Source organism: Myotis nattereri (assembly GCF_964212035.1).
Source record: "Myotis nattereri genome assembly, chromosome: 2".
Taxonomy (NCBI): domain Eukaryota; kingdom Metazoa; phylum Chordata; class Mammalia; order Chiroptera; family Vespertilionidae; genus Myotis; species Myotis nattereri.
Window position 1 is genome coordinate 129,913,418 of NC_138076.1, and position 72,089 is coordinate 129,985,506.

The 72,089-nt window shown below is 37.3% G+C and overlaps 1 protein-coding gene across 5 annotated transcripts; it reads left to right on the forward strand.

The window, feature by feature from the left end:
- The first annotated feature begins 18,313 nt into the window (after window positions 1-18,313).
- DCN (decorin) lies at window positions 18,314-59,629 on the forward strand. 5 transcript variants are annotated; one of them, XM_081082567.1, is made up of 8 exons: window positions 18,314-18,658; window positions 22,556-22,811; window positions 37,176-37,288; window positions 45,788-46,001; window positions 46,975-47,088; window positions 51,445-51,538; window positions 54,598-54,736; window positions 59,230-59,629. In XM_081082567.1, the coding sequence occupies exons 2-8, from the start codon at window positions 22,589-22,591 to the stop codon at window positions 59,422-59,424; spliced, it is 1,092 nt and encodes a 363-aa protein (XP_080938693.1). In that variant the 5' UTR covers window positions 18,314-18,658; window positions 22,556-22,588; the 3' UTR covers window positions 59,425-59,629. The 5 variants fall into 5 exon arrangements, 4 of the variants coding, with proteins under 4 accessions (XP_080938693.1, XP_080938695.1, XP_080938692.1 ...); XR_013995490.1 differs by lacking the exon at window positions 18,314-18,658 and adding an exon at window positions 21,586-21,769 and having other exon boundaries at window positions 46,975-47,292; XM_081082566.1 differs by lacking the exon at window positions 18,314-18,658 and adding an exon at window positions 21,586-21,769.
- Window positions 59,630-72,089: the final 12,460 nt, after the last annotated feature.

The following is a 72,089-nucleotide window of genomic DNA, read 5'->3' on the forward strand; positions in this document are numbered from 1 at the left end:
TGATGTTTCTCTCTCATCGATGTTCCTAACTCTCTATCTCTCTCCCTCCCTCTCTGTAAATTTAATTTTAATTAAAAATAAATATAATTAAAATTTCAATTTCATAATCACTTTAGCCACATTTCAATTGCTCAATAGCCACTGTATCTAGGTGCTACATTTTGGGACATTGCAGATATTAATAATTTCTATCATTACATGAAATTCTATTGGACAGCATTGAATCACTTAGAATAAGAATCCAAATTTTTAATGCTTTCAGAGATCAGACAGGTAATAACAATGAATGAATCTGGCTTAACATACTATCTAATAAAGAGGGGATATGCTAATTGACCTTCATGCTGTTGCAAAGATGGTGCCTCCCACAGCCAATAAGGAGGGACTATGCTAATTGACTCCCCAGCCTCAAAGATGGCAGTGCTCACAGCCAATAAGAAGGGAATGTGCTAATTGACTGCCCCTCCATCAAAGATGACAGTGCCAACAGCCAATAAGGAGGGAATATGATAATTGACTGCCATGCCCTCAAAGATGGTGGCTCCCACAGCCACAAGATGGTTGGTAGGGGAGGGCAGTTTTGGGTGATCAGGCAAGCAGAGGAGGGCAGTTAGGGGTGACTAGGCAAGCAGGGGAGGGTAGTTGAGGGGGGACCAGGACTGCAGGGGAGCAGTTAGGCATCAATCAGGCTGGCAGGGGAATGGTTAGGGTGTGATCAGGCTGGCAGGCGGAAGCGGTTAGGGGCAATCAGGTAGGCAGGCAGGCGAGTGGTTGGGAGCCAGCAGTCCTGGATTCTGAGAGGGATCCCAGATTGGAGAGGGTGAAGGCAAGGCTGAGGTTCACCCCCCCACAAGTGCACGAATTTCATGCACTGGGCCTCTAGTATACACATGAGTAACTAAGAACAGTTTTCAATATATGATCTGATATAGCTAGATGTTCTGATTATTCAAGAAAGTCTATGATTTAAAATATTTATTTGAAGGTCATATCTAAAGTGTAGCCTATTATTTATGATCTTTATGTAGATTTTGAAGAATTTTAAACAACAAATATCATAAGATTCTTAAGTTGCATATATCACTCTGGTAGCTTATTGAATCATCGATTAGAGGAAGGCAATATTGGAGGCAAATTATAAAATAATTTATTTGCGGCATAGTGATAGTAAAGCTCAATCAAGGGAGCACCAGTGGAACTAAAGAATAAATGGTGGATAAATACTACATGAAGAATCCTTAGACTGTTGATTATTTGGATAAATTTTTTTTTCAATTCCTAAGAGGGAAAATATACAGAGAACATTTATGTTGTTGAACAGTAATAACATTTTTTTTCAGCTTGCTGAAATTGAGTGCCTGTGAAATGTCCTAGTGGGAATGTTCAGGGAAATAGAAAATTATAGAGCAGAGGCAAAATGTCAAGGCTCTATGGTGCATGGCCCAAATCCAGGCCACTTCTCATTTTAAAAATAAAGTTTTACTGGCATGCAGTCATGACCATTTATTTGCACAATGTCTGTCTGCTTTTGCTCTACAATGTCAGAGCTAGGCACATACAATAGAAATTTCTGACCAAACAAACCAAAAATATTTAATACCTGGCCCTTGACAGAAAAAGTGTGTTGACCTCTGCTCTAGCACAAGAGATTAGTGTGCTCTGCTGCAAACTCACATCCCTCAACCAAATGTGTGAGTTCAGCCCAGTCAGCCATTTGTTGAATCAATTAGAAAATATTATTTATTAAGAACTATGTATGTTCTAGGCACTAGACTAACAGATGATATATAAAAATTCTTCAGTAAATATAATTCAACATAGTTATTTTTTAATATGCAAATATAATTGTGATAAGGGAAAGAACTTATTATTAAAGCATATTTTTTTTCTTCTCAAGGTATCACAAGGAAGAAAATCTTACCAAGGTAAATATGTGAGTTCTGCCACTTTTGACAGTTTTCAAATAATTTTGTTTAGGTTCATGCAAATTTTCTACTGAAATATTAGGTGATATTAACTTCTCTGTCATTTCTCCCATAGACATTTAACATTAATACATAACTCAAAAAATGTGAAAAGACTTCCAGACTGAAATCTATGAAACTCCAAAAGGACTTCCAGCATAAACAAACTGTTGATGAATGAGGTGGTTTGAAGAGAAGACTCTTCTTAGCAGCTACAATGTCAATAGAATAGGTGACCACTTACGCATTTATTCAGTCATTCACCTATCAATTTATTTAGCAAATATTTTTGTAGTACTTATTATCTACCAAATACTGTTTTGGCTTCAAGATATAAAAGTAAGCAAGATCATTCTCAGAACCAATATAGCTATTGCTATATTTGGAGAAATTATGTCTCATGGAGTACTAAGGGAATAAAATTGTAAAGTTTGGATGGCAATTTGAACAAATTCATTAACCTTACTTCTTTATCAAATCCAATAAAGATGTTTTAAAAAGTCTTAAAAATATGTCAAAAAGAACAGTGAAAGAGAGAGAATAAGACTATGGCAATAGAATTCTGGAAGCTAGAAAGAAGAATGAAAGTCATTGACTTAAAAAGAACTGAGACATTTAGTTTCAGCAACAAGAGCATGAAAGTAACTCCCATTACAATAAGATAAAGACAAATAAACTATCAAAGGTGTGGTTGGGTCTATCAGAAAACTGAGATTTGAGGCCAAAGTGCTATACTGAAATCTGGCTAGAGCGGTGAATTCAGAATCACAACTGGAGCAGAAGCCATTGCAGCCATGGACTGGCAGAAACACTTCAATGGTAATTTTGATCAATTGCTGAAGGCTGAATGTGGACTCGCATGAAAATGAGAAATTTCTGAGATGTGCAGTCTTAGGGGGACCCCAAATTTTATGGTTTTTAACCTCTAGATTCTCCACTATGTTCTTAAGCTAAAGATTTGAGAAAGATCCCCTCACAGCTCTGGAATGAGGAGAAGATGAATCATTGTGTAATACAGTGTTCTCTGCAGCAAAGGTCTATCTTCAGGGGAAGAGACTGAACCCTGATAGGAGGGGTTTCCTGCCATGCCAGCTTCTCTAACCTTCCTGTTTTATCAAAGGAAAGGTTAGGGGGAAGCTCTGTCAGAAAAAAAGATAGTTGTGAAGGTCACACCCCAGAGATATAGGCACACCAAAATACTAAAATCCTAATATATAAAAACCCTGGGTCCATCACATCCCAACCACCGGGAGGCTTGACCAACTGGAAGTCAGTCCTGCAGTCAGCCCTGGGTTGCTGTGGTGACCCAGGGCTGACTGCTATGGCTGCAGGCACAGTGAACCAGCACTGGCTGCTGAGAGGGCTGTGAATCAGGCCCAGAGCAAGGCCTGAAGAGAGAAGCAGCCACTGTGGCAGCTGTTGATCAGCACTTGCCTCTCTCTTTAGCTCCAGGCATGGCCAGTAGCTGTGCCTCCATTGCTCTCCAGGACTCCACTGGGGCTGCTAATCAGCTCCACCTTTCTGACGAGGCCCCATTGATAGAACCAGAGACACTGACTGGCATAGAAACCGAACAATCAGAACCAAATCTGGGTCAACTGTGAGGAGCCAATGGCTGCCTAGGAGGTGGAGCTTTTGACACTGACTGGCATAGAAACTGACCAATCAGAACCAAATTGGCCTGCAGAGGAGGGCAGTTAGGGGTGATCAGGCAAGCAGAGGCAGTTAGGGGTGATCAGGCTGGCACGGAAGGACAGTTGGGGGCCATCAGACCAGCAAGGGAGGGCAGTTGCGGAGGACCAGGCAGGCAGGGGAGGGCAGTTGGGGGCCATCAGACCAGCAGGGGAGGGCAGTTGTGGGCGAGATCAGGCCGGCAGGGGAGGGCAGTTGGGGGAAGGGAAATTGGGGGGGAGGGCAGTTGGGGGCAATCAGGCCGGCATGGGAGCAGGTAGGTGTTAATCAGGCCAGCAGGGGAGTGGTTAGGGGGTGATCAGGCTGGCAGGCAGGAGCGGTTAGGAGCAATCAGGAAGGCAGGCAGGCGAGCAGTTAGGAGCCAGAAGTCTCATATTGTGAGAGTGATGTCGGACTGCCAATTTAGGCCCGATCCCACAGGGCCTGAAAAGGCAGTCAGACAACCCCCAAGGGCTCCCAAATTGAAGAGGGTGCAGGCTGGGCTGAGGGACAACACCCCCCGCCCCACACACACACTGCAAAAATTTCGTGCACCAGGCCTCTAGTTTAATCATAAGATTATAGAATGTTTGCCTTCCTCCATTCTCTATCACCATTCAATAAGGCTCCAGTATCATAACAGTGAGTTACAGCTGAAAGAGCTGCAAGATACAAACTCTCTTTGAGCAAGAGTACTTAGGAAAGCCCAAAGCTTGTAGGGGGACAAAATGGGACAGCAGAGAAATTTGAAACTCTTGGCACCTAAAGTCATAGCAAATATAAATACAGTCCAAGTCCTCAGCAAATTAATATAAATCGTTACACAAAAGGCCCATTTATCTCAGTTCCCATCACCTGCTACAAGAAGCTGGCTTTCAATAAAAAAATAAATAAATAAATAAAAGACATGCCAGGGGCAGAAAAAGACAAAGTAAGCCTGAGAACTGGACTCAAATGTGACACAGATGTTGGATTATCACAAGGGATTTTTTTAATGTTTGGGAATACATTGCAAGCTCTAATAGGAAAAGTAAACAATGTGAAAGAACAGTTGGGTAACACAAGCAGAGAGATAGAAACCCTGAAGATGAATCCTAAAGAAATGCTAGAAGTCCCAAACCCTAAAATGATTTGTGATAAGCTCATCAATAGAGTAAACAAACCTGAGGAAAGAACCAGTGAGCTTGAAGACAGATCACTAGAAACTTTCCATATAAATTTGAATTTTTAAAAAAAAGCAAAAACCCCAGAATATCCAAAAACTATGGAACAATGTAAAGAAATGATGTATCTCTCTCAAATTAATGAAAAAACACGTCTTTAGGTAAGGATTAAAAAAAAAAAAAGATTGACCACATTCTAAGATATAAAATATACTTACACATCTACTTATATAAAAACGATTGGTGGTGTTCATCACATATAGACTAACAGCGACCAGTGGAAAGAAATCAGTCCTACAGGGGTTGTCTTGGCAACAGCTGCGCCCTCCCCCAAGCTGTTTCCCAGAGCTGTTTTCTGTAAGGGCAGAGTTTGAGGCAGGAACCTGCCCTGGGAGTGTGGAGGCAGATCTTTCTAAAGTGTGAATCTGAGTGGGGGCGGCTGAAAGGCTTAGAAAACACAGACAAGGGAATGAAAGCCGGTTCTTGGTGGGATGCTGCTTCTCTGAGAGACAGCAATCATGCCCACAGCCATGCCTTTATTTTATAGCAGATGCTACAAGGCAAAGTAAGGGTGTGACCAAGATGTTTACAAACATTCTCCTAGGTTTCAATCCTACTCAACTACATGCACCTGAACTCTATCAAGCCCACATCATCAGGCAGTGGGGCCACGTGTTCGGACCATAGATTCAAGCTTACAACTATAGCTCTTGGCTATAATTGTGCTGGGAGGGCCCTGCCCTCCAAGCTGGGACTTGCACGTGGCAATGAGAGGACTGTGCCCTCTCATCAGTCCAAGGCTTGAACCTGTCCAAAACACTGTAGCGGCTCCCCACAATAAAGTTTTAATTCTGTTTCTTTGTTACTAATGTGGTGGCCCCACCCCATAACAAAGAAACAAAGGAAAATTTTCCCATCAAATTTCTGAATAGTATTACTCCTTCGGGAATGCTGTGTCATAAATTAAAATTGAAAGTGGGTGCAATCATCATGCTATTGAGAAATCTCAATAGTAAATGGGATCTTTGTAATGGTACCAGATTTATTATCAAAAGATTTCGACCTAACATTATTGAAGCTGAAGTATTAAGAGGATCTGCAGAGGGAGAGGCTGTTCTGATTCCAAGAATTTGTCCCCATCTGACACTGGCCTCCCATTTAAATTGATTCGACGACGGTTTCCCATGATGCCAGCATTTGTGATGACTAATAATAAACCACAAGGACAAACTCTAGACAGAGTAGGCATGCTCCTACCTGAACCCGTTTTTGCACATGGTCAGTTATATGTTGCTTTCTCTCGAGTTTGAAGAGCATGTGATGTTACAGTTAAAGTTCTATGTACTTCATCACATATTTAAATCTAATCCCTAATGTGATGGTATTTGGAAGTAAGACTTTTGAAATGTGATTAAGTCATGATGGTGGAGACCTCATGGTTGGGATTAGTGCTTTTATTTAAGAGATCTGAAAGTTATTTTGCCTCTTCTTCAATGTGATTTTATAGCAATAGGACAATTGTGTATGAACCAGGAAGTGGGTTATCACAAGATACAAAATCTACCAGTTTCCTATCTTGGACTTTCTCAAGAACTGTGAGAAGTAAATGTCTGTTGTTATAAGCCATCCAGACTTAACATTTTGTTATGGAGCCCAAACAGATTAAGATACAGTGTTTTTGTAGTAAATATAATAAGAAATAACTGTTGATAATTATTGAATGTTTATGGACCTTTTCCTTAATGATAGGATGATATGCAAATAAAATATCAGTATTATTCCAGTTTTAGTATTGTTTTAGGTGGGAAGAATCAGCCATCTCTTTCTTTAACCCTCAAATGGTAACATGTTTTAAAACACCTGGATTGGATTATAATACATCATCCTTTATAACAAAATGCTATAACATAGCCCATTTGGCATATTTATCCTATCAACAACATATAAACAGTCATGTACAGGTCTGTTAGCCAAGTTCGTGATTTTTATATACTATTAATCCATTGTAATTTGATTGTCTATGTACTTGTGTCAAATATCCATTTTTTTTTTTAGTTTTGGTGATGTAACAAACAATTATTGAGCAACTATATACTTATTATTACCAGATGTCAAGAATTACAAAATTGAAAAGGCATGACCCCTGCCTTCAACCAACCTGTGATTTAGTGAAATAAACAATTACAAAAACAGTTCAAAAGAAAAAGGAAAATACTGTGAACTTTATTCATATGAAAATTTATTGTTGTTTTTTCCTAAATGATAAGATAGGAAGGTCTTGTGGTGGATGTTGTGGGTCATTGCTCTGACATCCTCTTCAGCATTGAGACATTTATTTCTCTGCCAGAATTTTTGACAACTGAGAGTTCATAGTTTGGTCCCATTGAGGAAGGGAGCGACCTAGCCCAAGTTTAAGTGCTGTCTCTCAGGGGCTTCTTACACACTGTATTTGGGCAATGTTGGCCTACAGAAATACAGCTGCCTTGCTGGATTTGACTCAAGGCTAAAGTCCTCTCAACTCCAGAGCTTCTCACTAGATCAGCTGAGGCTATAGTTGTGATTACAACATAGTTCCATTTCTACTAATCCTGCACACCTCTCTCCCTTACACAGGTTGTTTCTGAGAGCTTTCTCTAACAACCTCCTGCAAGAAAGCTTTTCTCTGGGTCTGCTTTCTGCTGAATCTGACCTAAGACATCTCTGATTATATATATACCTTGACACTTATTTTCCTCAGTGTCAAGGAAATATTGAAAGGCCAATCTGGAAATAGGATAAGGCTTTAAATAAGGATATCTCTTAGGGAAGATCTAATGCAGGATATATAGGGTATTAGAAGTTACATAGGACTTGGTCTAGACCAGTGGCTCCCAACATGGGACACATGCCCCACGGGGGTTGGGGGCAATTTGCTTTTTAAGGGGGGCAATTCAAGAATGAGTTATTAACAGTGAATTTTTGCATTTCTAATGGTTCTAGGGGCCTCATATACAGTATATAAATATATATTGTGACTATTATGACATATTTATGCATTTCAGTTCTCTGTTATGTTTTGAAACTTTATTTGCTAATTTTTTTATATAACTTTGTATTATTATTTTTTAACAATTTCTTAGTGATTTCTTTCTCAGTAGTTCAACTGTCCTTTTGATCTTTTATTTTTCTCTTTCATAAATACCATGTTCTTTGGAAACTTTAGACCAACTTAAGGGCCTTTTAGGCTTCCTCCATGTAAATAGGAGTTCACTTTTTGAATAATAAGAATTATATATGCCCTGACCAGTTTGACTCAGTGGATAGAGTGTCGGCCTGTGGACTGAAGGGTCCCAGGTTCGATTCCGGTCAAGGGCATGTACCTTGGTTGCAGGCACATCCCCAGTAAGGAGTGTGCAGGAGGCAGCTGATTGATGTTTCTCTCTCATCAATGTTTCTAACTCTCTAGCCCTCTCCCTTCTTCTCTGTAAAAAAAATCAATACAAAAAAGCATATAAAAAGAATTATATGTCACAGGGGGGCATCGGAATTTTAGATGCTTAAGTGGAGCATGACAAAAAAGGGTTAGGAGCCACTGCTCTAGACACTGTTGCTCCAGGTAACTTCACCCAGTAAGAGCATTATGGGTAATCATCCCAGGATCTATACAGAGAATATTTAACACATAGGAAATGCAATCAATATAGCCCTTAGATTACTGTTATTGGGAATCTCTGCAACAGTAGGAAAAAAGTTTTGAATTATCTCACAAACAAGTCTTATTCTGACTTGATCTCAATAAACTAAAGGGGCCATATGTGGATAGCCCCCAAATATCTGTAACCCTGATGTCTCTTTTGGGTTAATCATTTCTAACATTAAGTTAACTATAAAATATTAGAATTGTTTTTAGAAGATTGGGTTAGGAGTTAATAAATATTTTTTACAAAGTAAAACCTCTACCATTATAGTAGGCCATATGATTTTACATAATACACTAACGAATACTTTGATTATAATAATCATGCATTTATTAAAGCATATAATGAAAATATAACTGCCATATAATGATGTGGGTTTGCAGACTTGTGTATGATTTAGAGAAATTAGTGTTAAGTAAATAATTAATAATCATTCAAACATAGACGATGATAAAAAGTTATGATATTTGTAATCAACTGGCTGAATTTTGAGGCTCACTGAGTTATGGCAAAGATGAGGGTTGAGATGGGAAAGATGCACTATGGGAATGCCGTGGGATATGGAAAAGGATGTGGAGAGGCACATAAGGCTAATCTCCAACCATTTACCTTCGCCCACTATGTGTCATGCCTGTTTTAAGCACAGAGATATAGCAGTGAATAAAAAACACAAATATCCCTGCCTTGATGAAGCGTTATTTCTGATATCCACACTCAGCATTCCTTAGTATAAATTAAGTTTGAAGTGAACTGAATTATGATTTTTTTTTATATATTTTATTGATTTTTTACAGAGAGGAAGGGAGAGAGATAGAAAGCTAGAAACATCGATGAGAGAGAAACATCGATCAGCCGCCTCCTGCACATCTCCTACTGGGGATGTGCCCGCAACCCAGGTACATGCACTTGACCGGAATCGAACCTGGGACCTTTCAGTCCGCAGGCCAACGCTCTATCCACTGAGCCAAACCGGTTTTGGCAGAATTATGATTTTTAAATTATGAATGAAGAAAACTTCACTTCTCCCACAGTTTTTGCCTGGTACTGATTTTTTTCCTAAAAAATCTTTACACAATGCTTAGATTATTTCTATTGTTTGAAATTAAACATTTAAGTGGTTTGTTTTTAACTTCAGCATACTTAATATTTTAAAAGAAAATTTGAAAGTAATTTGCAGAAATGCTATTCTTTCAGAAAGATGTTATCTTTAGTACTTTCATAAAAATAGCTAATTTGTATAGGAAATATCTTTAAGAAGACCAAGATTAAAAGTTTATTTGACTCTGTCAGTTTGTTTAACTGAATTTTATAGTTACAAAACATTCCCTTATGTTCCTTGTTTTATAGAACTGCTGTGACAAGACACAGAAACTTTACTAATGCTCAATTATCAGTACTGAGCAGAGAACTCAAAATATATGCCTACTAATAAGGAGTTAATACTGTCATTCTAAATGCATTAGCTGACCTTCATTATATCCTCAAATTTTGTAAATAAATATTTAATAATATTAAAGCTTCCTTGGTAAAGTACTTTCTACATAAATCTCTATATTTTAATTGTTATTGTTTAATTATAGAGGCCCACTGCACGAATTTGTGCATAGGTGTTCCCTCCGCCTGGCTGGCAATCAGGGCTGATTAGGGCCATCTCGCCTAGCTCAGCGAGGAGGGACCAAGGGAAGCTGGCCAGCCATGGGAGGTTGGCTGTGTGAGTGCACTGACCACCAGGGGGCAGCTCCTGCTTTGAGTGTCTGCCCCCTGGTGATCAGTGTGCATCATAGTGACTGGTTGACCAGTTGTTCGGTCAACTGGTCATAATGGTCGCTTAGGCTTTTATGTATATAGATGGGTACAGAGTTTTTGTTTGGCCTGATGAAAAAGTTCTGGAAATGGGTAGTGGTGATGGTTACACAACATTGGAAATGTACTTAATGCCACTAAATTGAACACTTAAAATGTAAAATGGTAAACTTTATGATATGTATATTTTGACCTCAATACACACAAACAAAAATGCCCTTGAAACCATGAAATTTGTAATGACATCATTATATACTGGTTATGTAATGTTGGTTCCACCACATTTTAATTACGTGTTGGCAACTGTCAGGATTTGCAACTATGTAAGATAAAAAAAGAAAAATCTTCACAGTATGTCCTGTAACCTCTCAGCAGCTGTCACTGAGTGGTTTTACTTTCCCCAGATAGGCATATAATGTTCTTATCATTTAGCACAGTGGTTCTCAACCTGTGGGTCGCGACCCCTTTGGGGATCCAATGACCCTTTCACAGGGGTCGCCTAAGACCATTGGAAAACACATATATAATTACATATTGTTTTTGTGATTAATCACTATGTTTTAATTATGTTCAATTTGTAACAATGAAAATACATTCTGCATATCAGATATTTACATTATGATTCATAACAGTAGCAAAATTACAGTTATGGAGTAGCAACGAAAATAATTTTATGGTTGGGGGTCACCACAACATGAGGAACTGTATTAAAGGGTCACGGCATTAGGAAGGTTGAGAACCACTGATTTAGCAGGTTAACAAATCACCTATATTTAAAAGCTGCTTTGATAGCACACATTTCTATGGTTCTTGGTCTATGGGAAGAATCAAATACTTTATTTCTAGTTGGATTTTGTATTGTGTTGGACAATGAGTGATGCTAGGAAATTTATTGAAACTGGCCTCCAGGAATGAAGATGTTTCATGAGAAGTCAACCTTTTGATGAAAAATACTTGGAAAAGATGAAACCTTCAACACTAAATGTGATCATGCCTCGAATTATTTTTGTTATCTCCATGGTCTCATAATTATAAAGTAAGCTCACATATGTGTGAGTTAGGTTTTTATAAATGATATGTTCAGACATCATTCTATTAAAATGCATACACATAAATAATTTCTAACCAGTAATATTTCCTCAAGTATTTGAAGTGGATTTATTGAAAATGCAGGATTTTTTACAAAAATAAAAACATTCATATGATTTAAATGATAAAGCATGTTCTACTCTGTTGTCATGCTAGTCTATATCTTTACCAAAAATTTCTTCTCATGAATTATTAAATAATCTCAACAAGGCAAATTACAAGGGATGGATTACTGCTATTTAAGGCACAACTTGAATCAAGGCAAACAGTTTTCAAGGTGTTATAACTATCTCAGAAAAAGTTCCTAATCTACATCACCATTTTGCAGTATATTACATGGGATATTAGAATAAAGCCTTTCATCTATTTGCCCACTTAAATTCTGGATGGCTGTATTCTGTGGAGAAGCAGTTACTTTTCCTAGGATACAGGACCAATGGAAAGGAGACTATATATTTACAGACCAAGTAGGTGCCATGCAGTAAATACACACTGTGCAGACATGACCTGCATTTGAAAGCTCCAAACTAAACAGGACATAACTTTCAGGCTCGAGTATGAATCAAAGGCAAGAGGAAGAAGAAACAATCTCTTGAAAGTCTCAGTTTATTCTGAAATTTTTGTTACTTGACATGAACTTACATAGCTTATCCTATGAGACAGATTCTGTTCTATACCCTTTGCAAATAGGCTCATGGCATCCATCCCTTGGGTAATAAAGTGCTATCAATGGGAAAACTGCTTAAGATCACAGGCATAATTAATGGCAGAGCCAAGAATCAAACTTGAGTGCCCCAGGGTTTGTGTATTCAACTATTATACTGTGCTACCTTTTTGAAAAGCTGGGGAAGAGAAGTAATCTTTGTGGCAGGAAATTACAAATACTGCAGGGGGGCTCTGCTTTCTAAAAGTCAGGTATCACACGTGATTCCATTCTATCTGCTGTGCTTGGCCACACTCTTTGTTTTCTTTTCTTGAAAAGAAAGTGTAGCACTTCCAATGCAGTCTGCGTAGGTGGGTTTATGGTAGCAGACCTTATTTCTAGCAACCCTAGCAACTAATAAATAAACCAACAGGAGCACAGCCAGGAGGTGGTCTTTCAGGTACCGCCTGGCTTTTGTCTCCCTCTTTTGTCGTTTCCACTCACTTCTGATATGTATATCCAAAGCTGGTCCCATCTGTAAGATGTCAACATTTCTGCCCTCATGGTGTGAGAAGCCATTATTAAACACAAGGTCTTTTCCCATCTGAGAATTCATAGGGAAAGAGTCTTAGGTTAATCCTTCCTCCTTTTTTTTTATTCCATAGCACAGATTGCATGATTTCTCCATAATGAATCACACTAGAGTCACTATCAAGGTCACAAATCATTTTTCTAGCCTAAAAGACGGACTCACACAGAATGCTTAATTTCTTAGGATGTTTACCTATATCGAGAGCTTTAGTTAACTTGATCACTTTTGTCTGGTGCCTTTTTCCCACTTAAAGAATGCCCTCCTTGGAATTAAAGATGCAAAGAACTGAGCTCTTTCCTGCCATTGATTACACAGCAAAAGAGCTGGTTGGTGTGGCATGGAAAACAGCGTGTGGAGTACATGACTTCTTCAAGCATTAGTTCTGTGCCTTTAAAATTATGGCAGTGCCTAACTGACATGGTAATTACGAGTCTTAGCTGAGATATGCACTTAAAGAACAAACCACAGAATAGATCCTCCAATAATTTATCTTTAATATGTCACATGAGCTTCCCGAGCAGTGACCCAGTTTTTACCATGCTCATCTTCTTGTTACTAAGATATTACTACACCAAGATGAATGAATAAACCTGCTAGTTTTCTTGATTCTACTTTCCCCACCCTGCATATACTTGCTAGATTTGATTTGCTACAATAAAACTTTTATCATGTTATTACCTCCTTCACGTACCTTGATAACATCCAGCTACTGAAATAGTAATTGGCACATATTAATCACCAAATGAATACTTGCTGAATAAATGAGTGAATAAGAAAGTGCTCCATGGGAGACTTTCAAGACCTTCCACACTCAGGCTCTACCCTCATTTCTTTCCTTGTCACCATTCAGTTATTACCATAGACTTGGAACTTCATTCATTGTGTGACGCAACATGTCAGGCACCATGGCAGTTTTGGATATTCAAGGATGATACAAGAGCTCATGGCTTCTTTGAAAGGAAACATCCACTTAAGTTGCATTTGTTTATTGTCTTGCTTTCCCATGGCCAAGGATTTGATAGAGCTTTTTCACCAGCCTAAAAAGCTGTCTCTCCTTTCACATTATTTTTGTCCCTCAGGATTCAGGTCAAATTGTACCTTGTTCTCCATAAATATTTACCTAACCACCCTAGTGTATCATGATCTTTCCCCATCCCTTCTCTGCCTTGCCAAGATAATTATTATTAAGTACAACAACTTAACTTTGGCCAGGAATTATAATAATACTAGAGGCCTGGTGCATGAAATTCATGCATGGGGGGGGGGCTCTCTCAGTCCGGCCTGCACCCTCCCTGCACCCTCTCCAATCCAGGACCCCTCGGGGAATGTCCGACTGCCGGTTTGTGCCTGCACTTTTAACAGATGGCAGCTCCATTGTTGTTTCTTTCTCTTCATGCTTAAACCTATTGGAATTATTAGGTATTCAAAGTGTGTATACATTTTGGGGGGACACCCCGTATATCTCTAGTCAGCGGTGAAAGGAACCAATGGTGGATTTGGAACCCCCAGACAGGGAACTTCACTCACTTCCCACATGTCACCCCACTGCACTCCCTCCATGTCTCCCTCAGCGGCCGGCCCAGGTGTGCAGGAGGCTTGGCTTCCTTTGTCATCTGCTCCGCCAACTCCATGGCTCTGGCCAGCACCGCCATCTTTGTGGCTATAGGCACCACCATCTTTTGTCGTGGAGTGATGGTTAATTTGCATATTACCCTTTTATTAGTATAGATAATTCATTATAAATTTTTTAGTATGATAACTCTAAAATGTCCACATATATTGCTTATGCCCTATCTCCTTACTCCAGTCTAAATGCTTCGTGGGCATGTCTTTCACTTTATAATGTTTGTTTCTTGGTATCTTTCAGAGGGCCTAGTATTAACTTTTTCTCCCACAGTGGTTTCTCAGTCAATATTTGTTGATTGATTGATTGTTGATAGTTTACTGGGAATTTCCTTGTATTTAAAGAGAGTGTGTCTTGCACACACTACTAGATATTCAATAAATGGGGGCTTGTTTTCCCAGTGCAAACTGATTAACCAACATTGTAGAACGAATAATAAATCTGACTGCAATTGACAAAACAGATGTTCCTGAATATTCAAGAAGAGTAAAGTAATTAAGAAATTTGAATACTTCCTGGGTTAAAGCAAGGTACACATCTCCATATCTTTTCCCTATCTTAATTTATAACTTCCCCTACCCTTGTCTCTATAATCATTTATCCTTCATTGTTCAGAGTAGAGATTTTTCAGTTTGAGATCTCTGGATTTTTATGAAGTCCATGAATGGATTTCCACAGGATTTACTTGGAACCCAGTAAAACACTATGCATGAAGAAAGCCAAGCAGTTCTTTAACAAGTACAAAGTATGAGTTTAAATCCAAGCTCATCCAACTATGGAGTCCTTGTTTTTCCAATTACATCATGGACTAGGAGATTTCTCAGTAGAAAACACCTTGGGCTAGGAAAAGGATGCAGTCTGTTTAGTGGATTGGTGTGTCCAAGGAAAGGTCTTTACAATGACCACCACAAGAGTGCCAGCAGCAAACGGGACAGTACTGTGTGCTGGGATGTATCAGTCACAACTCTACATGTTTTATATATTAATCCTTTTTAAACCTCACCACAGACCTATGAAGTGGGTAGTGTTATGGCTACCCACATTTTATGGATTAAGAAACCTGAGGAACAGAGAGGTTAAATGACTTATGAAAGGCACAAGGACACTGGGCACAGTGGTGAGGGGCCAAGGAGTGGAGTCACGTGGGAAAGAAAGAAGATGCCCAAGGAAATAGTTTTCTACTGCACATCTTGCCTCAAGCCATCCCACATTCAAGGCTGCCCTGAATTCCACCCTAGTACTTTTCTTTGGCTCAAGGAGAAAATCTGTCTAGGGTGGCAGAGGAAAGAGCCAGACAACCCACTGTAGCCCCAGACCTGACTTTGAAGAGTCAGTCTAAGAATAAAGCAGTCACGTCAGGTTTGTGATACTCAGTTGCTTCCAGACCTCTTAGAAAATAAAAGGGTGTCATAAGAAGACCTTTCTGGGCTCTGGCATTCTTCACATCCTTAATCTGCAGGCACAATTTAAATCGCTTGCATTTGATGTCAGTGAGAGAGAGTGACTAGCCTTGGAATGAACTTTGACAGCTTGCAGAATATCCTTACCCTGTTAACTAGGGAGTTGTCAGTAGAAATCACACTTTAAGTGGTTTAAACAGCAGATGTGGTATGTGCTCTGAATTTGAATATTTCAAATATCTACACAGCAGGCAAGGTTTCTGTGAGCCCTACCCCCACACATTCCAAACCAACATAAATTTCAGTAGTCTTCTTACAAGACCTGCTTCTAGCCTCAAAATGTTCCCATTTCCCATTAGATTACAAGAGTCCTGAATTCTGATGACAGTCCCATGGCTTCTTGGTGACTTAATGGTATATGACTTTGTAGTGACTTAGTTTCTTGTATCTAAAAGCAAGTGTGGCAATATATGTAACTTAATATCTGCAGGTACAGATTTTAAAACCATGTTTGATGAAATCCTTGGGGTTTTAGAGGTGAAGTTCTCATTAAAATTTAAAAAATGGAAATATCCATTCTTATACAAATACAAAATTTAAAAAGAATTATAACTTGGTCACAGTTTTTAAAATAGTCTGCAAAGTCATGCTACCCAAGAATTTTGATAGTTGAGTACTTAAATTTCTGTGTCTTCTGAGTTTGATCTTTCTTAAAATGTGTATAGTAATGGAAAACTAGAAGACCTGAGTATTAGTTTCTGCTGTGCTTCCTGCCAGCGAGGTGAACTTGGGCAGATCACTGGAGTTCAGTTTTCTCATCTGTAAATCATGCAGTAAATGAAGTAGTAAATATAATTTCTCCTGCTCATTAAAAAAGAGCTCCATTTATTGGGGTCATGCTTGGAGTTAACATGCTGTATGTATGTTGCCTCCTTGCATCTTCACCCCAACATTATGAACAAGGTAATAATTTTTGTCTACTTTACAGATATGGAAACTGAGACTTGGGGTGGTTAAGTGAATTGTCTGAGTTCGCTCAGATTGCTAGCAGAGGGAAGGATCAAGATGTGAACCTTAACCAAGATGATCCACATCATGTCTTCTCCTTTTGCCCTAATTCTACTTTTTCTTTAATACCTTTATACCTCCCTTCCTTCCTTCCCTCCCTTCCTTTCTTTTCTCCCTCCCTCATTCTCTCTCTCTCTCTCTCTCTCTCTCTCTCTCTCTCTCTCTCTCTCTTTCTCTCTCTCTCTCTCTTTCTCTCTCTCTTTCTCCTTCTGTTTCTCAATAATTATTGCTGTTATTTGTCGGATATACTTTGGTAGGAATGCTTTTTGATGAGGAACAAGCCAGACTGGGCAAAATAATAATCATGGTGTGGTCCATAACCAATATTCTGAATGCCTTCATGGAGTCATTCAAGTATTTCCTGCACATTCACTGTATGCCATGATTGTGTTGGGTGCAGGGACTCTATAAAAATGAAGATGATGTGCTTCTTTCAAGGGGGGTCAGGCATGTAGATAAATAGCTACAATAGATAAATGCCATACAAGAGAATATCAGAGGAAAAATTAATCCAGGTAAGGAGATCATCTGCACCAATGTCCAGGGAAAACAATCCTTGCCTTTTTCTAAAACGTCAGAATTACTGGAATTATAATTATTAACTGTCAAGGGAAAGAGGAGTGGGGTAAGGTGTTAAAATTAGGGAGGCAGGGCTTGGGAAATAAGGTAAAATATAATTTGGTAACACCCTCTCCCCTCCTTTAGTTACCCACTCTAGAACTGAATTCCTTGAAGTTTCATCAAGCCAAAGAGTATTTGCTGTGGAATAGTATACTTAGATGGCCAGTGGAGGGAAGAAGGGAGGGTGGAGAATGGAGGGGGATCCTCTCATGTTTCACAGATGCTGATTTCAAGTTTCCACCTGGTAATAGCCTGGGGGAGAGCATAAAGATACAAGTCAAAACAGAGAGAGACACGGAGAGAGCTAACAGCATTCAGCAAGGGAATTACAAAAACTCAAAAAAGTCCCCCATTAGCTAAATAAAGGACTTTCCTTGTATTTGCACTGTCTTTTTTTCTATTTACTGAAATTTGCAAAGAACCGTAGACTCTATTGCCTCTTCAAAGTTCTAGATTATATAAAAGTGTAGTCTATGAAAATTAAACTTTGCATATCCAGGCTAAATTAACTTGTGACCGACTTCTAGTTTCTGTGTGTTTTTATTAAACAACAAACAAAAAAAGTCGGAGACAACAAGAAAGCTTTTAAACTATGAGTAATGAAAGTAACAAATGGCATGCTTTTCATATAAAACCACGGCTTTCATCCAGGACCCTTTAGAAACACATTCAAAATATATAGAAAACCTCCACTTGAATTTGCACAAACAGCCCTAGGCAAGTAGGAATCCGAATGAGTCTTTTCACATAAGGCTACTCATTTATTTTCACAGACCGCATTTAAAATAACTGCAAGATTCATTTCATTCCATTTGCCGGTCTTATACAACAAGAAAGCAAGAAAAACTGCCGTTTCAGAAGTATAATAAATGTTCCTTATAAACAAGACTGGGAAGGGCGGATAGCGGAGTTAGGGTGGGGGTGGGGAAACAAACCCTTTAGTTGCAATAGTTTAGGGAAATGCATCCACATAATAAAAGAAATTTCAAGTCAAGTTCCTCCACTCTAGCACATAAGCAGTTTAGAATCTTAAGCAGATGTAAAAGAAATAAAGCAAATGGGGGGGGGGGAGGCCAATAAAGTTTCTGGCTACAATACAAGAGACATATCATTACCATATGATCTAATGTGGGTGTCAGCCGGGTAGTGTTCATTGAGGGAAACCTTATTTTTTATCTGGGCTATGGAGTAGAAGCAGGAGATTTTCAACCTAGTGACAGGCACAGAGCAGCACCTACCCCCTCCTCCTTCCCACACCTGCAAACTCTTTTGCTTGGGCCGAATATTTAGTGTAATTACATCTCAGCTTTGAGGGCTCCTGTGGCAAATCCCCGGATTAAAAGGTATGGTTTTCAATAATTGTCCTGAACTCTGCTACAGACTAATAAAAACTTGAGGGAAATAGAGATTATTTGGTGGGAAAAAGAAAAGAAAAAGTAATTGTGCTAAACTTTTAATAATCTTTACGCAGCATTTAAAAAAAGTATTGCTTGAAAACAGAAGTTAAATATTTGGTTGAATGATCAAATGCATTGTTTTAGTTCGTTCTCTCTGTTCTTGCAAAAAGAAAGGGATATTTATTTTAGAAAATCTATGATCTAAAACCATGGCCATCTGTATTTATATATTTGTATTTGTACTAATGAAATGTTTAGCTCTTTCGAATGTATTTATAGAAAAGTATTGTAGACTAGCATATTATTCGTAGTTGCATTATATATTTAAGGATTTATTTTCTTCCTGAAATCTTGTTTATTTTAAGAACTTTTAAAATCTAAGAGAAGTCTCTGGTCATTAGTTGTAGAAGTTTAGTGTACATTTCTACAATCTATAAGAAAATATAAATTATCACCAAAGGTGAAAATAAACATTGGAAACATTTATGCTGATTATTAGAGACCTAACTAAAGTAATACCACATTTAATTACATAATTTCTTAAGTGTAAAGAAGAAACCCTGTCTGTATTTTCGATATAAATGAAATTTTATAAGATACATTCATTATGAAATGAGGGTGTAGGTTATTTTTTATCTTAATTGCAAAACAGGGTAACATGATGACCACTTTTTAAGTGGGCTCTGGTAATGTAAATACCTGTGGTTTTTTTCTTCCCAGGGCTGTTTTGACCAGAAAAAGAACCAGATGCCTCCTAGAGTAGCCCTTATTTGTGGATAAATGTGGTTCTACTGTTTATTTTTAAATTATTTCTATTTTATTGAGGTTTTTAATTCACCTAGTGCTGGGGGGTTTTAATTTTGCTCTGTATTTAGAGCTTCACTTATCTCCTGAGGGTTAAATTTTGACTTTGAAAGTCACTCATAAATGACATCATACAAATATTGATCTGAAATGATATAGTTAATTTAATGGACTGAAGTAGTCTCAGCAACCAGAGATTGTTATTTTTGATAAAATACTTATAAATTATGGCAATGAACTTTAGTAAAGTAGTGAGATTATTCTTAGCAATTGGCATTTAGGAAAGAATCATATATTTTAAAGTACTTAAAAACAGTGTAATGAAATTTATAAAGTCTTTTATCACAATAATAGCCTGCCTGGTTTCCACATGGGTAACTGTTGTTTTTTTATTTTTCTGATTTCTTAAGGAAAGAAGGAAATGATTAAGTAAATTATTAGCACCAACTGCCCACATTAATTGTTTTAAGATGCTGAGTATTCAAGTATTCAAGTGTCAAGGCACTATTTAAAAGAAGTTAGTTCTTGAAGAAATTTGTATAAAGTTCCTGGGCATATTAGTATTATTCCCCAGGACAATCAGGGTTAAAATGCATGCATACGCGCGCACACACACACACACACACACACACACACACTGACAGCTGTAAACTGCCTGTTTGCATGCAGCTTTAACCAAAAATAATTTTGTGTAGAGAATTCCTACCATTTTAACAAGAGTAAATACATATAAATGATAATATTTCCTTGAGCGAATGCTCAACATTTCCATATGTGGGTGAATGAAATAACCAGGTAATCTCTATCCTGGAGAAAAGATCCAAAAGTGACATCTGCATTAATTCTAGTTGCTGTTTATTAAGTCTGCAACTACTTTGCTTAATTTTTCTTCTAAAATTGTGAGACATTAAATATGCAAGGCTAGCGAACTTGTGGTAAACCATAAATTTTGCATTTTAATGTGAAACAGACTGAAAGCCCTTCCCTTAGTTCCAATCCAAGGGAACACTGCCAAGACAATAGAGTCTCCGTTAAAAGGCAATGTGGTAACTGAGTGGGAATGGGCTCCCAGAGGAAACCGGATACTGAACTTAAAGGGGTAGTGTGAATAATTAATCTTAGTAATATTTTTAAATAAAAATCCATAAGCCCATATTGTATATGTGTTGCCTTTGACATACTTTAGTAATAAATATAAACTAAGAAACAAAAGTATAAGAAATTGAAAATATTTATTCCCTCTCTGGAGGATCTACCCAAAAATTTCCCAAAGATATATTAGGGTTGGGGTATATGAAGACTTTTTTTCTTATGCTACAATTGGATTATTATAAACAATTATTTAGTTCTAGCTATAAATGTGCAGCTTTAGTTTGGATTCTTATATGTGTACAATACAAAGTATAGGTGGTGGGACTAAAGATAATATCTGCAATATGTTTTGGGAATACTTAGAACATTTTCAACGAAGTTTTTTAAATATATCAACTCAAAAATAGACTGCTCTCTACATGATCAACTAATTTTTGTTATTCAGATTTATTAAGATTTAGTCAATTTTGTTTAGTTCTCTTAAGCTAACTAACTACATAATCAATTCAACAACGTAGCTATATATGTATCCATAAGTGCTTAATGAATGAATGGATACATACTGTATGAATTTGCCAAAACTGTACTTTTTATTTGTTTATAAAATAATCCTATAGGTAAAACCAAATAATACGTCATATCAAATTCAGTTAGGATTTTCCATATGTGTTATTGGTTCATTTAAAGTGATCAGTTTGAGAAACTATCTAATAGAATTACTTTTAAAAGTGAATCTTGCTTATACCAAGTTGAAGCTTGCAGTTCTATATCTTTCTTGTGCTAGAAATTTGATATTGAAAAAAAGATAATTTATGTTTTAAAAAATCAGACTAACTGGTTGCTTAACACAAATTAATTAACTGGTGTTAATAAGTTGATGATCAATTGAGTCATTTACGTGCAAAATATTACGCAAGGCCGGGTACAAAACAAAAATAAGACATGCCCTGAAGGAGTACAACTTCTACTGGGGGGTTGGGGGGGGGGGCAGAACAAGCACGCAGAACAAATTACAATATAATGTGATAAGTTCTTTAAAAGAGGTTAAGAGAACATGTTTTGGGAGCACAGAAGAGAGAGAAAGCATCCTGCCTGGATGAGCCAGGGAGAAACACAGGAGAAGCCCATTAGCTCTCTTAATCTTTGCAACACTCTTACAAGGTAGGTATTTTAAATGGCAATTAGCTTTGAGGGTCAGAGTTTTGATGGGGCCTGGGAATGAAGAGAAAATGGAGAGGCATGTAGCTAGATGATCAGTTGGTACCAAATTATGAACAGTCTTATATGCACCACAGGGAAAGTAGACCTTATTGCTAAGCCGTGGATGTCAACAAAGGGTTTCCAGCAGAAGATGATACAATTAAATTGGACTTTTAGAGGATAACTTGGGCAGCAGAGTGGAAGTGATCTGGTGCAGAGGGAATATTCAAGGCAGATACCAGTTGGAAGCTCTTATCATAGTTTCAGGAGATAAGAAGGGACTGGACCAAGATAACTATGGTAGGATGGAGAGGTAAGATAGGCTTTCAGAGATATCTCTGAAGCAGGAATTAGAGATCTCTCAGGTATATAGTCAAAACTTTATTTGACTGTGGTATGGCTTGCATTGAGTGAGCACTGAAAATTTCAACATGATTCATCCATAACAATTTTGTAAATGATGTGAATATATAACAAGTTGTCTTCATTGAGACCCCAAATTTAAAACAAGTAATGTAAATAATATTCAATTTTTCCTTCATAGGTAAATAGCCTTGAAAGTCAGTCTAAATGTACCTTATCACCTTTTAAACACATTTTTAAGACTCTGCTTCTTAACAATCTATTAAAACACATGAATATATATATATATATATATATTTTTACTTTCCCTTATGCTCACTTCACTGTGGGGTGTTATAAACTAGGCAAGGCTACTCTTCTAAACCTTTTGTTTTTTCCCCCCAGGTTCTTTGGTTGTGAAAACATATGAGATAAGTCATGAAGGCCACTATCATCTTTCTTCTGCTTGCTCAAGTTTCCTGGGCCGGACCTTTCCAACAGAGAAGCATATTTGACTTTTATGACCTCATGCAAGCAGATGAGGCTTCTGGGATAGAACCAGAAAATCCCATTTCTTATGATGATGACTTTGAGCCTCTGGGGCCAGTGTGTCCCTTCCGCTGCCAATGCCACCTTCGAGTTGTCCAGTGCTCTGATTTGGGTGAGTGGGATGCAGGCTCTCTTTACCTACCTTGTTTGTTATATTCCTAGGAGTTCAGCACTTTCAGTTTTAATCACTGCATTTTCAAATGTGAGAGACAGTGCCACCTAATGAGAAGTAGAGGAAGCAAATAGGATAGAAAGAACTACTTCAAGGTTAAGATCATTTTTTTTTTAAGTCACTTTGCAACCTTGAACAAATCATTTTTAAAAGGAAATTTTTTTTGAGCCTCATGGCCCCTCTTCTATAAAATAAAATTTTAAGCAAAACAATGTCTTACATTCTGTGATTCCAGAGTGATGGTTTACTTTAATTAGATGATTTTTTTTTTCATGAAGTCTTAAATATTAAGAAAACCTGGACAATCTCTTTATTCTTGGCTTAATCCAGACAAACAGAGTTCAAACATTGCTAAATTGTAAAGTATGCAGAGTTATCAGAAGCAAAACAAGTAAACTTTAAGAACAAAGGATTATCTTTCAAATGTCAGAATACTCCCTTATTCTCTGAGTCTTAGTTTTGCCTTTATTTTTGGTATTTTGTAATCTAGCTATTTATATTTTTTAGAATGTTTCAAAGTAAATATTTATAACTAAGGTATAATGTAAATAGCCAGTATAATCACAGAGCACATATCTTTAGCCCACCACTGTATATACAATTTGATTTATCATCTTTCAAGAAAAATTTGGCCTGGGAATTTCAATATACTCAGAAGATAAATCTCCAAAAATTTTGAAGTCCCAGCACATGGGCCAAAAGGGAATCAACTTAGTTTACATGGCAGCTGATTCACATTCCTCTTTTCTTTTGGTACATTTTCCTTTTGGAAAAAAAAAAAGAAAAAGAAAAAAAAACCCTCATTAAAGGATTCTACCATGGTGCACTTCCTTGTGGAAGAAACCCATAGCCTAGTAGGACTCTTTTTTTTTTTTTTTTCAGAAACTTTATATTTATTGAAAACATGCTTTCAAGCAGAATTTTGCAGGGGAAATTGCCACTAACTTCTACAGTTGGAATAAACTACACCCAGGACCCAGGAAAATATGACATGTTTAAGAACACTTAAAAACAAATACTTCGAAATAGCTTTTTCAATACTGACATAGCCATTTGAAACCCAAATAAGTGTATAGAAAGGCTATAAAAGGACTGTAGGATAATTCCACTGGATTCGTTCATTCATTCATTCATCAAATATACTGAGAGCCCACAATGGGCCAGATCTTTTTTAAGCCCTGGGAAGAAAGGAATGAGAAAGACAGATATGGTTCCTGTTTTTGTGAGTCTGAGATTCTACTGGTGGTGATTATTGCTTTTTTGACTTGTGTAATTGCTGCTGGGGAGATTAGGTTACTATCAAATTCAAAAGAAGCTTCTATAAACCTCTAGAGATTACATGAAAAATACGTGAAGGCAGAAAAAGCAATGGGGTTGAAACTATCTGCACAAAGGAATCACCATATAGGATGGATATACTAGAGGGAAAATTTTTCTGAAGTTACTGTGATGGCTGAGTTACCAAGAATTGTGATGCAAGTTAAATCTCACCTTGCCTCTGAGCAAGGTTAAAAGACTTCATGATTACTCTAGCACATATTATCAACAGGGAAGGATTGATGTTTTTAAGAAAGGAAGACTTGTCAGTTGCTTCACTTAAACTTTATTTTTCCATAAATATAGTTTTACTTTGCTTGTACAATAAATGGTCCATAAAGTTTGATTCTGATAACATATCGGAACCGTGCTCCAATTGTCCATCATGAAAAAGGTCCAAGCCTATTGTGCAACACTAAGCAGAACAGTACAGTGTCAGAACAGAAACACCAAGGTTCATTGACTTGGGTGTCTGGTGCTAATTTTGTTGTTGTTGTTTTGTTTTGTTAACTTTGTGTTGTTTTCAAATGAGAATGTTTTTTACATGATCTTTTTTCTCAGGGCCAGAGTGTACAGCATTCTTTTATCATATATAGTCTTACTGACTCATAAAAAAAATAAGTAGCTAAAATTCTAATAATGATTTGTTTTGGGGAACGATTTAATCAGGAGAACTGAGTTTTAGTGACCAGTGGGCTCCTCTAAGTCTTTTAGTCTATATTAATTCACAGATGCATATTTAAATATATTGTCAACAATGTTGGTCAGATATTTCTAAGATAGAAAATACATTTCCTTTTTATATATTGTTTTTATTTTTCAAGCACAATGATATATATTATTACATTAGGTTCAGATATATAGCACAGTGGTATGACATTTATATAACTTACAAAGTGAAGAAAATGCATTTTTGAAAAGAAAGAGCAATCCATTGCCTTTAAAAAAGACACTCTATTCACATTTTCAACTACTATCTCATTCCTGCTCACTTCATGACTTTGGAAAACTATTCAGAGTCTTGACATCTTTATTAGAAAATCACAGTCAGTCTTAGAAAGCTCATTATGAGTGTGAGATACCTGATTCACAGTAGAGAATCAAAACATTTTTTTCTATGTGATGATTTTGTGGAGTAAAAGATGAAAGAAAAGTAGATAAAAAGCAAGGAAATGTAAACTCACTTATAGTAAAGGCAATGCCATTTATTTTATTGTTAGTTTTAAGTTCTCTGATGATCTGAACACAATGCTTGTATTATTAGAATAGAGAAAGCTGCTTGGCACATTGAGATAAATGTAAATGCTTATCTGTATCAGAGGCTAATGTTTTCTTTGGAATTTTCTTGGCAGAGCTTTCAATTAGCAGAGAGAAGCTACAGTGTTAAAAGGCAAAATCTTTAGACAACTTACTATCTAAATAATGTTTAATATAAACAAGCACTTTTTAATTAAAATGTTTGACTATTTTTGCCACTACGAGTTATTTCTGACAAAGTTAAGCAACATCAAATTTATAAACAGTTCTTTTAAATTTAAGAAGTGAAAATCGTGAAATTAGAATTGAATAATTACTCCATGGGAAAATTGAGACCTTCAGGAAGATACACTGACTGTGTTCCTAGTTCTATCTTATCAGAATAATATTATATTATGTTTTCCTAGAACATGGCATGTCAAGAAACTAAACATATGCCTTAACCTGTTGGAGAAAGTGATGAATTCTCCATAGATATTGGCCAAGTTGGTTTGACTCTAAGTATTGCGATTTTGCTTGTAATTTGAACTGGACTTTTATGAGGACTATATCTTCTTTCTTATTCTATCCTCTTAAAACATAAAAAAATCACTCTTAATTATAGCATTTATAGAAATTATTAATATAAAGATAAATGTAGGAACAGCAAATTCAGAAATATGGGTTACTTTAAAATAATAAACTCACAATGCAACTCATTCTTGTCAGATCTTTTAAAAATGTCCTAATGTTGGTCCTGTAACTGGATGCTGTGTTTTATGTACTTTGTACCTTGAAGAAAGACAGGTCCCCTTACCTGTGTTCTCTTTAGATTAGCACACCATCTTTGGATCAACCTTCCAACTGACACCATTTGTTTGGTAATGACTTTCATTTTATTGTTAAAAGGCAGATCAGCCCTGACAGATGAAATAAGCATAAGCGTTGTTTTTTGACTATTTATCTAAATTAAGGTAACAGCTATTGATACATTTCCTATAAACAAGATTCAAAAGAATTCAAATACCGTTTAAAATTATTCGATAATGGAAGGAACTTGGATTGTGCAGTTTAGTGATTCTGCTCAACTTCTGCTTTACCATTTATTACTTGTAACTTGAAAACTTTCAGAATCTGTTTTCTCATTTGATGAATGAGAATATATCTTCATTAGTTAAAAATAAAAATATTTTAAATGTCTGCCATAATAACTGTTACATTCAATTTACCATTCAGACAAAGTTGGCTAACAATATGAGGCTATTACTGATATTTTATTTTATATTTCTTTGAAATTAAGAATTTCTAAAACTATATGTCTTGTCAAGTTGGATACAAAATTGTCTTCTTTCCCCTCCCCCCTAAAGAGGGCCACATCACCTCCAATGTAAATAGACAAGAGTTAGAAAGTTTAATAATTGTGCAATTATTAATTCAGTGTTCTCCAACACTATGCCTTTGAACAAAATGAGTTTGGTTGAGTGAAGCATTAAGCACAATAAAGCACTAAGCTATTTTATAATCATTTTATAAATGACTCACATCTACATACCTAGCCCTGTAGAAATAATGTCAAAAGATGGAAGGTTTTATTTTGTCATGTAAAATCATTAAAAATAAATACCATTCCTACAATGTACCTCATACCACAGAAGAGATTTTAATTAAAAAAATAAAAAACTTCAGAAAACTATAACCCTCAAAAAGTTGGTTTTCTTACCTTTTTTATATCATTTTCTCAACTGTTAGGGGTCACAACGTGGGACCTACTATAATCCAGCTCGTCTCTTGTTTGGGAAAGTTAGTTTACCAGGAACAAACCTTCTATATGAACTTGTTATATTTCCATGAAATCAACACAGAAGAATAAATGAGAGCGATTTTGTAGAGGGGTATAGAGGATGCTGGAAACTCAGTTGCTTTCTGGCTGTACGTCTGCCTCTGTAGCAGCCGGGATGTGGGGTTTAGAAGCATCATTAAGAGTTTAGATAATCAGAAGGGCAACTCCAAAACATGGCATAGGAACAGTACTGTGCACATAGCATGCCCAGTAGGTTCCCTAAATTAGTATTGGATAGAGGTGGAGTATGACAGATCCTCAGATGAAGCAAGAGTAATAGTCAGGAGCAACTCAGCTAACCAAGGCTCCAGACGCAAAGGGGTTACATGGGCAAGGGGAAGAGAGGAGTCAGAGAAGGCCAAAGGAAACTTCCATCTCCCTGACCTGAAGGAGAGCTGACACATTCTTGGTTTCCTTCTCAGTCTCAGGAGGGAGAGAGAGGCAGCTGTGTGGGATCAAGGCTTTTTGTGAGACAACAGCTGTGATGCATCCTCCTCTGTAAGACCATCACTAGCTCCAGGGGACAGGATGGGAGCAGGTTAGCCAGAAACTGGGTAGAAGGGGAAATGCAGAGACCCTTTAATTTTAACTTTTCTCCTTCAAAATTGTAGCAAGAAGATTATATATTTTCTTGAAAATAAGGATAAAGAAGAATTAAACAAATTGGCACTTTAGTCTTAATAAAAGGAGAAAGCCTTGTAGCAGCTACACTCTAATACTCAAGATTAACCCCTAACTTTGCAGATTGCTTTAGAGGCAACTTCTGCTCTTGTCTAGTTCTGTGTTTTCATTGTAATATACATTTACCTTGATTATTCTTTAACAATAAATGATATATAATAATTATTATTCACTACCTTTTTATTACCTGTTTAAATATCTATTTTCTCTACCAGAAGGGAAGCATGACAACAATTTATCTTTATAGAACCTCTACTCAGCTAGATGCCTTATACTTGATAGGCTCTCATGCATTAATAAACACTTGAGGAATGAATACATAAACAAATGCATGGCTTAGTATGTGGATGAGGGAATAATCCTATAATACTTTTGATTCTTTAAAACTGGAAACAGGATGAACATGTTTGACTGGGAATCAGTTTTCATAGAATTGTGGTCATAGAATTATGGTTCACCCTTTCTTATTCTCTTTGGGGATGATCTTAGAAGGAATCTTAAACATTCTGTGAGTTTATTTGGAAAAACAACCTAACTGAAGAGGGAATCTTCTATTTCTCAAACCTGATCCAACTACCATTGCAGTCTAATTGCCATTTTTAAGAAGGAAAGAGAGAAACTTACATGGCTTGAGCAGAAAGGTATTTTGATGGGGCTGGATGTGTACATATTGTTTTGGTTATATGCCCAAAACTGAAATGTATCACCATTATCCTACATATTAAATTGAAGACAGAATTACAAAAAAATATTGTTGCAAATCAACAAGAATAAATCATGGATTTTGGATCCCTGCCACAGGGCAGGGGAAAAATAAAAGCATGTTTTAGGACAACCTGGCCTTTGTCCAACATGATGTTTGGCAGATTGCTGACACTGGCTAACAGAACAATGCTATCCATCATTGCAGCAGCTAGGGAAAAATGTACAATTCTTTTCACTAATAAGTCTTTATTTCAGAAATAATTTTCTGTTAACATCATGGGTTGAATTTTATTTACTTTAATAAACAATCATATTTTCAAGAAGATGAAGCTCCTTTCACAGAATTTGGGAGAGCAAATACATAATTGAACCCAGCTGGCATGGCTCAGTGGTTGAGCATCGACCTATGAACTGGAAGGTCAAGAGTTCAATTCCCTATCAGGGCACATGCCTAGGTTGTGGCTAGATTCCCAGTGTGACAATCAATGAATGATTCTCTCTCATCATTGATGTTTCTATCTCTCTCTCTCTCTCTCTCTCTCCTCCTTTCCCTTCCTCAATAAAAGTCAGTAAAAATATTTTAAAAATACATAATTGAGAATAGCCTTAGAAATAACTGCATTTTAATGGAAAATTTAGAATTATATTAAAGTATGCTCATTGAAAAATAATTAAATATAGGGAACCAGTCTGTTCCTATTACTATTGCTGGAAAAATATTACCTCAAAACTTGGCAACTTAAAAATATAATTTAGTTTATGATTTAGGTACAGGAGATCTGAGCAGAGCTCAGAAAGACTGTTCTCACTTGGGGTCTCTCTCGCATTTGTAGTCAGGTGTCAGCTGTGGCCATAGTCGTGGGGTTGCTAGCCTTGGGCTAAACACCCAAGTAAGAGCTCACTCTCATGATGGCATTTGGTGCTGCTGTGGTCTGAGAGCTCTGCTTCCTGACATCTGGAGTGTCTCAGGTGGCATCTCCAGCATGTGATCTCAGCACAGACAGGATTCTTTCTCACATAGCCTCTGGCTGCCCCCAGAGCAAGCATCCCAGAAGAACTGGATAGCAGCTGTGTAACCATTTCTGATCCAGCTGCCAAAGTCATGCTGTGTCACTTCCATCCACCACATTGCGTTAGTTCATAGAGGCATTATGAGGCCAGGCCAGATTAAAAGGGAGGGAAATTTGAGTCCATTTCTTAATGTGGTTGGGACAAGTGTGTATTGATATTGGATGGGAGATATGATAAGTGTCATCTTTGAAAAATGCAAATGTCTACACAGTCACTTACAATTATATGCATTTCTTGACAGAAAGAGTGGCCTAACATAAACACATATTTTCAGATTTGCAAAAGAGTGTAGCTTTGCTATCATTAAGATAGCAAACAGCTGTCTTATTGACTACAGACAGCTTTTAGGGATCTAATTATTTGTTGGGAACATGTGCTTACTAAACTGAGGGGTCAGCATCCAAAGATGGAGCTGGTAGATAAGCTGTCAAAAGGCTCTAACCTTCATGGGAACAATGATGAGTGCAGCAAGAGGAGGAACTGACTGACCAAACCAACCAAACCAAACCCCACCCAGGACCAGAGCTCTCGGTAAAAAATCTGTGTGTGACATACCTTCAAAAGAGATTTCAACTTCCAGGAGAACATGCATTTTAATTGTATTGTGCAGAAAAAAAAAAAAAAAAAAAAAAAACAATCACCACCGCGTGTTACAGACATATAGACTAGTTGTCAGCAAGGTATCTTCTTATTGATGATAATTATAGACCAATAATTGGGATTCTGCTAAACACTGTGATAGGATATTATTTTGCAGGATATGTTATTGAGTTATCAGCAAAATTTTATGGAAGATACAGGAAAACCGAGGGCTAAAGAGCCTAAGCAACTTGCCCAGTGATCCTAAGAATTAAGAAGAGGACCAAAATTCAAATTCAAATAAAAATTATAAAAAGATTTTAGAACATTTAAATATACAAAATTTACAAAATAAGTGGCAATTGTCCACCCATCACCAAGTGTCAGGAATTTTCAACGGATGCCAACATTTCCCTATATATCCTCACAACTTTCCCCTCCCATATTATTTTGAAGTAGATTTCAGACATCATTTCTTTTTAATATATATATTGCTTTTTAACATATATATATATATATATATATATATATATATATATATATATTGCTTTCAGAGAGGAAGGGAGACGGAGAGTGAAATAGAATCATCAATGATGAGAGAGAATCATTGATCAGCTGCCTTCTGCACACCCTACACTGGGGATCGAGCCCACAACCCAGTCATATGCATTGACCGGGAATCAAACCTTGACTTCCTGGTTCATAGGTCCATGCTCAATCACTGAGCCATGCTGGCCAGGCAAACATTTCATTTTAAGCAACAAATATATCAGCATATTTCTCTGAAATATTAAAAATTATATATAACACAATAAAAACAACCAGCTCATATCTAAAACTAAAAATAATTTCTTAATATCATCAAATATCTATTCAAAGTACAGATCATCTCATAAAACCATGTTTTATTTTACAGTTTACTTGTGTGAATTGGAGTCCAACTGTAGTACATATATTACAATTATTTAACTAGCTCTACATCTCTTTTAAATTATAGTTTCATCTACATTTCTTCATTTTTTGATGTAATTATTTTGTTGACAAAATTTGGATTTTGTTGAATCCATTACTTTAGCAGATGTTAGGATGTTCTTTTGACCTCTTTATGTCTTGGAAATTGGGAGTTACATCTTGAGACTTAATCAGATTCAGGATTGTAATTGTTTATTTGCTTATTTGTTTGTTTATTCTTGACAATAATAATCCAAAATTGAGAATCTGTTTCTATCTCCAAAAGTTATAATCAATCCCTTTCACAAGAAATATGAGAAATATATGTTGTTCAAAGCAACCATGTGGGACAGAAAAGGCAAGCTTATTCAGATACACATGTGACAAAAGGTTCCTCACAAATATATACAAATATATCAAAGACACATAGAAAGTAAGAGCAGCCCTAACTGGTTTGGCTCAGTGGATAGAGCGTCGGCCTGCGGACTGAAGGGTCCCAGGTTCGATTCCGGTCAAGGGCATGTACCTCAGTTGTGGGCACATCCCCAGGAGCCGGTGTCCTGGAGGCAGCTGATCGATGTTTTCTTCTCAACATCGATGTTTCTAACTCTCTATCCCTCTCCCTTCCTCTCTGTAATCAATAAAGATATATATATATATATATATATATATATATATATATATATATATATATAAAGTAAGAGGAGCAATTTTCAGGTGCAGATAATGGGGATGATATGTTTGATAATAGCGTTTATTTCTAAGATGTTCTTGAATAATCAAGAATCAGAAAGAAAATTGTGATTATCATAGCCAGTTGTACCCTAATACTTCTGAGGAAACATAGGAACCCTCATGAAAGCAAGATGTGAAGAGATGATTGTAATAAAATATAGCAGAAAATACCTTGAGGCCATGGTCTGAACTTGTTCAGTATGGGACATCAGGGAAGACGTATGATTTTAAACTTAATCATTCGAAAAACTGCCTCCTGTGTATAAAGCGGTAAGGTCAAAGCTCTGATGAAAAATAGTCATTTGTCCTTGCTTATCCAGAACTTATAGAAAAGAAAGAAATCTGAAATACAGTACAATAAAGCAGAAGCATATACATAAGGGGTTTGGAATGGAACATGGGGATCATCATTAGCTGGGTTGCTTAGGATATATATATATATATATAGTATTTCTTTACTTTAGAGAGAGGAAAGGAGAGAGAGAAGCATCAATTGTTTGCCTCCAACATGCGCTCTGACGTAGGTATGTGCCCTGACCAATACCTCCACCCCTGACCAGGATCATGCAGAATAGTTATCTGCATAAAAGGCACATTGGGTAGTTCTACAGTGAGGACTCATGCCATCTTGGTCTTGGTCTAGTTTAGCTATGAGCCACCTAGGATAAGTCATTTTACTTCATTCGGTGTTTGCTTTTTTAACTATGAGAAGAGATTGTTGGACTAGCTCAGCAGTTCCCTGATTAATGGGACAAGTAAAGTTTTTTGATGTTGAACAAGTTAATTTTTTATTAAAGTCAAAACCAAATTCAACAACATAACAACCAGCTTCCATCTGCTATTAAAATTTTTAAAAAATAAATAGAGGGTATATTTAAAATGAAAGCAGTGTGTGTATGTAAGTATCTGTGTTATGTGTGTGAGAGAGAGATAATTTATATTAAAACTAACCAGAGTGCCTCATTTTCTTTTTTCTGATTTTGATGTAGACTGATAAGAACTTCATCATAGAGTTGACCTAATCAGCATTTTGGAACCATAGATTAGCTGATACTTCCCCTTCTGAGAACTCAAACTGGGATAAATTCTCAGTTATCCTCTGCCTATAATTGTTGAGCAAGCTAGTTAACACCCCAATACTCTGTCTTGTCATTAAATGTACAGCATGTTACTGGGTCTCTGTCAGAACAATTCTTGTTGGGTACACATAGGTAGGACAGAAAAAACATGCTGTTGGAAGCTGGCAGAATAGTCTTCTGGTTTGCATTTTATCACTCCTAGCTACAGGAGCTTGTTCATGTCATCAAACCTTTCTAAAAATCATCTGGAATAATGAAATGATCACACTGCCTTACCTATTTCACTGAATTATTATGAAGTAAATAAGATATTTTATTTTTATTTGTTATAAACTGTAAAGCTACATAAATTTTAAGAATAAAATAGTGATATGTGAAATCCCCCAAAGAGATATGAATTTGATAGTATTTTAAAGAAGATTGTAATATTATGATTTTGATAATTAAAATGACTTTCTAAGAACTAAATTACAAAAATCACAAGCCTAAAGATGATTTTAGCCCTAGCTGGTTTGACTCAGTGTATACAGCCTCAGCCTGCGGACTGAAGGGTCCCCAGTTCAATTCTGGTCAAGAGCACATACCTGGGTTGTGGGCTCAATCCCCAGTAGGGGGTGTACAGGAGGCATTGGATAGATGATTCTCTCTCATTGATGTTTCTATCTCTCTCTCTCCCTTTCCCTTCCTCTCTGAAATGAATAAAATATTTTTTTTTCCAAAAAAGATGTGTGTCTGCAAAATCAGCAGAAAAAAAAGTATTTAATCTACCCCAAGCATTTCCTGGTCTTATAAAATCTAGGATAACAGTATAATCATTGTCAGCCATCCAAATATATCATTTCTTTCTCTTCACATCTGAAATTTATTAGCACTTTAGCATTGAACGAATGTTAATAGAGCCACTAAAATTTAAGTCCAACAAATATAAAAGTAAGCAAACTGGTAATTAAGACTTTGACAAAGACCCCTATGAAGTAATGATGAAATGTAAGCAGTAACTTCTTTTCTAATTAAAGGAAATGTGCCTCTTCTTGTTTGGAGAACACTAATTATCAAAGATTTGGCAGAAGTCTGCCACTCCTAATTGCATGAAATAAGCAAACTGACATTTCTGAAAATGGCACTGACCACACCATAGTGTAGCTGAATAAGCCTGCTACAAGGCAGCTGTTCTGATGGTTGGTTTGCCGTTTGTCACTGAAAACACTATTCTTGTTATTTCTCTGTGAACTGTTTCTGTGAGTTATTGAAGTATAATTTATGCATGTTTAGAAACAGTGCATTTTTTATTCTTTAAATTACATTTTTATACAAATTTTTTGGGTGACATTGGTTAATAAAATTATACAGGTTTCAAGTCCACAATTCTATAATGCATCTTCTGTGTATTGCATTGTGTGTTACCACCTCAAGTCAAGTCTCCTTCTATCAACATTTATCCCTGCTTTCTCTTCTATTGCCTCCTGCCACCCACCTTGGCCTTTGGTAATCACCACACTGTTGTCTGGGACCATGAGTCTTTCTTCCTTTTTTTTTTACTTTGCTTAATCCCTTCACCCTCCTTACCCAGTCACAAACACCCTCCCCTCTGGCAGCTGGGAGCCTGTTATCTGTATCCATGAGTCTGTCTCCACTTTGTTTGCTAGTTTATTCTGTTCATTAGATTCCACATATGAGTGAACTCATGTGGTTCTTATCTTTCTCTGACTGGCTTATTCCACTTAGGATAATACTCTCTAGGCCAGGGGTGGGCAAACTTTTTGACTCGAGGGCCACAATGGGTTCTGAAACTGGACCGGAGGGCCGGAACAAAAGCATGGATGGAGTGTTTGTGTGAACTAATATAAATTCAAAGTAAACATCATTACATAAAAGGGTACGGCCTTTTTTTTTTTTTAGTTTTATTCATTTCAAACGGGCCATAGTTTGCCCACAGCTGCTCTAGGCCCATCCATGCTGTCCCAGAAGGTGAATGCACCTGATCACATCTCACCTGCATTTTAACACATTGTTTGCGGGTAGTTTTTATCACGCGCTAACAGGTGGCACAGGCCATTTTTGCTAATTTTTTGCACAAATGGCAACATTCAGTAAAATTACGATAACTTTAGTTTACGTATTTATACATTACCCACATTCTACCGCTAGTCTATAAAAAATGTATTAATACGTGTCCTGCGCTCTACTACACTGGTAGAACATATAAATACGTTTCCCGCATACAATGTGTTAATATTCACATACTATATAATAAAAGCGTAATATGCTAAGTGTCCTGTCGACTGGTCGGCCATTCAACCAATTAAAGTGTGATATGTTAATGATATGTTAAGGCCTCTCAACTCCTCGCTATGACATGCACTGACCACCAGGGGGCAGACAGTCAATGGGTTGACCAGTTGCTATTATGTGCACTTACCACCAGGGAGCAGACACTCTGACTAGTAGTTTAGCTTGCTGCTGGGGTCCGGCCAATTGGGACTGAGTGAGATGAGCCAGACACACCCTGAAGCCCTCCCACGGTCCCTCCTCAGCTGGCCAACCTCCCACATCCCTCCCTGGCCTTGATCATGCAATGATCAGGTGGGGTCCCTCGGCCTGGCATGCACCCTCTCCCAATCCAGGATCCCTAGGGGATGTTGGAGAGCCGGTTTCAAATTGATCCCACAGGACATGCAGAGGGACCCCACTGGTATATGAATTCATGCACCAGGCCTCTAGTTTAAAATAATTATTGCTCACTAAAATGGGAACTAGACTTTTTTTTCAGAGCAGGTGATTTCAGATACATTATCTGTAATTTTCACGGAAGACATGAAGATAAAATGTAGCTGCCTTGATATGCACTTATATGAAATTCAACATTGGAAGGCTATCTTCTTCCCAACATAGCAGTTATTATATGTGTTGTAACTTTTTAAATATTGAAAACTGTACATTGAATTATATTTCCCATGATGATGTGGACAATTTTTGTCTTGTTCCTATTCTGTCTCCAGTGCCTAATAAGTTGATGGTGTCTAGGAGATATTCAATAAAGCATTGTTGAATGAATGAAAGAATGATTTGCAATACTTCATATTTCAAATATGATGGAATGTTTGAAAAATATTTCTGACTTCTGATATACAACTTTAAAATACAGAAAAAAATCACATGAGTTTGAATTAGTAGAAACTCAAATTTTGAGTGACTTCCTTCACCAATATGAAACAAAGTCAATGGAATAAAGGCAAACAGATATATAATTTAGTATTTTTCTCCATTAACATTCAAAATAATGATTTATTTTAAATGCTATTCATTTTGAAGAAAAGCAGTTCATCCTTATACATCTAGTTGAATAAATATGTTTTAATACCATAGAACATTTGTTTGGTTAATGTGTTTACATTCATAAATTATAAATAATAACTCAGTTACTTAGACCCAAATTTAAAGTGTAAAAGGAGCGCTTCATATAATAAATTTTGGATAAGCCACACTAACAATTTTAATTCATTTTATTCTAATTCCATCAGTCATAAAACACCAACTAAATTGATATGGTTTTGGGATTCCAATTGAAATGGAAAGAACTTCCAAAGTTTGAATAAATTTTCAAGTTGTTGATGCAACAACATGGTTGCATATTTATATAACTTTAAATGTAGATCTGTGACCATGTTCGGTTTATCAAAAGGATCTTTACGTGATGATTTGGCAAAAGCTTTTCTCTACTGACGGGATATGTATATGAAGGGTACAGATTTACAAATAGCTTGCACTTAACACTTATCAAAACAATAACTTTCTAATACCAGAACAATGAGGTATAATATACTGTATACTAATTATTTGAGCCATACTTTTACAAAATATTATTTTTTTATTTTATGAAGAAGAGTAATTAATAAAAATAATGTGTTCTGGTTACTGAGAAAATCAGACTTGGTTGGAAAAGGTAAAGCAGATATTTTAAACTATAATAGATATAATACCTAGAAAAGAAAAACATGATACTTGTAAAACTATCACTGCAACAGTAATTTCCTTGTAAACACATCCTTTGTGACTCTGAAGTAATGTGCCCCATTTTTCTGACTGAAATGGCTTTTATTCTCATACTAGATCTAGACAAAGTGCCAACAGAACTTCCCCCTGACACTACGCTGCTGGACCTGCAAAACAACAAAATAACTGAAATCAAAGATGAGGACTTTAAGAACCTGAAGGACCTTCATGTAAGAATTTTTTTAAATTTTTGAGTTGTAACAAGATCTGACTAAAAATATTTTTCAAAACAAAACTTTGGTAAGGCCAAGAGTACTATGTGGTAATAAATAAGCACCTAAGTGTTTATTCAATTCTCTCCTTAGAAGTGATAGAGGAGCATATCATAATCATTAACCCCTAAAAATCAGCCAATTTTTTATATATATGGCATATATACTTAGTATTTTCTTCTTAAGACTACATTAAATCTTAATTTCTCTCATGTTTTTATCTTTCCAATTATATTGTACTTCAATAGTGAAGCAAAATGGACTGATCTCAGTATTATTTTATTACTTTGTTTCATTGTGTCTTTTGTTCATATAAGAGGTACAAATAACTTTGTAAGGTTGCAGACTGGCACCAAAGAAAAAGGGGTAATCATGTATAATTTATCAAGTATAATTCCATATAATTCTATATATATATATATATATATATATATATATATATATATATATATATAGAGAGAGAGAGAGAGAGAGAGAGAGAGAGAGAGAGAGGTTGCGTTGTATTTCAGATTATGCATACTGCATTCTTATCTGTAACTTTGTTTTTATTATGATTTTCACTTACCTCTACTCTAGTACACAGCAACACATCCATTCTACCAGTCAGGATTCCAGCAGAAAAGAATGGTATTCTCTAAAGCATTTCAGTAGATTTTACTAATGACTATTTACAAAGGGGTATGGGAACCAACAAGGCATTGTGAGGTACTCAAGCCCACAAGGCCTCAAGGAACTAGGGAGTCCCAAAGGCATGAGAAAGGTGGGGAGCTATAGTCCTATCTCCTGATTTCTTGCCAGTGTCTTCTATGATTGAACCTAACTGGAGGTCAGAGTACAAAGACATATGGGTGATGAAGTCACCAGAGGTCAGCCTCCCAGGACATAGAGAAGGGTCAAGAAGGACAAAGAATGAATATAACTGTATTTGGGAGAGGGTACATTAAAAAATGAGAAGTGACCAACCTAATCAAGTAGGTTTAAGCCTTGCTAAGGTAGGCTTCTGTAGGAGCATATGTACTATCTGTTCACATAGGGCATCAGAATCCCTATCAAATGCATTAAGTAGTCCAGCTCTCCACCTGTGGTTTCCCATCAAAATATCATTGCACGGTTAGTGTTAATAAGCTAGATTTCAATGCCCAAAGAGAGACTAAAAGTCTCATTGTCTCTGTACTCTACTGTGCTAAGCCACTCTTAAAATATTGAGTCTGGTCCTGGACATTTTACGAAGAGCATTAACCTTAGAGCATCTGAAGAAATATCATCATAGGGATAAAGAATCTGGTAGTTATGCTTACAGGACAATTGGTGGAGATGTGGATATCTAAACTGCAAGCAAAAAGGTCATGAGTGACACATTTGAAGGACCATGCTGGAGAAGATAAAATGAAATCTCTTGATTCAACTACAGGATGCCAAAATTGTCCTATTGACAACTGAATGGAATTTTAGATATGCAGATTTTTGTTCAACATTAAAATTACAATGTAAAGAGTTAGAATTTTCAAATAATCTAGAGGATTGCCTAGTGATCAGTTACCCATCTGTGGAGATAAATACCATAGAAACACATTCTTAATCTTGGGAATATAAAGGTAGAACACTCTAATTTAACATTAATATCTTTCTTTCTTTTTTAATTGTGGACACTATTGTAGATGCCCCTCATTTCCCTCCCACTCTTTACCCACCTCTACTCAACCCCTTTCACCCCTGCCTTTGACCATCACTACACTGTTGTCTGTGTACATAGGCTATGGTTATATGTTCTTTGGCTAATCTCTACACATTCATTCATCCAGTCCCCTCAACTCTGACCACTGTCATTCTGTTCCATGTATCCATGCCTCTGGTTTTATTTTGATAATCAGTTTATTTTGTTCATTATATTCCACGTATAAGTGAGATCATATGGTATTTGTCTTTCTTTGTCTGGCTTATTTTGCTTATCATAATAATCTCCAGGTTCATTCATGATATTGCAAATGGTAAGTGTTCCTTCTTTTTTATCATAATAATCTCCAGGTTCATTCATGATATTGCAAATGGTAAGTGTTCCTTCTTTTTTACAGCCTGTAGTATTCCATTGAGTAAATGTATCACCCTTTTTTTATCCACTCATCTACTGATGGACACTTACTTCTCTTAACTGTTATAAAAAAATAATTGAGGGGTTGTAAGAATAAGCAATACACATTAAAATAAAAGAATAGTCTGGCTGCTATCTATACTAATAAAACTGTAATATGCTAATTAGACCAGATGACCTTCCGCAGAAGCAGGGGCTGCAAGGGCCGAGGCAGAGGAGGCTGCTGTGGCGGCAGGGCCTGAGCCCCTTGCACGAATTGCATGCATTGGGCCTCTAGTATATGATAATAAAAATATATGTTCAAGGGAAATGATGTAATTTAAAGTAAAATAAACTGATCATAATATACTATAGAATTCATATAATGAAGACAAAATGTAGTTAGCAACTTTGTGACAGCCAAGATGAGAAAGGCAATAAGCATTTATCCACTAGGAGAAAATATACAGTACTTTAAAAGGAAGCATAGATTTTATTTTTCTTAAGGTTTAAAGATTCTCACCTAACTGGTGTAGCTCAGTAATTGAATGTCAACCTATGAACCAGAAGATCATGGCTCAACTCCCAGTCAGGGCATATGCCCAGGTTGAGGGCTTGATTGCCAGTGTGGGGCGTGCTGGAGGCAGCCATCAATGATTCTCTCTCATTATTGATGTTTCTATCTCTCTCTCCCTTTCTCTCTGAAATCAATAAAAATATACTAAAAACAAGATTTAAAGATTCTCTTTGGAACAGTTAACTAAAATAATAGCACATATAAAGTTATGTAGTCAATCTATTGAAGTGTCCAACAATATAAACACAATATGATATCAGTAGTGAATGATAGGAGCACCAAATGTGATAAAAATACCAGGCTACCAGTTAGTGTATTGAGAAAATATGGAACAAAGAGGTCTTATAATATTAACAGAATTTTTAAAAGAAGTAAGAGGTTTTTTATTTTTATTTTTATTGATTGATTGATTGATTGATTGATTGATTTTGGGGTGTGTGTGTGTGTGTGTGTGTGTGTGTGTGTGTGCAAGAAGAAAGAAATGTAGAAGAAAACAAGAAGCAGGCAAATAAAAATAGAGTCTGGCAGGAATGAAACATCCAAGCTCCAAAATAGTGGAGGAGCTAGAGGTGTCAAACCATGGCCTAATGGGATCCATCTCCACTGCTAGGTTATTGGGCCCGAGCCCCTACTCGCCCTCTCTGCTTTCATGTTATGGTCTCACTGAGAGTGAGCCAATTATGCTGCCAACAAGGTTTGTCAATAACTATTTCATTCGTCACTGGACTAAGCTAAAAAAGGAATATTATTAGTTTCAATAAACTAAAATATTTTAAAAATCTTTTTATTTTTATGTTTACCCTCAAGCTACTTTTCTTTAAAAAAAAAATGTTTTTATTGATTTTTAAAGGAAAAGGAAGGGAGAGAGATAGAAACATCAATGAGAGGAAACATCAATTGGCTGCCTCCTGCATGCCCCCTACTGGGATCAAACCCACAACGTAGGCATTCACCCTAACTGGGAATCAAACCAGTGACCGCCTAGTGCATGGGTTGACACTCAACCACCGAGCCACACTGGCTAGACAAGCTACATTTTTTTTTTTTAAGGAAGGAAAATTCTCTTTCTCTAATTCTTGCTTCCTGTGTGTTTAACTATAATCTGAATAATTTGTTTAAACTCCTCATAACCTGAAATAAGAGATATCAGATATCTGGATGTTCTCATTAAATCTGGCATTTATAATAATGAGTCTTTCTTTTCCATATTTCCTTCTAAGTATGTTTTTAGGTAATTATCATCTTGGCAATCTCTACTTCAAAGTATACATTGGAAGAAGAGAGAGAGTTTATTAGAACTTTAACCACTCAGAGGATGTTAAACAGCTATTTTTCTCTGTCTCTTTCATTTATGATCATTTCAATCCTTGTTATTATGCAAATAAACACTATAATTTCAGGTAGGAAAGCCACACTTGAATGAGAAGGGAAGAAAGAAATGAAAATTTAGCAAGGATTAAAATAAAAAGGATTTAACTGAAAAATGTCCTTTTTCCCCCTTAATTTGATCAGTTTACAATTCTCTGGTTCATCATGAGCTGTACATGTTGTAAGAGTAGTTTTTTACTTATAGGAAGTAGAAAAACTACATAGTTATATAAAATAATAAAAATTGAGTATTATAATGTCAACATTCAATATATTTTAATTGAAGTTTAAAAAATCTAGTAAGGACAATTTTCAAATTAAAAATTGTCAAAGATTGAATAATAAAAACACTTGTTTAACAATTACTACTTAATAGATAATGTTCTTAATACCTTATATGCATTAACTTGTTTAATTCTTATAACTATATTTTTTGAGGTAAACACTTTTATTTTTAAACTTTTTCTTTATGTTTTTTACTGGTTTTAGAGAGAAAGGAAGGGAAAGGGAGAGAAAGAGGGAAACATCGATAAGAAATATCAATCTATTGCCTCCTGCACACCCCCTGCTGGGGATTGAGCCTGGAACTCAAGCATGTGTCCTGACTGGGAATCAAACCTGTGACCCCCTGGTGCATGGATTGACACTCAACTACTAAGCAACACTGGCTAAAGGAGACGCTCTTGGTAATCCCTTTATACAGATGAGGCCACACAGGCACAGAGAAGTTGTTATTTGATCATAATCACACAGCAAATAAGAGCCAAAGCTTGTGATCTAAACTCAGGAGCAGTCTGACTTGATTCTGTGCACTGATAATTTCCTTTTAAATTTAATAGACACCATATAATTCCTAAAAACAACACCTGGTGCAGTGTAAGTGGCTTTGAAGAAAATTGTACAAATAAATTCAGGTTTTCATATTTTTTCTTTCAGTTTTATTGAACTATAATTGACCTACAGTACTGTGTATATTTAAGATGTATACCATAAAGAACTGACTTATACATATTACAAAATGATTACCACAATAAGGTTAATTAACATCCACCATCTCATATAAACATTAATTGTTTTCATGAAAAATTTTAGGATTTGCTCTCTTAGCAACTTTCAAATATACCATAGTGTTAACTATAGTCATCATGTTGGACATTATTACATCCACAGTAGTTATGTATCTTATAACCAAAAATTTGTATCTTTTTATCACTCTCTTGGATGAAGATGGTGAAAATACTTTTGCTCCTACTTCTACCTAATTTCTATTGCTCATCATATTTTTCATCACCTCTCCCTGCCTCCCAGGCTAGATCACTTTTATCTTTAGTTACCAAAGAAATAGGTTGTCCTGATTTTTTAGTATGTGCTTCAATTTTAGATTGAATGGTACTCAAGGCATTTCTTACCCCAAACAACACATTTTCTTCTAATTCAACTTCTCTTGGCTTAAGTTAACTAATGATAATCCATTTCTGCTTGTTTTTCTTTTCATCAGCTGATCTGAAGAACACCTGGGGTTCACCTTTGACCTTTTTCTCTGGCAGCTGGACTTTGTCATTCGCCGGTGTAATTAGTCGGTTTTTTTCCCATCTCAGCGTTTAGCCTTGCCTGTTACTTTATAACTATGCTTTCTTAAATACATATTCCTTTGTATGGAACTAACATTAACCATCTTTAGCAATATTGCATATACACGAATAACTTTTTCATGTGTGGATCTGTTTAGATGAGGCTTTAATTTACTTAGCCCTTAAAATTTTACCTCATTATAACCAAAATTTTCAGTTTAATTTTCAAATTTTTTTTATTCTGAAAACAGAGTTGCTTTTCACTGGACTATAACTTTCAGCTCACAATAATATTTGAAAGGCACCTTGCAAAGAAGCAGCCTATACACATTGTCATTTTTAATCCTCATAACAACCCCTCTAGGTCAAGCATGTGAAACTCAAAGGCTACCATGGACCGAATAACGTAGGCATGTGGCCTGCAGGCCGTGGGTTTGACATGCTTGCTCTAGGTGCTATTATTATCTCCACTTTACTGAAGAAATAATTGGGGACAAATGTCACACTGTCACCAAAATTTAGCAGCAGTTATTTCTGCATCATACTCATAGGTAGAAGCATTATCTAGTTATTATCTAGTCAAAGACATACTATGTTATTACCTGAAATAGCAGGTAATACATCATCAGGTTGCCTTTTTAAAACATATTTTCAAACCATGTTTAATGCATTTAATTATATCAAACTTTCAGAATTTTCTTCCACAGATGGCAACTGAAGATTTCATTTGCACTTAAAAGTAAGCATCTAGCCCTGACCAGTTTGGCTCAGTGGCTAGATCGTCGGCCTGTGGACTGAAGGGTCCCAGGTTCGATTCCGGTCAAGGGCATGTATCTGGGTTGCGGGCACATCCCCAGTAGGGGGTGTGCAGGAGGCAGCTGATCAATGTTTCTCTCTCATGGATGTTTCTAACTCTCTATCCTTCTCCCTTCCTCTCTGTAAAAAATCAATAAAATATGTTTTAAAAAAAAGTAAGCATCTACTATTTAGGGTGTCTTTTAATGACACAAGTCCTCTCAATCTTTCTCTAGCTCTGGCTTTTACTGATTTCCGGGACATTTTGCTTGTTAATATAAATTTATTATTATGTAAATCTTAATAATAAGGTTTTTGAACTTTCTCTAATATTGATTAGAATTTCTTAGGATTTTGTTTCAATCATCAATACATAGTTTAGGATTTGATAAAATTATATTAGTTATAATAAGTTTTAACTAGTCAAATGATGTGAACTACATAAAGATGTACATGGTTTAACCAGCTGTTAGTAAAAAGAAAATATTCTTGCATTTCTGAAAATGAAAGTTACTGCTTTTCTGTTACTCTAATTCCCTTTGTGTCCCTCTTCATTTTCATATATGCATAAAAGTTTATTACAAGCCCTCGCTGGTTTGGCTCAGTGGATAGAGCATTGGCCTGTGGTCTGAAGGGTCCCGGGTTCGATTCCAGTCAGGGGCACAGGCCTGGATGCAGGGTCAATCCCCAGTAGGGGGAATGCAGGAGGCAGCCAATCAAGGATACTCTCTCATCATTGATGTTTCTATCTCTCTTTCCCTCTCCCTTCCTCTCTGAAATCAATAAAAATACATTTTTTAAAAAAGTGTACTACAATCGAAAATGAAGGGTCAGGAACCAGGGGTTGGGGGACAAGTGAGAAAGGAAGGGGCCAACTGTAATATTCTCAACAAGAAAGAGTTAAAAAAAACAACTTGATAAAATTACCCTCTTAATTAGGATTAGTTGATAAGAGACTTAAAAAGAATGGTGTGGTCCTTAGACATACAGATTGTTGGAAGAAAATTAGATAGTCCAGAAATAGGTTTGGCAATAGCTATAAGTATATGAATAAGAAGTAATTTCCTATATTAGGAGAACTCAGAAACAGAAATTTTAAAAATTGCCAAAAGTATTAATATACTTGGCCACATAAAACTGTTATATGTAAAAAGGGCAAAAAAGTAGAAGAAAAGTATATTTATGCTCTGCATATCATATCAACTACACCTTTATTCTCTTAACTAGCTATTAAAATTTATTAAAATTTAATAAAAGTGAGAAGCATTGTGATTAGGCAATCCCTTCCCTTCCCCCAAAATACAGTAAATAGTAGTAAATGAATGTAAACTTCTTAAAGCTTTCAAGAGACAAGAAAATGCAAAGTAAAGTAACAAGCTACAACATAATGTACTAATTTGGCAAACTTTTGAAACAGATTATATCTAAATTTTTGAGTCTTCAAGAAAATTTTACTGTTTTGCACTGCTGGTGATAATATAAATTGATGACAATTTGTAGTGGAATCCATGACAACAGTTAATAAAGATGGATGTAGAGGTTGAAAAACTGAAGAATGGATGACTTTTCAGGTATCTTATATCACTCTAGTAACTCCAATCTTTAGAAATATTGTATATAGTTTTATATATGTATGTTACATTATATTTCCCTCTCCTTTATTTCTGATGTTCAGGTCTTCATACACTTTTTTGTTATTGTTGACCTTCACCTAAGGATATTCTTTCCATTGCTTTTCAGAGAGAGAGTAGAATGGTGGGGAGGAGAAAGAAAGAGAAATATTGATGTGATGTGAGAGAGACACATTGAGTGGTTGCCTCCCACACACATGCCGACTGGCAGTGGGGAGTGAACCTGCAACTCAATTGAACCCAAGACCCTGAGCCACACAGGCCAGGGAAGATCTTCATGCACTTCTTAAAGGAATCACATCTGCTTGATCTTTACTGATTTCTTGCAACTTTGCAGGTTTCTCTGCTAGTTCCATGAATGGCATGAGTAGTCTACAGACTTGTTTTATATATGTGTGTGGAAGGTTTTGGAATTAAGAAAAGGTTGTTTTTGTTCCCTATCTACAGACATTGATTCTTGTCAATAACAAAATTAGCAAAATCAGCCCTGGAGCATTTACACCTTTGGTGAAATTGGAACGACTCTATCTGTCCAAGAATCAGCTGAAGGAATTGCCAGAAAATATGCCCAAAACTCTTCAGGAGCTTCGTGCACATGAGAACGAGATCACCAAAGTGGGAAAATCTGTGTTCAATGGATTGAACCAGATGATCGTCATAGGTACAGATATTCTTATAACTCTAAGACCAGGATTCACACTTTACCTTAAGACAGCGGTTCTCAGCCTGTGGGTCGTGACCCCTTTGGCGGTCGAACGACCCTTTTACAGGGGTCGCTTAAGACCATACTGCATATCAGATATTTATATTACAATTCATAACAGTAGCAACATTACAGTTATGAAGTAGCAACGAAAATAATTTTATGGTTGGGTTACAGCATTAGGAACTGTATTTAAAGGGCAAGAAGGTTGAGAACCACTGCCTTAAGAGATTCCAAGTAAGCCTTAGCTGGAGGGAGGTAAATTAGCTAGAATTTACATGTCTTAAGTCTATAGGAATGGCAGGAGCAGGGTCAGAAGAAATGGGATTTTGAATCTGTGCCTTACAATGTTTTTATTTCATGTCCTTAGGGATCTGGAAATATAGAGAATGCTCTAGAGCTGAAGTTACCCTACTGTATTTAAGATGCTGTACTGAATTAGAGATATTTGGTGATACATTTTCATTTTGGGGATTAGTGCTATTCTGAACATATATAAATCATTTGCTTTAAAATATAAAATTATAAAATTATGATTTATCATTGGCTTACAAAATGTTAGATTAAATTATTTAACAACATCTTTAATGTATTTTAGGAAAGTAATAGCCCCATAATTTGTAAATACTTGCTTTTGTTGATTTCTGGGCAAAGCTGTGTATGCAACTTAAATAATGTTGTTTTTGTTACTGCTACTCTTGCATAAATATTTGCTTTTTGTTGTTGTTATTTGTTGTTTGTTTTAGTAAGGGCCATTTTTACCAGATTTTACAATCCCTTTGAGGAGCATTGTTTTCCTTTCTCTTTTGATTTTCAGTCACGATGTTATTGAACCAAATTTCTGGTAAATTCCTTGTTGTAACAGACACTACTCTGACTTGCAATATCCTAAAACTGTCCTCTAAAAGCTCTGCACTTACTGCATTTGTAGAACTGGGCACCAACCCACTGAAGAGCTCGGGGATTGATAAGGGGGCCTTCCAGGGAATGAAGATGCTCTCCTACATCCGCATCGCTGACACCAACATAAACGCCATCCCTCAAGGTGATAAAAAATTCTCCAAAGCAATTTGAACATCTAAATCCAAAGGCTTTTACATATAAAAGCAAGCATTTTAGAAATTTGAATGGTGACTCAAGTGGACAACTTATTTCTAGTAAATTCTCTATCCCTCGAAGTGTTTCTACTGAGCCTGGCAGACTACTGGGCCATCTAGGCTCACTGTAGAGGTGAAGTCTTTTCTAAGATGTAAGTTAATGTGCCATGGTTTTATATGATAGAACTGTGATTTCACAAAGAAAAAAAAAGAACAGCTTTATGCAAAACATAGATAGATGAAGTAGAGTAGCTGGAATTTAAAGTGCAGGTCTTTCCACTCCTTCATGCTGCCAGATGGTTTGTTTTAAGAACAATCTTTGATTTTGCATCTTCCTAAATATCCCTCAGTAACATATTTCATCACTGAGTCATCTATTTTTCTTGACTTTCTTATGTCCTTTCCCTATTGTAGGAGCTCTTTTCTCATCTTGCTTTTATTTTCTAAACACTTAATAACATTACAATTAGAGGAACCAAATTTTATTCAGCACTTGACCAAATGCATATCATGGGTTCTGTTATTTGTGCCAAATGCTTTTCATGGATTCTGTTATATGAATCTCAAAACAATCCCCCGTAAGTAATATTTTTATACCTGTTGTATAAATGAGGAAAATGAGGCAGAAAGAGATGAAGTAAATTGTGATCAATGTCTTGGAGCTGGGAAGTGTCGGAGGTGGGGTTGTCAGAGCTCCAGTGTTTGACTCTTTCACTCTGCCTACATTAAGCCCTGTCTCCCTGCATATTTATATATGGATCTAACATACAAGTCTACCTTTCTTAGGCTGAGACCTTCAGCCTAAACATCACCAACCTTTGGGGACTCTTAATTTCTACATGTTATTTTCCATCACTGATAGACACAGGCAGTGGAATGGAATGGAGAGATTATAAATTCACTCTTGAGTTAGACCAGTGGTTCTCAACCTTCATAATGCTGTGACCCTATAATACAGTTCCTCATGTTGTGGTGATCCCCAACCATAAAATTATTTTCGTTGCTACTTCATAACTGTAATTTTGCTACTGTTATGAATCATAATGTATATGTTATGAATCATAATGAATATTAATAGATGTAAGACTTGTAATGCACACACGTAGTATTTGGCCCAAAGTAAGCTGTCAGTATGTTTTGTCTTAAAATGAAAACAGAAAGGAAAGATAAAGTAACTATAGTTTAGGTTCTTTGGCTCAAAGCTACAGTGCCAAGGCTAATGATGTTCTTTATAAATTTGACTCTCTCTATCCTATGCAAAGTTGTCTTCCACAGTCAACCTTCTTCCTGGCTATAACTTTCCTTTTGGGAACCTGACATCCCCAAAGGGAGACACTTAGAGACCAGGTAAGAATGATAGATGTGATGATAATTGTTGTTCTAGAGAGGCTACATTTTAAAAAAACATCTTTGCATAGTAAAAGGGAAGAAAACATTTGCATTCATTGCTTTTTATATACTTAACTTGTTTTATTCATAGGAATTGTTTAAAAATCCACATGTATTTATTCTATGGAGATTTAGGTGTTTGAAACCCTTTATATGAAGAGTGACTGTGATTTCCTGATACTTATTCATCAGAATAATACAATTGCGATTTCATTTCCTCCAGTTAAGGGCATGCTATTTTAACTCACTTGGGCTGTCTGGGAACTTACTACATTCCTACTTAGTTGCTAGATAATCTACAGCATTTGTAACTTTGAATCTCTGTTTCCTCATCTATGAAATGGAACAAATGAAAAATAATTTAAATATTGAAAATATTAAAGGAGCTAAATTAGAAAAAGTGCCAATGTCAGTGTTTGGTACACAACAGACATTCAGTAAATAAAATCTTTCCTTAGCATCATCCATATATAGAGACTAACTTGTTTTCAGTCAAATATGGACTAAACTTTTACATTAAATAGACAATCTTAATAGACTTCAGTGGGATGCAATGAAAATTTGGGACCAGACATAACCTGTGATTTTCCACTTCTGTTCTTAGTGGGCAAATAATCAACACTTTCAACCAAGCAGACATTAGTTCTACATGTAACCAATTTGCAGTTTTCTTTGTAGTTGTAAGTGGGACAATATGCTCTTTAAAAAGTTGTATAAAAACATGATACCTCCTCAGATGGCGGGTGGAAATGAACATAAAATATGTAAACTTTTATATTTATATTACTACATTTTTAGAATTCCTCGTCATTCAAGAAGTTCTGTCTAGAGGTTTAATACATACTTTGGATCTAAAATGATTTCCCAGGCGCTCTACATATGGCACATCACTTGATTATAGGCCTCTGCACTCCACTACTAACAGTTTTGATTTTTAAAATCCAAGGAAGCTTTAGCTCTTTCTGTACAACCATGCCTGAGGCATTTGATATTTTTATGGAAAAGTTGATTAAGACTAAGGCCAATATATCAATTAGTGTTTATTTATTTTTTATTTTTTTAAATCTTTCTACTGATTTTTTTAGAGGGAGAGAGAAACATCAATGTGAGAAAGAAACATCAATTATTTGCCTCCTGTATGTACCCTGACTGGGAACAGAACCCACAACATGGGCATGTGCCCTGACTGGGAATTGGACCAGAGACCCTTCAGTGCATAGGATGATGTTCAACCAACTGAGACACACTGGCCAGGGCATCAGTGTTAGTTTTTAATGATGATCATTAATGAAATAACTAGTTAACTTATATAGTCTATAATTTCTTTTTATAGTTCAACTGCTCATCACTTCCTTTTAGAGTAATTATAGTTTATCAATGACAGTGTTAGCCCATTAACAAAGGTGTAATAACTTAATAAGATTCAGGGCTTCACTGCAGTTCCACAATTGTGTCCTAACAATTCATAGGAGGGAAACATCTTCTACATGATAAGCACAGTCCACGTTTTTGTTAAAATCAATCTAGGAGAAAAGTGAAGATGTCTCATACTACTTTCAAGAGCATCTTATCTAATAAAAGAGAAACATGCAAATTGACCATACCTTCGCTACATTCATAAGCCACGCCCACCAGCCAATCAGAGCAACTATATGCAAATTAACCCAACCAAGATGGCGGCAGGAAGCCACAGAGCTGAAGCAAGCAAGAGGCTTGGTTGCCCTGGCAATGGAGGAAGCCAAGCTCCCCGCCAGCCTTGGCCAGATGTGGGCTCACTAAAGGCAACAAAGTTTCAATTATAAAAGAAAAAATAAATCCGAGATACTTGCTTCCAGTCAGCCTCCACTGGGAGCTTGGGTAACTGGGGGCTGTGGCCAGCCTGCAAACAGCCATCAGCCTCTCACCCAGACTGGCCAGGCACCCCAGTGGGGATCTCCAACCTGAAGTGGCTGTGGCCAGCCTGCAAACAGCCATCAGCCCCTCACCCAGGCTGGCCAGGCACCCCAAGGGGGACCCTCACCCTGATCTGGGACACACTTCAGGGCAAACCAGCCAGCGCCGACCTGTGCACCAAGCCTCTATCCTATATAATAAAAGGGTAATATGCAAATTGACACTAACAGCAGAACGACTGGGAATGACTGGTCACTATGACACACAGTGACCACCAGGGGGCAGACGCTCAATGCAGGAGCTTTCCCCTGGTGTTCAGTGCGCTCCCACAGGGAGCTCTGCTCAGCCACAAGCCAGGCTGATGGCTGCCAGTACAGCAGTGGTGGTGGGAGCCTCTCCTGCCTCCTCAGCAGCACTAAGGATGTCCGACTGAAGCTTAGACCTGCTCCCCACTGGCAAGTGGACATCCCCCGAGGGCTCCTGGGCTGCCAGAGGGATGTCTGACTGCCAGCTTAGGCCCAATCCCCCAGGGAGCGGGCCTAATCCAGCAGGTGGACATCCCCTGACGGGTCCCGGACTGTGAGAAGGCACAGGCCGGGCTAAGGGACCCCCCCGAGTGCAAAAATTTTTGTGCACTGGGCCTCTAGTGTATTATTATAAAAAAGATGAAGGGAAATAAGGAAATGAAAAACTAATGAACAAGATGAAAAGCAAGTTGTTTGCCCTAGGTGGTTTAGCTAAGTGGATAGAGCATCAGCTTGGGGACTGAAAGGTCCCAGGTTTCATTCTGGTCAAAGGCACATGCCTACCTTGTGGGCCTGATCCCCAGTATGGGATGTGCAGGAGGCAGCCAATCAATTATTCTCTCTCATCATTGATCTTTCTATCTCTCTTTCCCTCTCCCTTCCTCTCTAAAATCAGTAAAGCTTTATAAAAAAAAAGAAAAGAAAATTGTTTGTAACTGTATGTCTTTTAGAAATTATGCTTACCTGCTATTTTAACATTTTGTATCCATATTCCAGGTCTTCCTCCTTCCCTTACTGAATTACATCTCGATGGCAACAAAATCACCAAAGTTGATGCAGCTAGCCTGAAAGGACTGAATAATTTGGCTAAGTAATATTTTATATTTTTTCATAGCGTTCTATCAGTATAATGGCTAGGTATATTAATGCCCACATGCTCAGAATTAGAAACATGATTGATTTTTTACTGTACCACATTTTTTGTTGTTGTTTACAACAACCTCAGACTTCAGCTAGCCCAATTATTGCTGTTAAATAAACACTAATGAAATAGTATACTTACTGTAACCAAGATCAACCTCCTAGTTTATGAATACCCTATTATTGTAAAATTAAGATATATCATACTACAAGGCATTCAATTAAATTAGTATGTTCATTCCATATGTTCTTAGTTGCACTGAAGGTTAAGTAGATTATAACACAGTGTTCAGAATTTGAAAATGCATTAAAACTAAAGCTACCAAGATATAGAAATATTGGACATCTTATACTACATTATAGAGTTAGAATACTATTCATTATGATGAGATTCCCTAATGCTTATTCTGAAGAGTTTAAAATGTCTCTGGACCTCTAATGTAGCATAAAATATATTTTTAAATGTCTGGCCCTTTTTCACCTTTTCCCCCTTTATAAAATGATCACTAATGCCTGTCTTGCTTTCTAACTTGACTTTAATCATTCATATATTTGCAACCTGGTTAAGTAATAAAAAGAGGAGAGTGCTGGAAAACTCTTTCAGTTGTCTTCAAGGACACTCTGTTCTTGAGTCACATGCATTGCTGAATGTTTTTACAGAGAAGCATGGTGTTATGCCAAATTGGCTCACTCCTCTTTTTATATGTAAATTTCATGGTAGATAAATAAATACAAAGTATTCAGTTCATCTTTGAGAAATATTTACTCTGGGGTGGGTATATAATGCAACTTTTCCTATTTCTGTGGATATTTTTCAATGACCCAGTGGATGGTGAGGGCTGAAGATGAGCACATGCTAAAATCCTTTAATTAAAACTATTTTAAATACAGCTTCTAGTGTAGAAAGTATTTTTCAAAATAGTGTTATGCATCACCCACCTTTCTTTGTTGGTTTGATCCCTTCAGCTACAGAGAAATGTTGGAAGATAGGTTGCATTGCTTATTGTATGCAATTGTCTTTAGGACAGCTGTTACTATCGGATCAGTATTTGGATGAATAGTAGGGATAAGAATTAACAATAGTCTAATGTTCTAAATATGGTAACTCATTCATACTCATTGTACCTTTTTAATAAAATAGTTATTATTCTGAACTGAAAATGATATGGGTATTTTGAAATTCTGCACTTAAATATTAATGTCATATGCTTTGTATCAAATAGAAAGAAGTATAAAGAGCTGGTAAACTTTGAAAAGGTCAATAGAAGTAAGGATTTCTGTTTAAATGGATTGAATTCTATTCATTAAATTAGAGAAGATTGCGTCATTGGCCAAGCAAACTTTCCTTACTCTTAAATTTATCAAACACATCTGATTTTGGAATCAAGTCCAGAAAAATTTGTCTATTAAACCATCAAATCCTTGTGTTTTCTGCTTTTCACTGATGTTGGGACATGAGAAGTATTTTGGTGCTAAAAAATCAAAACTATGACAAGGAGAAGAAAGCAGCCATTAATCTCAGAACATTGTTGCAGGGCACATATTCCAATGAGTTGTTGGGAACAATGGGGGAGAAAATAGTGTGTGCCCCTCTGCAAAAGGAAAAAAAGATATTTTCAGGCAGGCTTCTCGTTTATTACACACAAACAGACACACACACACATATGTCATCATATATATCAATAAATATTATTATATCATCATCTCTCCCTTACAAGGTATGATAATCTTCTATGAAAAGAATCATGGATTGTTGGCCCACGTGTCTTCTGCCCTCACAAGCTAGGATAATATCTTGAACATATTAAGTTCTCCAATATATAAGTAAATTATTTAAAAACTAAAGTCTCCTTGAATAAATTATTAGGCATAATACATTCTAAGGAATGTGTTATCCCAAAATGGATATGGGATTTAAAATGTTGTAAGAAATAGGAGATAAAAAAGGAAAGGCTAGAAACAAGAGATGAATGCTTAAGACTAAGGAAGAACAAATATATTCTGAGTCAAGATTCCAGGTTAAGACTCTGTAGCTAAAATAAACCAACTCTACTATTAATTGCCTAAACTCAGTATACCTTAATCTCAGTTATTTCAACTACCAAGTCATGGTTCAAACTGGGAGACTTTGGTTACCTAAGCCAGCATCTAAACCTTAAAATGGCTCAAAGGTCAGAGCTAGCTGAAGACAAGTAGAAACTATCCTATAAAATGTGCCCAAGTCTCCTTCACTGCATTTGAAGAAACCCAATAGATTCTTCCTCTTTCTCTCCCTTGGAGCTTTCTGGATCTCTTCCAATATCTTCTTGTCTAATCCCTAGAGATTTTGGCCAGAGATCAAGGTCAGAAACCAGGGATGTTGGAACCAGGTACATTTTGACAGAAACAGATGGTCATTGAAGAATTCTTTCTAAGTAGTATAAGATGCTAATCATGCTAACCTTTCTGGAAGGTAGGCTTATTGACTCATTAGAAACCTGTGCCTTTTATTTCCAAAAAATAAATGTATGTGCTAAATTTACAATTGCTTAATTTCCAAAGTAACCAAAATGATAATAGTATTTCTTTTATTTCTCTCCCAAATGTATCCACTACATTCATTATATGGAGAAATCACATTAATGGCTATTCATTGATTATTTCAAGCTCTATGTTAGTACTGAATATACAAAACAGTCACTTTGCTCAAGGAAAGACATACAAGTACATAGTCCCTCCCTTGAGTTTTACAAAAACGTGACAGCAGGATGCTTGGTATTTGAGCACTTACTGCGGTACCAATTCAATTTGCTACTGTTAGAGGAATTTTAAAGAGGGTAACTCTAAGCTGAAATCTTAAGAAAAACTGGGCTTTGTCCAAGTTCAGTAAATTTGGAAAAAACACTCTAGGCAGAGGGAAGAGTAAATGCAAAACTGAAAAATGTCCTTTTTTGTGACTCGGTTAATCACATGCCTGTGAGAAGGCATCCATGTGTGCTGAATGCCCTCGTTTTCTCTTTGCTGTTGCAGGTTGGGACTGAGCTACAACAGAATCTCTGCTGTTGAAAATGGCTCTCTGGCCAACATTCCTCACTTGAGAGAACTTCACTTAAACGACAACGAGCTTCTCAAAGTGCCTGGTGGACTGGGGGAACATAAGTACATCCAGGTAATGCAATGCCACTAACTATTACAAATAATATCTAGTGAGCAAATCCTCTTCACTGGGATGCCAGGAGGTGGGGAGCTCTGCTTAGAAATCATTTAGCAAAGAGATATTTTAATGTTTCCACATAAATAGTCATTCTAGTTTTATAAAATACTAGTGTCCCGGTGCATGGATCCATGCACATTGAAAGGAAATTAATTAGAAGAAATATTTTAATACTCCTATTTGCCCTTTCTCTATAATAGAAGTGTCAAACAAATTCACAATTAACAATGACAGATCGAAACATATGTGTGCAATTGGCACCAGCGAGAGCATTAGATGTTATCGCGCATGTGCTGGTCAACTTAGCCTTTTATCTATATTTATAAAAGGCTAATATGCAAAGTGTCCCATCGGGAGTTCGACCAAGAGACCAAGAGTTTGATCGCTAGCTCTGACATGTGCTGACCATCAGGGGGTGGTGTGGAACAAAGGAATGCCCGGGATGGCAGCTGGCAGCTGAGGAAGGAAGGCCCTGGGCGGCAGCCAGAAAGCCCCAATTGGCCCTGATCTTTGGCCAGGCCTAGGGACCCTACTCGTGCATGAATTTCATGCACTGGGTCTCTAGTACATATAGAATAAACTTGCTTAATAAGACCTGTTTTCTGATTTAGCTAAACTTTTTCCAGCCCAGTGAAACATCCCAACTTCTCTTTCAAGTAATTGTCAGCAAAACAGCAGTAACTATCACATGAAGCAGATTATTATTGTAGCTCATGCAGAGAGAACAAAGGGTAAAATATATAACTGCAGCAGTGTTTGACTATATTCTGTGCAGTGAGAAAACCTGAAGTCATTTTCAAGGTCCACCATTTCTTACTTCTTTTCAGTCAGGTCGTTCCTAAACTTTCTAAATCTCCATTTTCTGGCTAATGGGAAAAAAAAAAAAAAAAGGCTTTTACTGAGTCTCCTATCTACCTACTCCAGGACTTCTGTGAGGATCAAATGAGAAAAGCACAGGAAAATGCTTCACAGACATTTGGTTAAAGTGTAAAATGGCAATAAAGCAAGTCATGTTCCTGGGCTGAAGAAACTCCAAGGAAGCTAGTTGCTAGGGAGAGGAAGCCAGATATTGCTATGTAACTTCATTACCCAGCGCCCACAGCCACTGTTTCTGGGCTAGGCTGGGCTGTGGGCTGCATTTTGCACCATGGGGTCTTGGCAGCATTGGCTGCAATTTGGTGGGGTATTGCTCCTGGGTGGTTGTCAGGGCCTGTGTCCCACTTGAGGGAAGCCGAGTGTTGGTTTGTTGGCACCATGTCCGTGGTGCCATTTATTTTTAAATGGCCAGTGTGCATCACGGCAGCTCCTGCATTGAGCGTTTGCCCCTGGTGGTCAGTTTGTTTCATAGCTACTGGTCAGATGGACACTTAGCCTTTTATATATATAGATAGGTCCAATTATTATTATTTTTTTAATTAAGGCTATTGCCTTGAACTTACTATAAAGCTTGATTCCAGAAAGTAATATTTTTTTCTGAGGTAGGTACTTTCAAGTCACAGATCAGTGTGATAACATACTGATTGGAGAAGATGATATAATCTGTGACGCACAGATATGGAATAAAATAGTAGGTTTAACATGTAGCTTCAGCAGATATCATATAGGTCAAAATGGAATGTTTATGTAGCAATGTGACTGAATTAACTTTATATAAACTATGAAGTTAATCCTCAAAAGGATTAGAGGACACAGTTCAATGACCCGCTGTAGTAATAGAGCATTAAATTGTTTCAGAGGTTTACATAGGTACTTAGTTCTTTGGTGATTCAGAAATTAAAACTTGACACTGACACTATGTTATGGTAAAACCATTTTATAAAGTTGCTCTTTAGGTAATCTAGTATCTCAACTTTATTACTTGGGGGCTCAAGATAGATTTATCTTTTACTCTGTTATCAATGATATCAATAAATTACTGATATTTATAAATGAGTTGTGACAAAAACTCCATATTAAATTGGTATATCACAATTTTCATTATTTTATGCTAATTCTTTTTCAGTGGGTGCTTGATGATGGTAGAGAAGAGAGTAAGCAGGTTTGAAGCCACAAGTAAAACCAGGTCTTTTGAAAGACCTAATAAGAATAGGTATAACAATGGTATAACAATTACCATTGTTAATATTAGAATTTTAGTTGGTGGTGGGTTTTGTTTGTTTGTTTTCATTTTTAGATCTCAGTATAATCATTCTCACCTTCTTGATTGCTCTTTTTCCAATGTTAGTCTAAATACATTACTTAAAGTTCATATAATCAATTTCATGGGTTTATTAAGAACATTTATGAAATATGATGGGATGGGATGGGATAGAACAGAATAAATTTAATAAAAATCACTGTCATGCTAAGTATTTTAAAAAATTGTTTTATATGCACAGATGTATATGTACTAACCTCAATATATGATGTGTTTCATATTGTGGATCACAGTTGAAAATATATAAAATATGCTGTTTTGAAGTTTTTGTTGAATATCAACAAATATCATAGACTTCCATACAGGGTCCCACATTCAGAAGGCCACCACTCTTGGTTTTCCATATCTAATAGTTAGCTCATATACTCATTTTATATCTCTTCCTATAGGCATCATGTGATTTCAACCAACCTACTTCTTTTTCTATAAATTTATAGTTTAATTATATAGTTATTCAACATCACTACAATCCAGTTTCAGAACATTAATATTACCCTCAATATATTTTCTTAATTTTTAGTCAGTTCTGAATCTCATCCCCAGACACAGGGGACCATTAATCTTCTTTCTGTCTCTATGGATTTGCCTTTTATGGACATTTTATATAAATGTAATCATGACAATGTTTGGCTGTTGTATCTGGCTTTTTTAGGGTATCCTAATGATTTTAGGACATCCACTTAATAGCATTTATTACACTTTCATGTTCACTGGTAAAGAGCATTCCATTGTACGGATATGCTACATTTTGTTTTCTAGTACACTTATTTTTTTTTAAAAATATTTCGGTATTGATTTTTTTATATATAGAGAGAAACATCAATGAGAGAAGAACATCATCAAGTGGCTGCCTCCTGCATGTCCCCTACTGGGATCGAGCCAGCAACCTGGGCATGTGCCCTGTCCGGGAATCAAACAGGCAACCTCTTGCTTCCTGGGTCTAATGCTCAAAGGCTAAGCCACACCATCCGGGCATACACCTTTGATTACTGTAGCTTTTGATTATGTTTTGAAATTGAGAGTGAAGGTCCTCTAATTTTGTTTTAATTTTTCAAAATTGTTTTGGCTACTTTTGTTTCCTTGCATTTCCATGTAATTTTAGAATCAACTTGTTCATTCCTACTAAAACAGTCTATTAGGACTTTAATTATGGAAAATTAAAGAAGATAAAATAGAGATATTACATGCTTGTTAATTAGAAGACTTGATATTATCAAGATAAAAATTCTCCACTAGTTGATCTAAAAATTTCACACAATCCCTATTAAAGCCATGAACAAAACAGAAAAGGTTTTACTCTTAATGGAGCTTTTATTTTATAGGAGGAAAACAGGCAAAAAAAAACCCAAAATAAATATATACTGTGCTCTATAGCAATAATTGCTATAAAGAAAAGTAAAAAAAAAAAAAAAAAAAGTGTAATAGCAACAGAGAATGGCAGAATGGGATGTTTGGGGAAGACTTTTCTGCTAAGGGGAAATTAATTATACAAGGAAGTAAGCCTGGCAGGCAGCATGGAGAAGGTTATTCCAGGCGGAGGAAGCAGTGTATGCCGGCTGGAGGAGGAACCATGCCTTGTATATTAGAGGAGAAGCAAGTAGGCCAGGGTGGTTGGATTGAACAGTGAAGGGAGATGAGGTCAGAGTAGAAGGATATCAGGTCATGTAGGATTTGAATGCCAATGTGAGAACTTTGGATTTTATTCTGCATGACATGGGAAGCCAGTGGGATATTGATACAAAGAAGATATAAATTGGCTTAGTTTTAAAAGTAATTGCTGTGTGAACTAAAAGAAAATAAAGAAATAACAGACTTGAGGAAGGCAAAAGAGGAAGCAGGAAGAATAATCAGTGCAACTTCAATAACACTGAAGAAGGTAATGGCAGCTTTGGAAAAGGATTTGGGAGTAGACTTCGGGAGAAGAACTGGATTATATGTGTATTTCACAGTTGGATCTGGCAGGATTTGTTGGAGATGGACAGAGAGTATAAGAGAAATGAAGGAGTGAGGATAATGACAATGTTTTTAGATTGAGCATCTGAAAAGATTGAGATGCCACATACCAAAATGAGGAGACTAAGGAAGGGAAAAGCAAGTTTTAAAACAAAGAGAGCCATCAAAATTTTGGGTTGCGAAGTATTACAGTATTTAAACTGAAGGATGAAAATAGAAAAAAAGAATAAAGTAGTTACATGAAGAGCCTCAATGGATTCAGAGGAAGATAACTATTTTCCGTTATTTCATGTTGCAGGTTGTCTATCTTCATAACAACAACATCACTGCAGTTGGAACTAATGACTTCTGCCCACCTGGATTCCACACTAAAAAGGCTTCTTATTCAGGAATTAGCCTTTTCAGCAACCCAGTTAAGTACTGGGAGATCCGGCCAGCCACCTTCCGATGTGTCTTTGTGCGCTCCGCCATTCAGCTCGGAAACTACAAGTAACTCCCAACAAAGCCCTTATTGTTATAACCTGGCAAAATCCCATTAATGCCATTGCTCAAAAAAGAAAAAAAAAAAAGAAGAAAATGAAAGCCAGATACTGAAATCTTAACTGCAATGTGGATGTTTTTCCCACATGACTTATCATGCGTAAAGCCAAATATGCAGTTAAAATAATTGCCTACAATAAAAAAAGTTTTGCCTGTCATTTCAGAATCCTTTTTTGAAGCTTTCTGTTAATGTTAACTGAGCTATTGCAGATATTCTTAGTTCACTAAATGTAAAATTTAGAGAAAATATGTATGTCCAAAATTTAGTAAAGCTTTTCTTTACAATTTTCAGAAGAAATTAAATTTTAAAAATATCAATCTTCTGTAACTTATAGGATGGTTAGTACCTTTGACATAAAGTCAAAAGTCAAACTTTAGCTTTGTATTAATCCCCATTATTACTGGAAAAGCCTTATTTGAATATGTAAATTCAACACAGGCTATGTAAAAATTTTGCTGTCATTATTTTGAAAAAAATAAATTCACAAGTTCACATTCAAAATATTACTATGGTATAAAAGTGTAATTGTAAACCTTCCCTAGACTTAATTTTCTTAAAAAATAGTCATTGCTTTCTTGAGATAAATAGCACCTTGTTTCAAGTTCTTAGATATTTACTCTGCTCCTGTCCTTTAACATTTGTGTATTGTAACTTACATGATCTATATTCAATGTCAAGCTGATAAAACACAAAACTGGCTTTTTCTGAGTGGTCTAGAAAACTGATATCTTATAGTTACTAAGATACTAAATCAGCTTTAAAACTCTCATGTGTATAATTAGGATACTCACCTGAATATTTCTATAATTCCTAGACATATTAGAAACATTTATTGCATCCAGTTAAACCTTCTTTCAATTTTAGAATTTTTTCTGCAGAGTTTAGAAACAACTATCAAAGCAGACCATTCAACAAGCCTGGGGAATGGGATGATTTACCAAGAATAAATATTTATCAAAGAGTGTATTTATGCCATCAACATCTAATAAGTAAACATGGGAAGACAGTTTGTTTCTTCTACAATGTTGAATGTTTTATGGTTGTATATACTGAAAACTGAATCCAAACTGCTTTAAACTAAAAAAAAAAAAAAAGGAAATACAAAATAGTCCTGCTATTAGGTGAACCTTTAGCTCCAGTTTGATCCAAGTTCTACCTAACTGTCTCAGCAGTTCTTTCAGCTCTGACTTCCTACACTGCATTTTCTGGCTGGATTCTCTTACGGTTGCAAAATATAGATCGCCCCCATTATTTATCTCATTCGGGCCACAAAAGAACATTAGCACAATATTTCCAGGAAAAGTCATGAGATTCTCTCTGATTATTACAAACCAACTTCACAACGCTGTAGTGTCAGTGAGCAAATATTGTTACTTCCATTTCATAGAAAAGTAAACTTAAATTAGAAAGAACTTTCCTGTAGGTAAATACCTGATACAGACCTGGCAACAGAGCTTTCTCTCTTTTTCTTTGTACAAGGCAGGGTTTGGTAGAAAACTGAATTTACCCCAGAGAATTCACATGAAAATAATTTTATGAAGGGATTATTACAGGGTGTGCAGAGTGTATTGCATCAAACCAGGGATGGTGAGGCACCCAGAGGCTGGCCTCTGGTGGACAGCCATTCCCACCAAAGAGCTGAATGAACAGGGAAAGAAATTGTGTTTCTGGAGCCAAATGAGAGGACAGCTATGGAGGACATTCCTGTCCAGGGAGCCATGTCCCTGAAGGAACACAATTCTGTCAGAGGTGAGGTACTGAAGCAGGACATCTACTTTTCCTAATACAGATCCTTCCACTGTTCAAACCTAAAGGAAAGACAACCATGAAGAAAGCCAGGTAAATGAAGTCTTATCTGGAGCAGGCCAGAGAAGAGAGGAAAATGACCTGGTTGAGGAATCTGAAGAATAACTAGCTCAAGTTTTCTAATTGTAATTGTAGAGTTAGTGAACAAATTCTACCAGCCTACAATAAGAATTACACTCACATCATATGCTATCCCAGGCACATTTTCTGAACCACAGTTACTTTAGACTTTTTTGCATTGATCAGAGTCCTAATGAATAAAAAAGCATATATTTGATGAAACTTTGTCAAATGATTAGATGAATCTGCTTTTCCATTCTTAACACCAAGCTATTTTTATAATGACTTTGACTAAAGCAGAGTTTACTCATTCAAATAAGTATGGTTCATGTTAAAAATCAAAGTGTAAACAGAAAACCTACACTGTCAATAGTAAGGGGCAGTCAGTTATGTATTATACAAAAATTTGGCAGAAAACAAAAATAATATTTGGATAATGATGAGAATCATGAGAATTAATGCCTAGAGCTCTACTAGTAAGCTGTTGCATTTAAAGTCATATTTTTCTTTTTACCAGTTACTGTTAGAAATGTACAAAGCTTTGTATAAGCTATTGAATTTAGCTGGACTTCCATGAAATGATAATATTGGTGATATTTAGTCATAGTCTTGTATCAGGTAGTAACAAGGGAGGCTACTTATTGGTTTGGCATAATTCATTCATTCATTCATTCATTCATTCACTTATTCATTCAATAAACTAGACATAGCTCCTAGTGGAAAAATGAAAACAACAACAATAGCTATTTGTTCCTGGAGTTTTTTCAGTGCATGCAAACTGCCAGCTTCTGTACTAGGCTCTTTTTGGACCAGGCATTTATTTATCACAAAAATTCCACAAGAATATACTATTCCCATTTCATGGATGATGAAATTGAGATATATAGGAAGTAAAGAGTCAGCATTGTAACCCTGATTGTTAATCCAGTTAGGTTTGGCCTTAACTTTTGCAATAGTTTATACAATTCATAGCATTGTCAAAACCAAAGGTGTAAGTCTTAAAACACTAAGAAGGGAATATATTCATGGTTCTTAGCAGTTCTTCAGCAGTGTGTTCATAGGTTAGGGTCTTGAGGTTCAAGTGCCATCAAGATAATAACTGTCCTTAGATTGAATACTGTCTTAACTATATATATATGATCTTATTTAATACTTACAATAGTCCTATGGGCTATGTATGGTTATTTAATGTCCCTTTTACAAAAAGGCAAAGGAAGCCCCAGAGTAATCAAGTAATTTTTCCATGGATACACAGCGTATAAGTAAGAAAGACAACTCTTCCATCACTTCAATGTGTTGCCTTCCGCTACTTTAGAAAAAATGTATTTGTGTCTAACAATGAAGCATCAATGAACATTCACAGTATTTTCTGTCTTCTTTGAAATATTATGCAGGGCTATAAAATAACGGGTAATTCCACCAGCTGCAATTAGTAGTATTACATTTCAAAAATGGTGAATTCATTCATAACAAATTGAAAATATTCTACAGTAACACTGTTTAATTTTGAAAATGTTCTATATCAACATAAAAATTTCCTATATCACTAGCTACACATGTTTATGGAGCATTAAAAATGTGATAGAACTAAAAAACATTTTAGATTTTATTTAATTTCAATGCTTTTAAAGTTAATAGCTTTGTATAACTACTTGATATCACATTGAATATCATATTCTAAATACTTCCAATGAGTTTAAATATGACGTCCACAATACAGAGTGGATTTCTATCCATGCAAAAATATTTACTAAGCATGTGTTGCATATTGGGGATATAATAATAAATAAGATGCCCTTCTTGATTTTAAGGGATCTTAAAGGACACAATCATGTAAGCAAATAATAGAAATGTGGAAATATAAATTTTATCATCTATCTATATATATAAAAGCCTAAGCAACCGAACAACCAAATGGCCAGTCGACCGGTTGCTGTGACGCACACTGACCACCAGGGGGCAGACACTCAATGCAGACGCTTCCACCTGGTGGACAGTGTGCTCCCACAGCAGGAGTGCCACTCAGCTGACTGACGGGTGCCAGACGCAGGGCTCCTGGCTGGCCACGACAGCCTGGAGACCCCAGAGGAGCGTTAGTGAGCCTACTGAGTGGCAGCAGTGGCAGGTGCAGTGGGACAAGGATGAGCAGGAGTGGTAGGCAGGAGTGGCAGGCAGCATTGGACTGCCTGTATCAGACTGATCCTAGCAGGCTATGCCAAGGGACGACAATTATGCATGAATCCGTGCACCAAGCCTCTAGTCTACACTAATAAAAGACAAAGATGCTAATTGACCGTACCTTCCCTACACCCTAAGCCATGCTCACCAGCCAATCAGAGCAACTGTATGCAAATTAATCCAACCAAGATGGCAGCCGGCAGTCACAGAGCTGGAGCAAGCAGGAGGCTTGGTTGCCCGGGCAATGGAGGAAGCCAAGCTTCCCGCCGGCCCTGAGCCAGCTGTGGCCTCTGCTCATGGCAACAAAGTTTCAATTATAGAAGACAAATAAATCCCAGATACCTACTTCCAGACAGCCTCCACTGGGAGCTTAGGTGGCTGCGGGCTGTGGCCAGCCTACAAACAGCCATCAGCCCCTCACCCAGGCTGGCTAGACCCTCATGGGGTGAGGGTCCTTGCTGAGGGGCTTAGCCAGCCTGAAAACAGCCCTCAGGCCCTCACCCAGGATGGCCAGGCACCCCAGTGGGGACCCCACACTGAGGGACTGTGGCCAGCCTGAAAACAGCCATCAGCCCCTCACCCAGGCTAGCCAGGCACTCCTATATAATAAAAAGGTGATATGCAAATTGACCCTAACAGCAGAACGACTGGGAATGATTGGTCACTATGACACACACTCACCACCAGGGGGTAGACGCTCAATGCAGGAGCTGCCCTCTGGTGGTCAGTGCGCTCCCACATGGGGGAGCTCTGCTCAGCCACATGCCAGGCTGACGGCTGCCAGTACAGCAGTGGTGGTGGGAGCCTCTCCTGCCTCCTCAGCAGCACTAAGGATGTCCGACTGCAGCTTAGACCTACTCCCCACTGGCAAGTGGACATCCCCCGAGGGCTCCCGGGCTGCCAGAGGGATGTCTGACTGCCAGCTTAGGCCCAATCTCCCAGGGAGCAGGCCTAAGCCATCAGGTGGACATCCCCCGAGGGGTCCCAGACTGCAAGAGGGCACAGGACAGGCTGAGGGACTCCCTTCCCGAGTGCACAAATTTTTGTGCACCAGGCCTCTAGTAGTAATATAAGCAAGTTACAGCAGAGTTCAGGAAAAGAGCTATCAGCTTTGCCAGGGGAGCAGAATATGCACAGAGAAATATGGAAGACCTCACTGAGACAGGTAATGGTTCAGGTGGGTTTTAATGAATGTGAGAGTTCAACAGGGAGACTTTAGGGAAAGGGGCTTCAAGGCAGAGAGTAAGTTCAAAGACTCAGAGGTGTACCTAGGCAAGTCTTCTCTGGGCTGGCAGAAAGGAGCACTTACTCAGATGCTTCCCTTTCTCTGAAGCACAGGCAGTAGTTTACAACCAGAGGTATATACACAGAGCTGAGGACAGCATTAGGGGAAACCACCTTCTCCTCTTCCCACGGGATTGCTGAGTCCCAAAATATCAATTTCCTAGAATGTTCAATAGGAGGGAGAAAATGTCTTCTCTCTTACAATCCCAAGGAGCCTACACTCATTGTGAAGAGGAGGTTTCTATTAGAAGTCCTTCAGGTGTTCAAGGTCCAAGTCATCACTAGATTTATTTTTTTTCCAAACAGGACCTGGAATGCTGAACCCTTTTTCTCTAGTCCTTGTGCTCCATATTGTACCTTTCCTCTTGTAGGGCAAAAGCTTGCAGTTACCATGCTGCTTAATTAACAACTGAGTGAGGGACAGGTGGGGGTAGAAGAATAGGGAAGACCGTTTTGGAATTTTATCTCCAAGGCAGATCCTGCAACATACCCTTTCCATCAGCAAAGTTATTTCTAATTTTGTTTCAGAATCAACAGGAGATAGAGGACTGACCTTTTAGCATCCCTCTTTCAAGTATCTATATCTATATCTATATCTACATCTATATCTATATCATCTATATCTATATCTAATCTATCTATAGAGCATCTATATCTATATCTTCTTTCATGTGAAATAAAGATCTAGGTGGCTCATTCCCTTGATTCAACATTTGCTATTTGCTTGACTTTGGAAAGTTAACTTAGCCTGTCTGTGACTGATTGCCCTGTCTGTAAAATGGGAGTAAAAACAGTACACCCCTTATAAGTTGGTGTGTGAATTAAGTGGGTTGACATATGGTGTGATTCTTTTATCAGAGCCAGGCACCTGAGAAAGACTCAAATATGTTGGGGCTATTGCTGTTATTCCCCAGAATGCATAGTTAGGGCTGCAATAATTTCAAGGGATATTAGGTCCTTAGAACTACAGTGGAGTCTGAGATTGTTTATTTCAAACAAGCTCCCAGGAATGTTGCTGCTGTTTGAGGAACAAAGCAATTGAGTCCTCCCATTACCTAATGTACCATGTCTGTCCCTTGTGTCCCACTGGTAGGCCCCTGTGAGAAACCACCATTGTTTTCATTTTCTAGAGCTACTATAACAAAGTACCACAAGCTGGATGGCTTAAAATGATATAAGTTTATTCTCTCACATTTCTAGAGACATAAAGTCCAAAATCAAGGTGTTGATGGAACAATACTCCCTCTGAAGTCTCTGGGGGAGAATCCTTCCTTGCTTCTTCTGGCTTCTGATAGCTCCAGGCTTGTGACAACGTCACTCTAATCTCTGCCTCCATCTCCACATGGCCTTCTCTCTTCTTGTCTTGTGTGTCTGTGTCTATTCTCCTCTTCTTTTAAAGACCATACTTATTTTTGGATTAGTCTCCACCTCTCTTCAGTAAGACTGCATCTTAACTTGATCATCATCTTAAATAGATCATCTTAATTTGATCTATCTAATCTAATAAAAGAGAAACATGCAAATTGACTGCACCTCCGTTATGCTCCAAGCCACGCCAACCAGCCAATCAGAGTGACTATATGCAAATTAACCCAACCAAGATGATAGCCAGCAGCCACAGAGCTGGAGCAAGCAGGAGGCTTGGTTGCCCCGGCGATGGAGGAAGCCAAGCTTCCAGCCTGCCCTGACTGCTGTAGCCTCTGCTTAAGGCAACAAAGTTTCAATTATAGAAGATAAATAAATCCCAGATACCTACTTCCAGCCAGACTCCACTGGGAGCTTGTGTGCCTGGGGGCCGTAGCCAGCCTGCAAACAGCCATCAGCACCTCACCCAGGCGGGCCAGGCACCCCAACGGGACACCCACCCTGATCCGGGACACTCTTCAGGGCAAACCAGCCAGCCCCAACCCATGCACCAGGCCTCTATCCTTCCTATATAATAAAAAGGTAATATGCAAATTGACCCTAATAGCAGAACAACTGGGAATGACTGGTCACTATGACACACACTGACCACCAGGGGGCAGACGCTCAATGCAGGAGCTGCCCCCTGGTGGTCAGTGCATTCTCACAGAGGGAGCTCTGCTCAGCCACAAGCCCGCTAATGGCTGCCAGTACTAAGGATGTCTGACTGCAGCTTAGGCCTGCTCCCCACTGGCAAGTGGACATCCCCCGAGGGCTCCCGGGCTGCCAGAGGGATGTCTGACTGCCAGATTAGACCCAATCCCCCAGGGAGCAGGCCTAAGCCAGCAGGTGGTCATCCCCCGAGGAATCCCAGACTGCGAGAGGGCACAGGCCTGGCTGAGGGACCCCCCCCCCCCCACCACCGAGTGCACAAATTTTTGTGCACCAGGCCTCCAGTTTTCAAATAAAGTCACATTCACAGGCACTACGGGTGTCATCTGCAACATATCTTTTGGAAGGACACAATTCAATTATTAACACTTTTTATCTTTATAAAAATGGTTATTTATTTTCATTCTTATTTTTACTAACGCTTTTGTTTGATCCTGTGTAGTTTGCAGAAGAGGTTAGAAAATGTGATTTACTTCTGACCCTTTGCGGTTGGGTAAGCCCCCTTCATACATTCGTGTCAGCTTAGGCTGTAATCATTTCTGTCTTAAGGGCAATCATTTTACCAAATCCAAATTTTCCAGAACATGGTATTTATGTTCTTTTAATGCATTCCTCCTCAACTATCTTGATTGAGCAATGAAACCTGCTGTCATACTCATCACATAAATCCAGCATAATGTGGGTCTCCAGTGTCCTTCTGGTTCCGTCAGTATACTGAGCTGTGACTATTATCTTTTCTTTTTTCCTCCCTCCTTTTCTGTAATACTATTCCAAGGAACTCCTTCATTCCACAGTTCATTGCAGCTACAGATACAGAATCTCATGGCCTTGTCTTCCATACAAACAAAGAAATACCTAATCTCTTGAGTAAACTAAAAACACTGTCTGCAGCAGTTTCTCCATCATACAAAGTTCCAAAAAGGCCTGGTTTAAGACTCCTCCTTAATGCACACAGAACCATGTCTCGCCCAGTCAGAGTGGAGACTTCCAAGGCAGACTAGTAAAATGGAGGAAAGTAAAGCAGGACTGGGAAATAGGAACATGAGAGGGTGGAGTTTGCAATTTTATATAAGACGGTCAGAGGAAAATCCTTCAGATAAAGTGACATTTGAGCAGAGATATTAAGGACTAAAGGAAGCACAACAAAAAGAAGGATCTCGAATGAGGAAGATACGCAGAAGATTCTAGTAACAGCAGAAAGGGCAAATGCAAACAGTTAGGAAGGAGAGGCAAAATATGACATGAGGTCAGAGAGGTAATGAGAACCTAAATCTTGCAGGGCATTTTAGGGCGTTTTAAAGATGGCCTTTTCCTCTGAATATGCCAGGAATTTAAAATCATATAAAAACAGTCTAGATTCTGTTTCCCAAAAGAGCTCACATTAACAAAAGTGCAGTTTGCCTCACATGTGGGTTGATAACTTATTGGCGGGTTCTCAGCAGAGGAATGACTTGATTGAACTGTCTATGAAAGAATATTCTGGTTGTATGGGTTGTGGACGGACAGTGATGTTCTCAGAAGAGATATTTAGAATGTTACTGCAATAACCAAGGCAGAGATGATAATGGTGTTGACCTGGATAGTAGCAGAGAAGGTGGTGAGAAAAGTCACACTGCAGAAGTATTTTGAAGATACAGAGGACAAGAATGCCTGAGAAATCAAATGGGGTGTGAGAAAGGAACAATAAAGACAGAGATTCTTTCTCTGACTGGCTTACAAACCCAAAGACTGAGAAACAGCGATCAGGCTATCAATCCCCAGAAGGAAAGTAGGGGAGGGCAGGGGTAAGGGGAAGAGATCAACCGAAGGACTTGTATACATGTATATAAGCCAAACCAATGGACATGGACAACGGGGGGATGGGAGCATGAGTTTGTGTGTGGGGGGGAGGTTGGGGGTTAATGGGGGGGATGAGGACACATTTGTAATACCTTAACTAATAATAAAAAAAAAAAAGACAGAGATTCTTCTTCCAAGCATGTTGGCCTGAGCCACTGGAAGGATAAAGTGGCTGAGATGGAAAGACTGTGAGGAGGTTGAAGTAGAGGGGATGGAAATCAGCAGTTTAATTTTGGATGTGCTCCTTTTGAGATGCCTATTCAATTTCCATGTGTCTGTACGAAGGAGGCTTTCTGGATCTAAGCTTCTGGAGCTCAGGGGAGAGGGCGGGGTTGTAGACATAAATCTGGAAGATGCCAGATTATAGATGTTCCTTCTTTATCAGTGCATAAATGACTTAATGTAATTCAAACTAAGTATTCATACTGTACAATGTTAGCAACACATTTTTACAGAGCCAGTCTGGCCTTTTGCAATGTTCTTGTGGTTTCTAAGATAAATAAACATATTATGCGCCCCCCCCCCACCCCCAATGCCTTTTCAGAGATCCTGACAGCATTTCCAAAACAGTTCTTACTTGAACAACACAAAGAAAGAAAAACCTCCTGAGGAGAAAGGATTTTATTGTTTTTAAAAATCCCTGTTTTTCTCTTATGAGTTTAAAATTGTAAAAAAAAAACGTTTAGATTCCGTTTCCCACAAGAGCACACATTAACAAAAGTGCAGCTTGCCTCACATGTGGGCTGATAACTTGCTGCTGGTTTGACAGTTGTGAATAGACAGTCCTGTTCCATATACTAGTAGAAAGCATCACTGAAACTGCAGGAGTCCCTGTGGGCCTCAGGCACTGTACTAGCACATTTCCCTAGAAAACCATGGAAACATATAAATTCCACAGTTAGGTCATTATTTCATGGGATGCTAGCACAGGCAATTCTCTAATAACTTGTATGGATCATAAATTTATAAACAATCCATATGGTCACTTGATCTGGCATAAATATGTAAAAAATATAAAATCTTTCTATTAAAATAATTGACTTGTTCTTATCTTTTCTCACAATAGCTATGTGTGCATGCTGGGTTGGGCTATGAGGGTAGGTGGATATCCACTTGCAATATTAATATGCTTTTGAGAGAAAATAAAATTTTAATTAATATAATTATTAATTCATTTATTCCTTTATTTCACATATTGTTTGGGAACTTGGAATATCACAGAAACTATGCTAGATTTGGAGAAAATTAAAACCAAGAAATGTATATTTTCGTCCCTGTAGTAAAAACTGCAGGACGTGAAAGTGAGATATTATTTCAATAAACTTTAAAAATGAATGAAAAGATAATATCTGAGATGGTTCTGAGAGGAAATGAAAGTTAAAAGCATAGTATACCCATTAATGATTAAAAATTATAATGTTAGAAAAATTTCCTGTGGCTGTCCTTGACTTCAGAAAAAAAAAAACAAAACAAAAAACATCTGGAACACTGTAAGAAATACCAGGCCACCTACAGATCACAAAGCTTTTACTGAAGTCTAGGGAATGATAAATAGAGCTTATGAGACCAGATGTTTCTGGACACTGTTATTGTGTTTAAGATCTTTCTCATGCCATCTGGATTAATAGATGAATTCTTTCCAGAGTATTTCTTTCTAACTTCAGCAACACTCAAATGTAAATATATTAGAAACCTATTTCCCTAAAATAGACTTAGTAGATTTCTGAAAGACAAAGTTAGTGCGGAAAAGTGCAACTACTCATGAGTGAAATGTACAAGGTAGCCCAGGTTTAAAAGTGGCTGTCATGTTCACAAAGCCTCCATTTGCTCCTGACCTCCAGTATCTGCGTTTAAACTCTTTTCTCAGAAACAATGCCTAAGGCTCTAGTTGGCAAAAGTTGGAAATAGGGTAATAATGTCATTACTCTTTCTGTAGGTTGCTAGAACTCCTTGACTTCGATACTTTCTGTCTCTAGCAACTAGCAAACCAATTTGGTGGTGTTGTTTATTTTTTTCCAGTTTTATTAATGTGTAATTGACATATAACATTATAGATATTTAAGGTATACAACATAATGATTTGGAAATATGTATATACATATCAAAATTATTTCCACAATAAAGTTGGTTAACATCCATCAGTTAATATCCTTTCTCTGGATTTCCTTGCAGTACCAATAATAATAATCATGATAATAATAACAATGCTATTTTGCATTGATATGACAACTTTTGGTTGGTAAGTATATTCACCAATATAATCTCATTGCTGTTTTACAACCAACAGTCCAATTGATTGTATTCTGATAAAAAAAAAAGGCAAGAAATGAGTAATGTAAAAGGGCTTCTATAGACAAATGAGATTAACGTGGTTTTAATCCATTAACGTGGGGACAAATAATTGAGTTGCTAACAAGAGTTGGGAAAGAAAAAGTTCTCTTTTCCTGCTCCAGATTCTTAATGATATCCCCTCTACCCTTTCATTCCCATACTCTCTCATGTATCAGTTCCATCCGTGTTATGGACAGAATGCTTGTGACACCCCAAAATTCATATGTTGAAACCCTTATCCCTAATGGGGCGGTATTAGGAGGTGAGGCCTTTGGGAGGTAATTACCATTAGATAATGGTAATGAGGGTAGGGCCTTGAGTAGGATTAGAGTCTCCAGAGATCTTGCTTTGCTCTGCTCTCTGACATGTGAGGACACAATGGAAAATTGGCCATCTGCAACCCAGAAGAGGGCCTGTACTAGAACCCAATTGTGCTGGCAGCCTGGTTTTGAACTTGCAGCATCCAGAACTGTAATAAATAAATTTCTTTTGTTTACAATCCACCCAGTCTATGGTATCTATATAATAAAATCCCAAGCAACCGTTATGACCAAACGACCAGAACGACCAGTTGACCAGTCCCTATGATGCACACTGCTCACCAGGGGGCAGATGCTCACCACAAGAGCTGCCCCCTGGTGGTCAATGCTCTCCCACAGCCAACCTCCCACAGACAGCCAACCTCCCACAGCCCCTTAACCCCTGACTGGCCAGCCTCCCCATCAGTCCTGATTGGGGGGCCAGCCTGCCAACCTCCCATGGCCCCTCCCCCTGGCCAGCCCTTCCCCGCAGCTGGCTGGCTCCTCGATAGGCCTCGATAGCCGGCCAGGCCAAGGGACCCCACCAGTGCATGATTTCGTGCACCAGGCCTCTAGTTTTATTATAGTAGTCTGAACTGATTAAGATTATTTTCACCATCATAGAGTTTCACATTCTTGCTACATGAATGGGTCAGAAGAGAGCATTTCAGAGGTGGAGATCCCTGTGGGCTGTGGAGCTCGTGCATGTCCAGGTTTCAGAGCTAAGGGAGAGTGTGCTCAGGG

Excerpts from the sequence above, each read along its gene's own strand:
- DCN (XM_081082567.1), top strand. The coding sequence starts at position 22,589 with ATGAAGGCCACTATCATCTTTCTTCTGCTTGCTCAAGTTTCCTGGGCC. Across the intron at positions 37,289-45,787 it reads AGAACCTGAAGGACCTTCAT|ACATTGATTCTTGTCAATAA; the intron begins GTAAGAATTTTT and ends CCCTATCTACAG. Across the intron at positions 46,002-46,974 it reads GAACCAGATGATCGTCATAG|AACTGGGCACCAACCCACTG; the intron begins GTACAGATATTC and ends CTGCATTTGTAG.